The sequence below is a fragment of the Peromyscus maniculatus genome, chromosome 20 (genome assembly GCF_049852395.1).
Source record: "Peromyscus maniculatus bairdii isolate BWxNUB_F1_BW_parent chromosome 20, HU_Pman_BW_mat_3.1, whole genome shotgun sequence".
Taxonomy (NCBI): Eukaryota; Metazoa; Chordata; class Mammalia; order Rodentia; family Cricetidae; genus Peromyscus; species Peromyscus maniculatus.
In genome coordinates this window covers 52842828-52911098 of record NC_134871.1, presented here as the reverse complement: position 1 = coordinate 52911098, position 68271 = coordinate 52842828, and the positions used below count along the sequence as shown (strand labels likewise).

At 53.6% G+C, this 68271-nt stretch overlaps 4 protein-coding genes and 1 pseudogene across 7 annotated transcripts in view; 3 read left to right on the top strand and 2 right to left on the bottom strand.

Annotated features, from left to right (window-relative positions):
• Positions 1-17858, top strand: part of Ttll12 (tubulin tyrosine ligase like 12) — a 19912-nt gene extending 2054 nt beyond the window's left edge. The window contains exons 2-14 of the mRNA XM_006980247.4: positions 1430-1599; positions 4183-4381; positions 5254-5413; positions 5502-5635; positions 8032-8108; positions 10543-10659; positions 10818-11012; positions 11335-11446; positions 12997-13148; positions 13480-13561; positions 14894-14962; positions 15552-15690; positions 16453-17858. Of these exons, the coding sequence (XP_006980309.1) occupies positions 1430-1599; positions 4183-4381; positions 5254-5413; positions 5502-5635; positions 8032-8108; positions 10543-10659; positions 10818-11012; positions 11335-11446; positions 12997-13148; positions 13480-13561; positions 14894-14962; positions 15552-15690; positions 16453-16604 (1758 nt within the window). The 3' untranslated portion in view covers positions 16605-17858. The remainder of the gene's footprint in view (positions 1-1429; positions 1600-4182; positions 4382-5253; positions 5414-5501; positions 5636-8031; positions 8109-10542; positions 10660-10817; positions 11013-11334; positions 11447-12996; positions 13149-13479; positions 13562-14893; positions 14963-15551; positions 15691-16452) is intronic.
• Positions 17859-20113: 2255 nt separating this feature from the next.
• Tspo (translocator protein) lies at positions 20114-27691 on the bottom strand. 3 transcript variants are annotated; one of them, XM_006980243.4, is made up of 4 exons: positions 27635-27691; positions 22221-22431; positions 21445-21583; positions 20114-20550 (listed from the first exon to the last, which is right to left on the bottom strand). In XM_006980243.4, exons 2-4 carry the CDS (start codon positions 22400-22402, stop codon positions 20362-20364), a joined length of 510 nt encoding a protein of 169 aa, XP_006980305.1. In that variant the 5' UTR covers positions 22403-22431; positions 27635-27691; the 3' UTR covers positions 20114-20361. The 3 variants fall into 3 exon arrangements, with proteins under 3 accessions (XP_006980305.1, XP_006980304.1, XP_076412567.1); XM_006980242.4 differs by having other exon boundaries at positions 27473-27674; XM_076556452.1 differs by lacking the exon at positions 27635-27691 and adding an exon at positions 23072-23095.
• Positions 27692-34319: 6628 nt separating this feature from the next.
• On the top strand, positions 34320-44832 carry Mcat (malonyl-CoA-acyl carrier protein transacylase). Its single transcript, XM_006980244.4, has 4 exons — positions 34320-34782; positions 36252-36339; positions 39570-39787; positions 43616-44832. The coding sequence occupies exons 1-4, from the start codon at positions 34369-34371 to the stop codon at positions 44036-44038; spliced, it is 1143 nt and encodes a 380-aa protein (XP_006980306.1). The 5' UTR covers positions 34320-34368; the 3' UTR covers positions 44039-44832.
• Positions 44833-46980: 2148 nt separating this feature from the next.
• Bik (BCL2 interacting killer) lies at positions 46981-67775 on the bottom strand. 2 transcript variants are annotated; one of them, XM_015998805.3, is made up of 5 exons: positions 67521-67775; positions 50669-50840; positions 48513-48611; positions 47888-48005; positions 46981-47462 (listed from the first exon to the last, which is right to left on the bottom strand). In XM_015998805.3, the coding sequence occupies exons 2-5, from the start codon at positions 50833-50835 to the stop codon at positions 47367-47369; spliced, it is 480 nt and encodes a 159-aa protein (XP_015854291.1). In that variant the 5' UTR covers positions 50836-50840; positions 67521-67775; the 3' UTR covers positions 46981-47366. The 2 variants fall into 2 exon arrangements, with proteins under 2 accessions (XP_015854291.1, XP_006980308.1); XM_006980246.4 differs by lacking the exon at positions 67521-67775 and adding an exon at positions 67146-67298.
• Positions 53461-54303, top strand: LOC121824340 (ATP synthase peripheral stalk subunit b, mitochondrial-like; annotated as a pseudogene).
• Positions 67776-68271: the final 496 nt, after the last annotated feature.

The window sequence follows — 68271 nt, the reverse complement described above, 5'->3', positions numbered from 1 at the left end:
GGCTTCCCTTATCTTCCTGTTGGCCTGCCAGACTCCACTCTGGAGTATGGTAACCTTCCTGCTCCCCCACACACACTTTTATGTGCATTAATTTAGTGTGTGTGTGTTGTATGTGTGTGTGCCTGCCTGTGTGCCTGTGTGTGTGCAGACATGCAGACATGGAGGTCAGAGGACAACTTTCAGAACTTGGTTCCACCTTGAGAAATCTGTGACCAAACTCAGATCATCAAGCGTGGTCACCATCGCCTTTACCCCATGAGACATCTCAGCAGTGATGCCCCACCCCACCCCCAACCCCATTCCTTTCTTTCCCTTCCCAGCCTGTGGTTACTTCCCTCAGCACCCTAGAACTGCAGGCCTGAATCTTTCCCCCAGCGCGCCCTCCCATAGCTTCCCAGCTCCCGGTGAGTTGAAAGAGTCCAGCCCGCGTGGCCCCAACCCGTGTCTTTTGGCCTAAAAAGCTTGTCTGTGCCTGAGTAGGTCGTGCTCTGAGTGGCGGAGGTTTGAGGGAAGAACTCGCCTGTTAAGTCCCCTTTCATCTGATTCTCGGCGGGTGTCCCCCCCCCAAGTGGGGAAACTGAGTCTCAAGTGTAATTGTGGGGCCTGGCTTGTAAGAGCCTTTGCCATAGCCCAGGCCCCATTCTGTGCCTTGCTTTGTTAGTAATTAAAACATCCCAACAAACCCAGACCTTCCCACCGTACAGATGGGGAAATTGAGTCACAGAGGGGTTGAGTTAACTTTTCCCTGAGATCACATAATATGTGGCAAAGCCAAGGTTCAGACCTCCCAAGTAGGCCTCCAATTCCAAAGGTCCAACCCCCACCCCCTCCCCCACTTGCTGGCTTACCACAGGCCTGAGGTGGGAACTGGGAGGGAGCGTGGGAGAAGAGGCCTGCTTGTCGCTTCTCCAGCTGTCCTTGACTCCCAATTCTTCTTGGCCTGGGAAATCCAAGCCCACACCTCACAGTCCCCTCTCTGCCCCGAGAGTACCCACAGCACCCCTCAGGCCACGCTTCCTGCTGCGCTGGTATGGGAGGTGCCTGTGGGCTGCCTCGGCTGTCCTGGTATCAGAATAGCTCTGGTGAGAGCGAAGTCAGGGTGCCCCCTGCCAACCACCATCCTGATCCCCCCTCTGCCTCCAGCATTCCAGCGCCACCCTCTGCCTCTAGGGCCTCGTTTCCCCTGTAAAGCAAGGGGTGTACACTAAGAAAATTCTGCTGTGGATACTTTGTGCCTTTTCCAAAGTGTCCTGGCCTGTGGATGGTAGCACGGGAGTGTGGCAGAGACTACTTCCCTGGGAGGTCTCAGTTCTTCTGTTAAGATGCTGCTAAGAGGATGTATGCTAAACAGGGCTTGCTCCTTGGAGGTGAAGGGGTCAAGGGTGGGGTCTCCTACCCACCCCCCTGATTCATTGTGCTCTGGCCCTAGGTTTTTGATGCTGGGGACGTGTTTGGGATAATGCAAGTGGAGGAGGTGGAAGAGGCTGAGGACGAGGCTGCCAGGGAGGCTCAGAGGAAGCAGCCCAACCCTGGGAGTGAGCTGTGCTACAAGGTCATCGTGACCAGTGAAAACGGAGTCCGGGCTGATGACCCCAACAGGTAGGACCCGAGTCTGGGCATTGGGTTTTTTTTTTGTTTGTTTTTTTTTTGTTTTTTTTTTTAACGTTTTGGACGTGGTTTTAGAGAGATTCCACCTAGACTCTTTTCCCCTGTGGCATGTGTGGCCAGTGGTGTCCCACGGGCTTTGGGGGTCGTGTCTGAACCTGTGCTGTTGACAGTCTACCAGGAATCGTGCGTGCTTGACGCCCCAGAAAGTACATCCTTGTAACCTCACCACAAGGTGCTCTGGCTCTTGCTTTTGCTAAGGGCAGGCAAACCCAGGGAGAGGACTTGCATGAGGTTGTCCAGTTAGTTAAGGATGTGGCTGCTGAACCCAGCTAAACCTAACTGAGCCTGGCTTTGCTGAGGGCCCTGGTCCCCTCCCCCTGAAGCTTGCTGTCTCAACCCTGGGAACGTTCCCAGAAAGCAGAAAGGCCTAGGCCAAGCCTGGTGTTGCCCAGAGCCACATCTAGACTCAAGACTTCCCGTCTCCCAGGGAACCCACCGGGGTGGGCCTGTGGACCTCTACCAGAAGCTTTGTCAGAACCTTAAGGCAGGAACTCCCTGAGTGTCCTTGGCATCTGGTGTCTTGGACCAAGCTTTTTTTGTCTTCTCCTTCACCAGCCCCCAAGTGAGCCATGGACCCCACCCCACTGATGGCAGAGTGGCCCCCCCACACCCACACACCTGGCACTCAGATCTGTGCACTAGTGACTTAGGTCTGGCACTGCCCAGGAACTCAAGCCTCACGCAGCCCAGTGCTGGCCCACACCTCGGCACGCCGGGAAGGGGCTGGGGATGGACCCCCACCACCACAAACCGTGTGGGACCCGTCTTAGTAACTTTTCCTGCTGCTGGGATAAACTACACCAACCAGGTCAGCTGAGGGAGAAAGGGTCTATTCTGCTTCACAGTGTGAGATACAGTCCATCATGAGGAGGAGGCGGGGTGTGCACAGAGGTGGAGGTCTTTCATGTTCTATCTATCGTCTAGAAACAGGACAGTGCATGCATTGTTGGTACTCAGCTGGCTTTCTCCATTTTATGAAGTCCAGGATCCCCTGCCCAGGGAGTGGTCCCTCCCACAATTAAGATGTGTCTTGCCATGTCAGCTAACATAATGAAGACAGCCTCACAGGCGTGCCCAGAGGCCCGTCTCCCAGGTGACTCTAGTGTCTGTCAAGGTGACAGCTCTGGCCTTCACAAAACACGAGTGTCTGTTTCGGTCTCCTCTGCTCTAAGGACTTCATCCCTCCGAGTAGTCCGTATTTGCCAGGCCCCAGAAGTTCTCTGTCCTCTGTACCCCGTACCTACCCGGGTATGACTATTGTCACACTTCATGGTCACCCCCGAGTGCACACCTCTGAGGCATGGCTCTGTACCACACACGGCATTGTTCAGGAATAAACCGGCCTTTGAGGATATGCAGACAGACTGGGAGACGAACGCCACGGTAATGCGTTCCTGAACTCGGTCTTGAACATGACCTGGAACATTACTGTTCCTTTCATTTTGTAGGGACTGTGTGCTCAGGGGAGGGGGCCAGCGAGTGGCTGACTTGTTCATTGGGCACCTGTATGTGTGGATTCCCCTAAACCAGCAAAGCTTGCTAGGGCCAGGGTTAGAAAGACAGGCCTGGTTGGGTGGTGGTGGTGGTGGTGGTGGTGGTGGTGGTGGCGGCGGCGGCGGCGGCGGCGGCAGCGCACACCTTTAATCCCAGCATTTGAGAGGCAGAGGCAGGCAGATCTCTGTAAGTTCGAGGCCAGCCTGGTCTACAGAGCAAATTCCAGGATGGCCAGGGCTACACAGAGAAACCCTATCTTGAAAAAGAAAAAGAAAGACAGGCCTCTCCCATAGGAAGTTCTTGGTGCCCTTAGGTCCTGGGGTACACATGCATGCATGCATGCATGCAGGTGTGCGGGGCTGCAGCCCTTCCACTTGCCTGCTGCCGTCCCGGTGTGTAGAGCCTTTGCTTTGTGTTGAGTGCCTGTCTGTCACTGCTAGATCTGCAGCGAGCAGGGCGGGGGCATGAACTCTCACCCTGTGCCTGCAGCCAGGCTCCGACGTTTACCCGAGTGGTTGCAGAGAGCCTGACCACATTTGTTCCCTGTGATGCTCATGTCCATGGGGTTGGAAATGGGGACCTCCCGCTGTCCTCCTTCAGAGTTTAGAGAAGGAGGTCTCGCTTCTCAGAACCACACTGAGTGGGTGGCAGAGCAGTGGCTTTGGGCTGAGGCACTGGGCTGTGGCCAGCAAGTCTCAGAAGGTCTGGGCATCAGAACCTGGCCCTGCTCTACCTTCTGCTTCCTGCTCCTTTTTCCTTCCTGTCCTGCTTAGTGAAGTAATTCTCAGCCTGTGGGTCACAACCCCTTTGGGGGTTGAATGACCCTTTCAGAGGGGTCACCCAAGACCGTTGGAAAACCCAGAAATTTTCGTTACAGTTCAGATTACAGTTATGAAGTAGCAATGAAAATAACTTTATGGTTGGGGTCACCACAGCATGAAGAACTGTATTAAAGGGTCGCAGCGTTAGGAAGGTTGAGAGCCATTGGCTTAGCGGTTCGTGTGTGGCTTGTACCGGCAGCATCTTCCTCATTGACCATGCCTGGACATGTCGTGTGGAGCATGCTCGTAAACAGCTGCAGCAGGTACCTGGACTCTTGCACCGTATGGCTAACCTGATGGGCATCGAGTTCCACGGTGAGGTGCCCAGCCCAGAAGTTGTGGCCCTGGTGCTGGAGGAGATGTGGAAGTTCAACCAGACCTACCAGCTGGCCCACGGGGTGAGTCAAGTCCCTTTCTCCCAGGACTGGCCTCTGTGCCTTTACCAGGAGTATGTTACCAATAATAAAACAAAGCGAAACAATCGGGTGACAGCCAGGCATGGAGGTACACCCCTTTACTCCCAACACGGGGGGGGGGGGGGGGGGGGGCAGATGGATCTCTGTGAGTTCAAGGCCAGCCTGGTCTAGCTAATTTTTTTTTTTTTTTTTTCGGTTTTTCGAGATGGGCTTCTTTGTGTAGCTTTGGAGCCTGTCCTAGGTCTCACTCTGTAGGACAGGCTGGCCTCGAACTCACAGAGATCCACCTGCCTCTGCCTCCTGAATGGTGGGATTAAAGATATGTGCCACCACCACCCAGTGGTCTAGCTAATTTTAGACCAACCAGGGCTACATGCAAGACCTTATCTTGGTACCTGGGACCAATCAAGGCTGGGGACCAAGGTACCTATTCTGCCTTTGCACTTAAGGGACACAGGCCTCTCTCTCTCAGACCTCTAAAACTGAGCTCCAGTGACTCAGCTGCCCCTTCCAAACATGCTACCCTCCATGGCTCTCGGCCACCCTTTGACACACCTTCAGGCTCATCCTCCTGGCTCAAGCCCCTCCCCACTCTCAGCTTGGGGAAAACCATGTTTGTTTACTAAGGTCTAGCTCCTTGTCCCTCCCTAGCCCAGGATAGCACATGGGACTCGTCCCTGCCATTACTGAACCTAGTGCCTTATTTCCACAGGCCTGGGCCAGTTAATGGGGTTGGGGAAACCTCCAAGCTCAGAAGTAAGCAGAGATGAACAGTGGTCGATGTTGGGTACACAGGTCGGGGAGACAGCAGGTGGGTGGACGTGTGGCCGAGGATTGTTGTATCCTGCCCACAGACAGCCGAAGAGAAAGTGCCCGTGTGGTACATCATGGATGAGTTCGGCTCCAGGATCCAGCATGCAGACATGCCGAGCTTCGCCACTGCTCCGTTCTTCTACATGCCGCAGCAGGTGGCCTACACACTGCTGTGGCCCCTAAGGGACCTAGACACAGGCGGTAAGTCAGGTGCCCGCACACCCCAGAGGATGGACCTTGGGCGGGTCTCCTGCCACCCCCACTGATGGGCATGCGTGTCTTGGCGCAGAGGAGGTGACCCGGGACTTTGCCTACGGAGAGGCAGACCCTCTGATCCGGAAATGCATGCTGCTGCCCTGGGCCCCTGCCGACATGCTGGACCTCAGCTCCTCCACGCCTGAGCCTCCTGCCAAGTACTATCAGGTGTGGCCCTGCGCCTGCAACCCTGGGCCTAGTGTTGAGTGGTTTCTGGAATGTTCTCTGTCCATTCATCGAATGTTAATGTCAGCTGGATTCCAGGCTCCAAACCAGCGACTGTGGGATGAGGGAATCATTTGGCGAACACCTGAGAGATATGGGGCTTAATGTTCGCCAGCTGCCTGAGCCACAGTTTGTCACCTGTCCTGATCTAGATCCCAGGTCGCCTGGGTTCGGGAAAGGGTGGCCTAGGCATCTAGGTGTGGCTGTACCCGCTACCCTGCCCCTCCTCTTCTCGAGGTGCTCCCTCACAGGGTACAGGAAGACACTAGTTGTTCCTTGGTGTCCACGGGGATGGGTTGCAGGACCACACGGGTACTAAAATCTGTGGGGACTCCGGCTTGTCACGTGGAACGGCCAGCCCTGCCTCCAGGGTCCCTTGTCTTCTCTGGATTGTTTGTCGTTCTCGGGAGACAGTCGTGTGGTTTGGGGATGACGGCACAGAAAGACGTCTGCACACATTCTCAACCGAGGACTTCTTCCCCCCAAAGCCTTTTTGACCTCCTGTTGGTTGAATATGAAGTCATGGAGCCCATAGGTTCAGAGGGCCCAACTGCACTGTAGTACATTTCACAAGACAGCAGACCCTCAAGGGGTCCTTGCTGTTACGGGACAGCCTGCAGGTCAGGACCCTGTGGATTCGCTCGGAAATGCCTGGCTCTGCTGAGAGGCCCAATAGCAATCAGTAGCACAGCCCCTAGTGGCTGGACAGATAGCTCAGTGGTAAAAAGCACGGGCCGCTACTGCAGGGGGGAGGGACCTGTGTTTGGTGCCTAGCACCCAGGTCAGGTAGCTTCACAACCGTTTATAATTCAAGTTCCGTGGATTCCAGCACCCTCTTCTGGCTTCTATGGGCACTGCACACACATGATGCACAAATGTACATGCAGGTAAACACTCAATGCACATAAAATAAAATAAAAAAATCTTTAAGGGGGATGCAAGCATCTTCTCCCTTGTCCCCAAATCTGTACACACAGGAGCCTGTGCCTAGTGTTCACCAACATTCTGTTGATGATAAACACACTGGGGTGTGAAGAATTAGAGTCCAAGGTCAAGGAACCACAGGGACCAGTAGAGGCCAAAAACCTTGCTCTACCGTTTTGGAATCTACTCTGGCACGCAGACACCTGATACCGCTGAGTGCTCTGAAGGTTGTAGAAGGAGTAAGCACATTAACCCAGGCTGTAATGGAAGCTGTGTGAGTTGCTGACTGCCAGGGGCAGACCACAGTCATGGTCTTCTGGCACCTTGCTGAATCCAGCAGACAGAAGGGTGCTGGGGGTTCAGAGCTGGGCCCCTAGCCTCCTGAGTGCCGTATCCAGTCAGGGTTTGGTGAACATGGAATTGGGTGCTCTAAGTGAGGTTTGAGGATGGCTAGGGAAGGTCCCACTGGCCTCCAACTGTCTATCAGTGGACCATGAAGAATTGGCACCCCCTTGGGAAACTGCTGCAGGAGGAGAAGAGAGCTAGGAGGCCAGACACTCCTTACCTGAAACCTTGTTGCTTAGGACCAGGGCCCAGGCTTCGATCTGGCCCAGGGGTGGCCTGTGCTGGTGACAAAGGACTCCAGCAGCTTAGGACAGCAGATACTTATTGCCTCCCACAGTTTCTGGGGGGCCAGGAACTAGATACAGTGCTCACAAGTGCTTTTGGTCCGGGGTTTTCTGGGCACGCAGACTGTCCCCCAAAGCTGAAGAGTCTGAGCCTCCCTGGAGCTGAGACATTTGTATGGAGGACTCGGGCCTGATGAGTCAAGCTGGCTGTCGCCGGTGTCGACATGGGTCTCTCCACCCAAGTGCCTTTCTGTGGGCTCCTGAGTGTCCCAGAGGCATGGCAGCTGACTTCTCTTCAAGCGAGTGATCCAGGAGCAAGAAGGAGAGAGTTGAGGAGCCTGTGATCTGGGCTCAGAAGCAATACTTCACCTCGTCCCTGCTGCTCATTCCAAGTAGTTCCTTGGGTCCTGGGATGGACTGCGCTCTGCCTTTCAAGGGAGGGTCAGAGTCTGGGTGTGTTTTAAATTGTTAGTTAGCCAGCCTCGTCCGGGAACAGCCCTGGGGACTCCTCTCAAGCCGAGAGGCCCCTCCCTGCACAGTTCCAGCACCTCTTGCCACCCGCGTCTGGAACGCACCGTGGAGACTGAGAACAGTGTGTGTGTTCTTTGCCCAGCCTGGACTCTTGGGGACCTGGGAGGCCTGAGTCCAGAGCCTCAGATCAGGTAGCCCTGAGAGGCCACTAAGAGTTAAGGATGTGAAGCAGGGTATGGGTCTGACCCGTGGGATTGGGGAAGCTTGAGGTCATTTGCTCCCTTCACTGAGGTCTGTCTCTACCTCTGATTCTAGGCCATCCTGGAGGAAAACAAGGAGAAGCTGCCCCTCGCCATTAGCCCGGTGGCACGTCCCCAGGGCCACATCTTCAGGTACCGAGCCCTTGTTCTCCGCTCTCACCGAGACTTAACTTAAATCACTGCCGTTCCCAGGTCCCAGAGCAAGTCAGTGGCCCAGACAGGCCTTGGAATCCAGGAATGTTGGCGATGGTACCAGGTCCAGGGTTCTCAGAACCACAGAGGAAAGCGAGAGGGTGGGCGGGGCTGCCTGGAGGAGGCAGCTGTTGAACTTACCCTGGAAATTTAGAAACAGCCGGGCCCAGTGGCGCATTCCCATAATCTCAACATGAGAGACAGAGACAGGAGGATTACCACAAGTTCTTGGCCATCCTGGGCTACAGTGAGACCCTATCTCAAAAAAGGAAAAAAGTTGCCGGACAGTGGTGGTGCACGCCTTTGATCCCTGCACTTGGCAGGTCTCTGAGTTCAAGGACAGCCTGGTCTACAGAGTGAGTTCCAGGACAGCCGGGACCACACAGAGAAACCCTGTCTCAAATAACAACCAAAAAAAAAAAAAAAAGGAAAAAGACACCCGTATTTCCAGGAGATCCTGTCCAAGGAGTCTGAGGGTATGGGCAGTGACGGGGAAAAGACATGGCTGTACTTCATGCCCCAGGGCCTGGGTACAGAGCCGCACCCACCTAGTGCCGGGCAGGGCCTCTGCCTTCCCAGGAGCCCTCTCTCCAGGCCTCTAGATGCCATATCCATGACTGCCTAAGCTTGGTTCAGCTAGAATAGGGCCGTGTGCTCCACTCTGTCAAGTTCTGCCACTTCCTAGGGATGGCCTCCCTCTACTGGGTTCTTCCCCTTCTTACCTGAAGCCAGAGAGAGCCCTAGCCGAAGCAAAGGGGGTATCCTGAGACACAGATCTGGCTGTGAACCCCATTCCCACCACACTCTATTCCCTCTGCGGTGGACTAGATGGGAACCCAGCCAGCGTCCTGCTTGCAGCCATGGTTCACACTGGCACTCCTGACTCAGGCGGGTTACCTGCCTGATGCCAGCCCTTCCCAGCAGGCCCGCGCCTCACTTTGAGCCCTCCCGCTGAGTATCCTCCCCCAGCTGCCGCCTGCTTCTCCCTTATGTCCTGTGTCCTCTTTGCCTTCACACTCTGTTCCTTCGGAAATACAGCCACCTCCGGGCCCCGTCCTCACTCCTGTGCTGGGTTTGAATCGTGACATAGGACCTGTCCCGGGACACTTGTCTTGACAACACACCCACCGGAGGCCTGCAGATTCAGGAGAGCCCTCTGGGGACGCCAGCTCTGTCTTCGTGGGCTGAGATCAAGGGGGATGGGGAGGTTAATAGTGTCTCCCTAATGGCAGCCATTGAGGTGTTTCCAGGTTTTTAGTCTCTTCTTATTCAAGAGTGAAGTAAAAGGGCCAGCAAGATGGCTTGGCCAGGAAAGGCACCTGCCGCCAGGCCTGGTGGCCCAAAGTCAATTCCTGAGAACCAGCTCCCTGCCGCAGGTGGTCTTCTGACCTCTCCACCCGCACAAACATGCACAGATAAATAAATGTAAGCCGGAAAGTACACGAATGAGAGAGTAGCAGGGAAACTTTTATTTCCAATGAAGTGATAGTAGAGCTTAGAAAGGAACACGCTGTTGAGACTGGGGGAGTGGGCCACAGACTGAAGGCGCTCCAGGGTCCCGGTTTCTGTTTGGGGTTTCCTTGTCTGAGGTTCAAGAGGAGGTTAGTTTCTGGGGGTATAACTTTGGGTGGTTCCCCCTTTTTTGCTTTGTTTGTTCTTTTGGTTTCAAGACAGGGTTTTTCTGTGTGCACCTGGCTGGCTTGGAACTCAAGCTATAGACCAGGCTGGCCTTGAACTTAGAGATCCACCTGGCTCTGCCTCCTGAATGCTGGGATTAAAGGCGTGCGCCATCACCCGCCCGGCTTCTCCATTTTGACTGAGAGGCATAGATTACTCTTGACTCACTGTGCGTGTTTATTCCTATAATGCACCCAACCTTGATTTACATGTTGCTAATTACTTATGGGCATACAGCAGTAAATAAGAGTCTCCCTAAAAGTTGAGGACAGTTTCAGCTCATTGCCCATGTATCCTAAGCCTGTTCAGGCCAAAATGACCCTCCTCTCGGGATGTATTTTTGAATAGAAACTGTGCAAGTTTGGTGTCATTATGGGGAGGAGAAATTTGCTTTTGGGGGAGTGTAGCCCAAGCCAAGCGGAGCCCCAGGATGCTAAGCTCTCCCTATGCTAGCCTGCCCGATACCTAAGAAACCAGCATCTACGGACCACCTAAGCCATCCTGTTACCCTGATGTGAGGCAAGCTCTGTGCTCTCATCTTCTATGGAGAACCTGTCTCTCTACAGCCAGGCAGAGGAAATGGGTCTAGCCCAGGCTGCCGACGCCAGGAATTCCCTGGGACTTGCTGCCACAGAGCCAGGGTGAGCAGGAGCTCCTGTCCGCCGTTGGGCCGCTGCTCACTCAGGTCTCTCCACAGGGTCCACTCGGACATGCAGCAGGTGCTTTGCCACCTCACCCACCCACGTTTCGCCTTTACTGAAAGCGAGGCTGACGCCGACATCCTCTACCACTTCTCACACTTCAAGGACTACAGGTGGGTGGGTACCTTGCGGCCTGCAGGACCTCATACCCAGTGCCTCTGACTGCCTGCCGCTGTCCCCAGGACCACAAGCTTTTCCTCTAAAGTCCCCACACCCCTCTCGGGGACGCTAAGCTGACCTCTGAGTGGGCCGTACCCACCTCCATTCACAGGACGCTCAGTCAGGAGCGGCCACAGGTGCTACTAAACCAGTTCCCCTGCGAGAACCTGCTGACCGTAAAGGACTGCCTGGCCTCCATCGCTCGCCGGGCCGGGGGTCCTGAAGGTCCCCGCTGGCTGCCCCGAACCTTCAACCTGCGCACTGAGCTGCCCCAGTTCATCAGCTATTTTCAGCACCGGGAGAGACAGTAAGTCCCCTAGGCTCAAGGCAGGGCGGACACTCCTGGACGCTTCTGTTATAATGCTGCAGCTCTGCCCCATCCGTATCCCGTGCCCAGCTGCTCCTTAGCTGAGCACCTGCTGGCTCTCTGGTTGCTTCTGTGTGGGTAGGGGTGGGGAATGCAGCTGCCCTACACCCTATACCGTTTCTTAGCTTCAGCAAACTCCTCCTGATTACCTCAGTGCCTTTGCGGCACTGGGTTTCTAACAGACATTAGCAAGCCAGTCTGCCTCCAGATCCTTGGACACATTGTCTAAAAGGCTGGTATGGCTCAACTATGTCTTCCCCAGGGGTGAAGACAACCACTGGATCTGTAAGCCCTGGAACCTGGCCCGCAGCCTGGACACGCACGTCACCAACAACCTCCACAGCATCATTCGGCACCGAGAAAGCACCCCCAAGGTGGGCTTATAGCTCCCCTCACCCAGGTGCTCCAAGCACAGGCAAAAACACCAAAGAGAAGAGGGCCTCAGGACCTTCGGCTAGGCCCGAGGGTGGGAGAGTCCCCTGTGGCTCAGGGTCACTCAGCTTGTGGTGATCAGCACGCACCACGGAGTACATGGCCTGATCACCCATGGAGCCCCTGGGTCTATGGTAGTGATCTTGTAGGGAGGGCCCTCCAGTGGCTGTGTGGGAGAGCTGCCTCAGACACAAGGCTTTCCTGGGCCATGGCTACAGTGGTGGGAGGAAATGAACTTGGAGGACTGTCAGTCATTGTGGAGACTTGAGACAGCAGGTGGAGTGAATGGAATGACTGGGGAGAGTTCCTCCTTTTATAACCTGGAAGCAGGGCTAGGGAGATGGCTCAGTAGTAAAGAAAGTGCTTGCAGGGGCTGGAGAGATGGCTCAGTGGTCAAGAGCACTGGCTGCTCTTCCAGAAAGACCCAGGTTCAATTTCCAGCAACCACATGGTGGCTCATAGCTGCCTGTAACCCCAGTTGCAAGGAGATACGACACCTTCACACAGACATGCATGCAGGCAAAATACGAATGCACATGAAGTAAAAATTATTTTTAAAAAAGCCAGGTGGTGATGGCACAAACCTTTAATCCCAGCAGAGCCAGGCAGAGCTCTGTGAGTTCGAGGCCAGCCTGGTCTACAGAGTGAGATCCAGGACAGGCACCAAAACTACACAGAGAAACCCTGTCTCGGAAAAAGAAAAGAAAAGAAAAGAAAGTGCTTGCTTCACAAGCATGAGAACCCAAGTTCAGTCCATAGAGTCCATGAAGGGAGCAGGGGTGTCAAAAAGAGCCAAGCATGGTCAGTCGAGCCTGCTTGTCATACTCCAGGCCAGTAAGAGACCCTGTCTTTAAAAAAAATCGATATGGATAACCCCCAAGTGTGGTAGCCACGGTTGGGCTCTAGCCTGCACACATGCATGCACACACAAGTGCTGAAACTTGATGGGATGTTTCTTTCTTTAAATAGAAAGGTAGGGATTAGAGAGATGGATTAATGGTTAAGAACACCTGCTGCTCTTGCGAAAGACCCAGAATCTGTCCACAGAACCCACATAGTGGCACACAGCTGTCTGTAACACCAGTTCAGGACATCCAGCACTCTCTTCTGGCCTCTGGATGCTGCATGCATGTGGTACTCATACATACATGCAGATAAACACTCTCACAAATAAAAATAAAATATAAAAAAATATAAAAAATATATAAAAAAATATAAAAAAAAAATATATAAAAAATAGTATAAAACGGGTGAGCGTAAAGAACTTGCCATGCCTTAGCTAGTTTGAAAATGCAGGAGGGGACAGCTGCAGCTGGCCATGATGACAGAGTCCTGTGGACCTAGGTGAAGGAGATGTGCGCCGCCGCGCACCCGCGCGGCCCCCCCCCCCCCCCCCCCCCCCGTCATGGGGCTCAAGGTACAGGAGGCCCCAGGTGCGCTGTCCTGCCCAGGTGAGGTAGGAGCTACTGGCAAGTCCACATCTGTCCTCCAGGTTGTGTCCAAGTACATCGAAAGCCCCGTCCTGTTCCTTCGAGAAGACGTGGGGAATGTCAAGTTCGACATCCGCTACGTTGTGCTGCTGCGCTCCGTGAAGCCTCTGAGCTTGTTCGTGTATGACGTGTTCTGGCTACGCTTCTCCAATAGGTAAGTGGGACGGGCTGGGGCCGAGGTGCTGGGGGCGGGGCGGGGAAGGGGCTGGACAAGGAGACCCCTTCACTGTGGCGCCTGAAAGCATGCACTGGACTCCATCCTCCGTATCAGCCCACAGCTTCTGGAGTGTTCAGTGACGTCATTAACAATAATGAATGTGCCACTCCTGTGAGCTGGACGTTAACACAGAATCAGGACGAATTGTGCCTCATGGAGACTCTCCACAGCACATGGGGCTGAGGGGCTGTGCCAGCCCCAGCCAGCAGTGTGTGGCTGCTCTCCATGGAGCTTGGGAGCCCACGCTTGTCCGTCCGCTTTTCCGCAGGCCCTTCGCACTCAATGACCTAGACGACTATGAGAAGCATTTCACCGTCATGAACTATGACCCAGACGTGGTGCTGAAGCAGGTAGGGCCTGGCGGGGCCCAAGAGCAAGTCTAGGTTCTTCTGTCTGTCGCAGTCAGGACCTGTGTCCTCTCAGGAGGTCTTTCCCACAGTGCTCAAGAGTACCCAGTGTTAACGATGGAGGAGCAGGATTTCCTGATCCCAAGATGCGTCAGTGCAGTGAGGTCTCCATAGGGCTCCCTGCCACACAGCGGGTACTATGAGGTGGCAGTGCCATCTGCAGGCCAGTGCTAAAGGCATCAGGGCAGACGGCAGGCCAGCAGTGTACCCGGGACAGTAGGGTGCTGGCACCAGGTCCTAACTCTGGGGTGGGGAGGAAGGGAGTGGTAGACTGGTTTGTTACATCAGGGTCCTCTCTGACATGGTGACAGGCTAAGGAGTGTAAGCTCGTAACCCCTGACGACCCTGTCCGACAGGAGACCAGGAAACCCTGTACTATATACCTCGCTCCCCTCCCTTCCCGGAATGTGTGATTTTCCCTTTGCAGGCACACCTTAGTTCTTTTTGTATTCATTTCCAGTTAGTTGTTTTTTGGTGAGACATGGCCTCACGTAGCCCAGGCTAGCCTTGAGCTCTCAGTTCCCCTGCCTCAGCTCCGCATGTGAGTACTGGGCGCAGAAGCACCTGGTTCCCACGACAGACGGCTCTCGGAGGTGCCTCTCTGTGCCCTGCCCAAGCGTCTTCTAAGTGGGTTTGTGAGGAAGGAACGGCCACCACAGGGTGGCTCTGCTGACCCAGACCCTGAGTGGTCCTGTTGCGTCTTGTCCCTCTTACCTCTGATTGGGTTGAAAGCCAGGACCCAGACTGCGCATCAAGGCCCTTGGCATCGTTGGAAGCCAGCCCTGAGGACACTGAGCTCTTTGCCTCTGCCTCGTGATGGTGTCACCTGAGAAGCGCTTTGAGCAGGGATTTCTCCTCTGGGAGAAACCTGAGCCACTTTACTGAGATGTTTGGGGTAAAGTCTTGGTCCACAGATCTTGTCCTAGGGTGCTTCCGAAGGGGGGCCCTGCAGAGGGGGGCAGGGCCCTGCTGCCAGTTGGCTGAGCTGAGCTGGGTGTGACAGCCATGCCTGATAGCCTTTGACCCTCTGTTCCTCGCTTGAGCCTTACAACAGCCCTGTAAAGTCCATGGACTGAGCAGGGAGTGATACCCTTTTCATAGAAGAGGAAACTGAGGCTCGGAGTGGTTATTCTGCCTGTCTAGACTAACCTTGGTCTCCAGTCCTCGTGTACCCTGCGGGCCAGAGCTGGACTGAACCCTGTCCTGTGGGCTGATGGCCCTGCTTTCAGTCTAGAGACTGCCGCTGCCCCCGTAACTGGCTCTCGTCTGTTGCAGGTGCACTATGATGAGTTCATCCCCCAGTTCGAGAAGCAGTACCCAGAGTTTCCCTGGAGTGGTGTCCAGGTGAGTCTTGGGCTCTGCCAGGCTGGGGTTCTGGAAGCCCCCCCCTTCCCTCACAGATAGAGGGGTCATCTTCTCACTGGGGCGGGGAGAGATGGCTGGGCTAAGATCCCTCCCTGCACTCTGGGCCCATGTGTGGTGCACCTGGAGGCTCTTCAGACTGTTCCTCAGCAGGAACGAGGGAATTTGGGGCATCCTAAGGTAGCCCAAGAGCAATAGTCTCCACCAGCCCCAGAAATCCAAGCCCTTGGGGCCACACGGAGTGATGGGGGGCCTAGTCATAGGATAGGCAATCAGCAGATTTGTTGGAGGTAGATTCCTGCACTGGGGCATGGCTTGGAGATGAGTGCTTGCCTAGAATTCATGAGTTCTGGGCTCCTTCCTTAATGCAAAGCGGAATGGACTCCAGGAGTATGGGGACAGGCAGACATGCCATCTTGCCAAGCCTAGAGACATTAAGAATATAAGAGAGATGACCTGGGCCTGAGATGACCTGGATGACAGGGCTCAGACAGAGACAGTGGGCAGTGGGCCTTCTTAGTTCCAAAGTCAGGGTGAGTACGCCCTATGACGGAGCATTCCTTGTCCCCAGGCCGAGATCTTCAAGGCCTTCACAGAGCTGTTCCAGGTGGCATGTGCCAAGCCGCCCCCCATGGGCCTCTGCGACTACCCCTCATCCCGAGCCGTATATGCTGTTGACCTCATGCTCAAGTGGGATAGCCATCCAGGTGGTAAGGGGACTGTCTCCACACCAAGACCCACTCCCTGCCCAGTCCTCCTGTCCCCAGCCCTGCCAGCAGCACCCAGGACAGTCCTGGCTGTCTTTTGTTGTGTTTTGTTTTATGTGTTTGAGGTGTAGGGGTGTGTGTACGTGTACTGTGTTTGAGGTGTGTGTGTATTGTGTGCATGCCTGGTATCCTGATGAGTCAAAAGACACAGGACCCCTGGAACTGGAGTTAAGAATGATTGTGAGCCACCATGTGGATTCTAGAAACTGAGTCCAGGTCTTCTGCAAAAACATCAGATGCTCTTAATTAACTGCTGAGCCATGTCTCCAGCCCATGGCTGTCTTTTCACAGAGACATTTCCCGGGTGGTCCCGCGTGGGTATCCTGGCTGATCCACTGAGTGAGACAGGGAATACACCTGCACCAGAATGCGGGGGAAGGTAGCCGACTGGGGGCCACGAGAACTCAGGACAGGAGAGCTGGAGCTGCCCTCCCAGCCCTGTGAGCTGGTCGCTCTGACCAAACTGGTCATCGAAGCTTGAAGCGATGTGTGCTCATTGCCCTAAGGGTAATGGGGTTAGGAGTGGCTCCAGTCTTGGGGAACAGGTGTCAAGCCAGAAAATCCATGTTCCAAATCACACCCTGTTACCCACACACTGAGAATCGGGGCCTAAGTCACAGTCCCCATCCCACACTTTCCCAAGACAGATGTGTACCCCGACCTTGCTGCCTTCACAGTCCTCCTACCTCTCGGTTTCGCCACCAGGAAAGCGGGTGATGCAGCCCCAGATCCTGGAGGTGAACTTCAACCCCGACTGTGAGCGCGCCTGCAGATACCACCCCACGTTCTTCAACGATGTCTTCAGCACCTTGTTTCTGGATGAGCCCGCCGGCTGTCACGTCACCCGCATCATCTAGGTGCCCAAAGCCCTCCTCCTGCCTCTGCTCACAGCTGGTTCCAGCCCCTGCTCATGGAGCTGCTTCCGCCGGCCCAGCCTTCTCCCTCCTCCCCTTCCTCCCTCTCCCCTCCTTTCCTCCCCAGCCAGAGCCTTGGCCTCAGTTAGGCTCTGCCCTCTGAGCCATGTTCCTGCTTCTTATGTGGGACATCAGGTCCATACCACGTGGCAGAGCTGGACAGTGAGTGATGTCCGCAGGCCTGGGTGCACCCAGAGTTTTCGTACAGAGGAAGAGGTGTTCCGCAGAAACAGGGTTCCACAGGGAAGTGTTTGGGAACCCCGTATCCAGCGGGGCCAGGGAGTTCTTTCCCAGGATCTCCGCCCTCCTTTCCCATGGCTGCTGTAAACAGGGTATCAGTACCCTGTATTGTACCCACAGGCCCCAGAACAGCCAGGGGAAAACATTTGCCAACCTAGCCTTATGCCTGGGCATCGCCTTCACCAGAGCCTTCACCAGCAGACTTCCCAGCCAGGCCCGGCTTGGTATTTCCCTTATGGGAAGCTGACCTCTGCACGCCGGCATCTCACCAAGATCCGCTGGCCTCTTGAGGTGATCAGGGTGCTCTGGAGTTGTGAGGCTCCATGGCAGACTCTGGACAAGGGTGACAATGGAAATGCCAGGCCTGCTCAGATGGCTCTGGGGAGAACTTCCTGTGGAAGTCAGCCAGGCTGCCTCTTGCCAAGGCCTAGAGTCCAAGTGTGTGTGTGTGTGTGTGTGTGTGTGTGTGTGTGTGTGTGTGTGTGTGTGTGTGTGTGTGTGTGTGTGTGTGTGTCTTTTAACCTACAGAAAGAAAATGTAAAATCTAGTTCCTCATTTTGTTACTGGAATCTGAAGTCAGCCGCCATTGTTTCTGTACCTGCGGGGTACCTGGGTCCAGCCCACTAGTGAGTGGGTCTGGTTGGAGTGGGTGGGAGCCGCCTCCAGGGTGATCTGCCACTCAGGAGGGTGGAGCACTGTGGTGGCGGCGGCGGCTGCTGCACTTTTGAAGGGAAAAGTGACCCTCTTAGCATAACTGGACATGGTTCTTCCTGCCCGTCTCGGGGTATGTGGGCCACCTGCTAGCGAGCCTGGTGATCCGTGCTGGGTGCAGCGTGCTGGGTGCAGTGTGCTGGGTGCAGCCTCGGCCGGGGCAGGACCGACCCCTGTGGTTTTCTCTCTGGAGAGCTGCTGGCCCCCCTGCCCTTTTATACTGCAATAAAATATGTCTCCTTTTCACCTGGTCCTTCCTCTTTGGGGCCCTGGAGGCACAGGCCTGGGCTGGCATGACAGTGTGTCCCCCACTTGTGGGCAGAACCCACCATACCACCGTGTGTGCTTTTGAGAAATGAGAGAAGAAAAAGAAAGCCAGTGGTCCTCCCAGCTCCCCATCCCATTTTGACCTCTTAGTGAGAGTCCTGGTTCCAAGCTGGAGAAGCGCTCTGACCTGTGCTGGCTACACTCCAACCCCCGGGGGCTTTGGGGTTCATAGGGCCTAAGGCTTGGCCCACCTGGTGGTCTGGAAATGACATTTCTCTGTGTTGTCTACTTGTTCTGGGGTGGGAACGAGAGGCCCCGACTCATGGGGTGGCCAAGAGGGTATGGGGGCTGATGAAGGACACAGGCCCTACTGAGTGGCACCGTGTTAAAACACATAAGGCAGAGCTGTCCCAGGAGCAAGACGGAGCCCAGAGCCAAGGCCACACTGCTTCTGAGCAGCCACCCAACAAGGGGTCATCTGTGCCCCTCAGGACAAATGCTTGAGATGCCAGGGCATTGGTTCAGCGGTCCCACGGGGATGGCCCTCCATGGAGGACCAGCAAGATGATGCATCAGGTAAAGGAACCTGCTGCCAAGCCTGAAGACCTCCTCTAGGACCTACATGGTGGAAAGGACCAACTCCCACGGGTTGTCCTCCGGCCTCCATGTGTCCACCATGGTACATGTGAGTGGGGGTGCATGTACATACAATATTGTAGATGTAATTCCAAGCAGCCTTATTAAATAAGAAACACAGAGCCAAATAAAGAGTTAAAAGCCCAAGAGGTCAGAGCACTAGTGAATGGCCTTTAGCTTACCAGCCGCTGCCATCCTTCCCATGAGAAAGAGGCCTACTTCCTGTGTGTCTATTTTTTATTGACTTTCTGTTCTGCCTTCTCATTGGTTCTAAACCCAACCACATGACTTCTTCATCACTGCCTGTCTATATAGACCTCCAGGTCTCTATGGTTGGTACTTGGATTAAAGGCGTGTGTCACCAAGCTGGGTATGTCCTTGAACACACAGACTCTGCCATGTGATCAGATTAAGGGCGTGTGCTACCACTGCCAGACTTCTGCTAAATGCCTTGCTATTAGCTCTGACCCCCCCCCCAGGCAACTATTAACATACAAATAAAATCACATTTCAGCACAAATAAAATATCACCATACAATATAATTTAAAATTTTTCTAAAGCAGTCAGGCTCTCTCCCCACATACTCCAGTTGGCACAGCAACCTCGGGCTTGGCCTCCAGCCAGTTGGAGAGACATCCACACCCTGATCGCTTTCTCTGTCTAAGGGGTCACCAGAGACCAGCACTTGCCCACCTTGGGCACGTGGAGTTAGCTGGAGAGCCCAGGCGGCAACAGCAATGCTGCTCAAGAAGGAGGCAGAACTCTGGCCCTTGCTCAGGCTCCAGGGAGATGCCAGTTGCTGACCACAAACTGACAACCGACTCCTAGTGTGAGTCAACATGGCTTCCCTGCTGACGGGTGGCCACCCAGCCCCTCTGTCGTCACTTGGCTGGGGACATAAATGTGAAGGTTTGAGGCTTCTGCAGGAAGGAGCCCAGACCAGGGAGTGATTTAAACCAGCAGATGCCGCGTGCCCTTCTCATTAAAGGCTGCAGACTACTGTGGTGACTGCTGGTGGCAGCCTAGACCAGAGGGTGCCTCTAGGGGTGGACTGGGGAAGCACGTGACCCCCAATTGAGCAGAATTGCTTTGTGGCCTGCAGGTATCGTGTGGAGCGCTGCTGGGGCTGTGTGACCTGCATGTGTGACAATGAAAGCAATGCCAGGAAGCCCCTCCGAGTCTCAGGTTCATTGTCCCTAAAAGTGTCCGGCACGGGTGCCCTGTGGGGACCATACATACCCATGAGGCGTGTGGAAGCAGGGTGGGGGCTGAGACAGTGGCTGTGTGAAAGGCACCTTGTCCTGTGTCCCAGCTGCTGCCTAAAGTGGTTATAGGTCACCCAAATGGAGCCCTGGGGAGGGGTAGGTGACAGCTCCTGGGGTAGGCGGGTCTGGGCCAGCAAGATGGCCCCGCCTCTGGTGCTGGGACTCAACACCCCCTTCCTGCAGGTTGGGTGTTGGCGAGCCACCCTAGGTTGGAAAAGCTGGGTGATGCAGCCCAGACAGGCCCAGCCTCAGCAGCAGAACCATGCTGTATGGCCATAGCCTCTGCTGTCCCACAGACCAGGCGCCCCACAAAGTACAGAGTCTACTATACGTGAAGTTAAAGACTTTATTTAGCTTTAAAAGCCCCATGTTCCTAGGGCATGCCTGGAGCAGCGCAGAAAGGCAGGTACAACTGTCCCTGGGTGGGACTTGGCACTGACCACCTTGACCTGCCTGGTGGCTCCCTGGGCCAAGCAAGACCCAGGTAGACCAGGCAGGCCCAGTGGTCATGAAAGCTTGATGGGCTACCGTCCATGGTACCTGGCCGGCATGGCTGTGGTCCTGATGGGTAAAGGTGCACTCACTCTGGGAACCGTGGGCCACCTCCCCGGCCAGGGTTGTCACGCCAGACATAGTAGTTGAGCATGGTGGCAAAGGCCAGCCAGGCCAGGTAGGGGTAGAGCAGGCGGGCAGCTGGCGGGCTCACTCGGTGCCAGGCGAGGGTGGTGGCGGTTGCAACCCCACTGACGAGCACAAGGTCTGCCAAGGCCTGCAGGAGACAGGAGGTGGGGAGGCTAAGACCCTGCTGGGTCTGGAAGTTAGAAGTCTCGCTTCGCCCTGACTGCACCCCTGAGGTGTGATGGCTGCCTCTGCTCTGTTCTCAGCCTCAGTTTCCTGGTCTGTAAGTCCCTGCCTCTGTGCCATGCATGGAGACAGCCCTGTGTATGACAGCCCCCAGGGGACACAGCATGTCCAAGGGTGAAGGGGTGGCTGGAAGGTTTCTGACCTGAAGATACAACGTTGTCAAGTGCTGACCCGAGAGGCCGGTGTGAGGGGGTCAGACTGCTGGGGTGTGCACGTCACAGGCTCAGCAATAGCTTTTGTTTTTCCAAGAAGGTCTCACTATGTAGTCTTAACTTTGAACTAGCCTTGTAGTTCAGAACTAGGCTGTCAGACTTAAAGCAATCCTCCTGCCTCTGCCGGGACTGCAGGCCAGGCATGTATCACCAAACCCGAACAAGAACATTTTTAAGGAGAGGCTTTGTCCCCAAGTGTCATCACACACAGCATCGGATGTGAGGCTGGTGTCTCTTGCCGTGGCTTCTAAGCCCAAGACCAGAGCCCCACCCACTTCCGCCTGGCCCTCTGGACTTTCTTCATGGAGGGAAGATGGACTGAGGCGGCGTTGGTACACAGGTCACTGTCACCTAGGCTGGCCTAGCCCTCTGCCGGGCTCAACTGATCCTCCCACTTCAACCTCTTGAGAGCTGGGACTACAGGGGCCCCACTGCACCTGACTCACGGAACTTCTAAAGGGGCCCGCAAGTCACAGGCCTCCCCACCACCACCACCTGCAGATACTGATGTCATCTGGGATGTGATATCACCTGTCCTCCCAGGGTCATCTCCAGTGACCCAAGAGTCAAGCTGTGGCTACACTTACCCAGCCCATCTGCCGGGCACCAAAGAAGATGGGGGGCCATGCCCAGTTCAGAGCCAGCTGGCCAGTGTAGAGACCCAAGGGGACCACAGCCTCCTCTGTGAAACCTCCCAGCTCTTTCCAGATCATGTAGGAGCCATACCTGAAACAGACAGTGGGTCAGGACATCACAGGGCAAGGCCAAGAGTGCTACCCTCCCGAGACCGCTCGGTGATGGCTTAGGTGTGTATGCCCTGCCGCTGACTTCTGTGTGATCTCAGAGAAGCTGCTTGCCCTCTCTGGGTCTTTGTCTCTTCTAAGATTGCTATGGAGAGTTGACTTGAGACCCTAGTCTGTGTGTAGTTTCAGGACGACGAAACTGTTCTGGGGATAAGGGGACAAGCAAGTGGCAGCTTAGTCGCTCAGTCTCTTGGGGCCATGAGGCAGTGGCTGCAGAGGGCTCCTGGGAATGAACCACACCGGGGTCTGGTTCTGTACGGTACAACCAAAGGACACAGCTGCCACGTTTGTCCTGGCACATGGTGCTGTTGTCCACACTGACCTTTATACATGGGGCAGCCTCAGTAGTGTGAACCCAGGCTGGGTTCCCAGAAACAAGCAGGAAAAAGTTCAATCTTGCAACGCATAGGTTGGCAGCCTTGCCACCCTCCCTTTCCCATGGGGGGGGGGCGGGGGATGATGCCACTCTGTCCTGGGGCCTCCCTCTGCACAGGGGTTCAATGCCCAGCCTGATGCCATGGGGAACAGGGCACTGCAAGGTGGCACCTGCAACCACCTACCCCATGGCCGAATACATTGTGCCCCAGATGGGACCCAGTGTCCAGCGAGGTGGATGCCAGGAGGGTTTCTGCAGGCTAGCATACCAGCGGAGGCCCTCACCACGCACAAAGTAGGAGCCCATGAAGCCCCCCAGGCTGGGTACCAGAGTGAGGCCCACAGCGGGCACCCAGGATGGAGCCATAGCTACTGCGACTGCTGTTCTGGAAAGATCTGAAAGAGAACACAGGGTGAGCGGCAGAAGTTCCAAAGAGCCACAGGGAACGGCCCAGCATTGCCTTCAGTGCCTCTGAGGTCCTGTCCCCCAGGATCAACCAGCCCACCTATTCTAGATGGGTGAGGCAGGAGAGCAGCGTCCACCCCCCATCCACACTCATACCCCTGCCCGGAGGTTTCACCCAGCATTTCTAGGCCAGGCAGTGTCTGTCTCACAAAGTTAGGCTCACACAGACACTCAGGAAAACACCTAAGACTGGGTCCCAGCCCTCTTTCCATGTCTTCCAGCTGGTCTCCAATCCTCTGCAGCCAATCTCTGGGCTGGAGTCAAGACTCTTGTGAGTTAGAGAATGAGGGCCCTAGTGTGGAAGTCCAGGGCCCCACTCTGTCTCTGCTCTCTGTAGGAGTACTAAGGCAGTCAGTGCCCTGACTGGGGCTCAGTTTCCTCATCAAAAAAATTGTTCCCACTAGCACCTACACTGACAGTAGCCGGAGAAGTGGGGTGTCTGCTTGCATTAGATAAGAATGCAATGTTGGGGAGGTGGTTCAGTAGGTCAAGCATTTGCTGTGTAGGTGTGAAAAGTGGAGTTTGGATCCCCAATATCCATATGAATGCTGGGTGAGTATGGTGACCCACCTGTAATCCCAGTACTGTGGAGTCAGGGATGGGGTTCCCAGAGCAAGCCAGCCAAACTAGCTGGAATTGGCAGACTCTGGGTTCAGCAAATAAAGTAGACAGCTATAGGGTGGGCAGTGGTGGCGCACACCTTTAATGCCAGCAGAGGCAGGCAGATCTCTGTGAGTTGGAGGCCAGCCTGGTCTACAGAGCGAGATCCAGGACAGGCACCAAAGCTACGCAAGAGAAACCCTGTCTCGAAAAAAAAAAAAACAAAAAACAAAACAAACAAACAAACAAAAAAAGTGAACAGCTATTATTGAGGAAGACACTTAATGTCAACCTCTGGCCTCCACGCACGCACGTACGTACACAAACAAGTGCATCTCACACACAGAATGAGAGAGAGAGAGAGAGAGAGAGAGAGAGAGAGAGAGAGAGAGAGAGAGAGGGAGGGAGGGAGGGAGGGAGAGAGAGAGAGAGAGAGACTGAGGGAAAGAACGTAAACTAGGATAGCCCAGACAGACCTTGAAGGTGAGGACTTCCCGCACCAGGCTCCTATGGAGCTGGGATGACCCATCATCTGAGTCATGGCTTAGAGGACATTTTTAATGAGTTGAAAACTGTTTTCAACATAATCTTTCGGGGGGGGGGGGGGAGAGTACAGGTAACTGCAGAGGATGAGCGACAGGAAGCAGGGTGGGCCCACTTGGGTGGGAAGGTGGCAACTTCTGGAGGTCAACCCTGGCTGAGAAGCTGTATGGAGGGGAGAACCTGGGGGTCTGAGGGGGTGCCTGGGGTTCTGAGATGCAACCTGGGGAAGGAGGGAAGTGGATGGGACCTGCGGGGCCTTTAGTTCTGCATTTGTCAAAGTCTGCACCAGAAACTGCACTGTCCTGCCAACACGGTGCATCCTGCAGCCCCTCAGCACTGGGGTGGGGTGGGGTGGCAGGAGGATTGTGGGTTCTAGGCCAGCATGGGATACACAGTGAGATTCTGTTTTATAAGAGGGGCGGAGGGAGGAGGGAGGAGGAAGGAGAGGATCACTGTCCCTGCTGGAGGTCACTGCTCCTCCCGTTGTCAAGACCCCTTCACAGTATCACTCCTGCTCTAAGACCTGGGTGACCCCTGTCAGGGCTTTCTATTGGTTTTGTTGTTGTTTATTTTTGTTTTGTTTTGTTTAAGACAGGAGCCCAAGTTGGCCTAGAACTCACTCTGTAGTCCAGGCTAACCTTTGAATGCATGATCCCCCTGCCTCAGCTTCCTAACTCCTGAGTGCTAGGATTACAGATCTGCATGACAGTGGTCTGGCTTACACTGTGGTTTCTTCTCCTCTCTTTTTAGGGCACAAAGATACTATGTAGCCCAGACTAGCCTCAAACTGATAGTAGTCTTTCTACCTCAACTTCCCAATGGCTCAGATTACAGGAAGTACTACCACCACCATTAGCATGTTTCATTAGCTGAGGTGAAACTCCCCAAATTTAAACTAACGATCTTCTGGCCAACACCAAGTTCCAAACATGTCCATCTCCCACAAAGAAACCAACGGCTGCTGGCAGTGGCTCCTTGCTCCAACCTAGCCCTGCCCCTCCCCACAAGCAGGAACCCCCCCCCCCTTAGGTCCCTCAGCACCTTCTCTGGATATTCCTTACCAGGTCAGAGCCTGTGTAGCTGGCTTCCTTCCTGAGAACCCCGACTTAGAGGTTTGCCAGCCTTCACACACACACACACGCACACGCACACGCACACGCACACGCACACGCACACGCACACACACACACACACGCACACGCACACGCACACACACACTCCTGTAGCAGTACCTCTTTTCTCTCTGCAGCCTCTGTGGGGGACCTGCTCCCACATTTTCTCCCAGGGTACTCTTGAGGAGGGAGCAGTGAGAAATTCTTAGATGGAAATATAGAGGGAGAGAGACAGAAACACAGGATAGCCTCGGGAGGGACTAGATCAAAACCCATCAGCCCTTTCTGTCTCTTCTAAAGGCATTTTATAGGAATGACAAGGGGTGGAGCAAAAGACACCCCCCCCCCAGCACAGCCAAGTGCAGACCCTTCCAAATACGTGGTAACCACACATGTGGTCAAGCAATCCTCTAATGCAGTCCCGCTGGGTAAAGCAAGTTCAGGTCTCACTAGGAAACCTCTGTGGACCCCAACAAGGCTCTGCAGACAAAAGCGCTCCTGTCACAGCCCCCAGCATGTGGAGGGCAGGCCCAACTCTGTGCCCAGGAAGTCCCAAACAGGATCAACCAATGTCTCTACTGACAGATTTCAGAGTCCACAAGTCTTTCATTATCCATCCACCATACAGGAAAGGGTGGCAGCTATCTATCCCAAGGGCATACCATGAGGACAGGATCTAGGGACAGGACACTGAACCCCAGGTTCCTGCTGCCATCCTCCAGCTGTCCCCCAAAAGGCCAGGCTGTGTTTATACTCAGCTGCACTGAGGAGATCAGAGACAGGACCCCTATTCCCATCCAAGGTCACAAACCAAGACAGTCACCCCGTCCCACTTGAGACTGAAGGAGAAAGTTGGGCCAGGGACCTTTCCAGGGGCCTCTTGGAGACTGCCCAGTTCCTGAGTCACCCGCCTAGAGGGGTGGCAGACAGGCAGGGGTGGGGCCCGTGAAGCTGAGTCACCCTGGGCTAGGCTGAGCTGGGTAGGAGACCAGCCCAGGGTGGAGTCCCGGAAGGGTATAGGGGACAGGGCAGGAATGCCCAGAGTGGGCAGAGCCATCTGCTCACCCTTTATTTCAGTCTCTCCAGAAGGCACACAGCATCCTAAACTTCACCCTACTACTAGCTTACAAGGGGGCCTTGGGATGTTCCAGGAAGGAAGTCGGGACACCAAGATCTCGCCGGAAAACTCCACACAGGGCTAGCTGTGGCTATCAGTGCAGGGACCACTCATCTGCTTCCTCCAGGGGAGGAAGTGACTACCCCTCCACCTCTGGAGAGCACCTTGAACAGAGGGCATAGGACAGTAGAGAGCAGACCATTTTTATAGGCCTTGTCTACTTTGACTGCTCCAGGACTCTGGGGGAATGAACCAAGGCATGGCTCCCTGCTCAGTGCTCTTCCTTCGCCCTGTCAAAGCTTCCTGTGTTCCCCACAGTGGCCACAAGGCAGGGGCCAGCCACCTCTCTTTGATCCACACAACCTGCTCCATACCCAAAGGGGACTTATTGCTAGTGCCACTTTCCAGGTGAAGAAACTGAGGCCCAGGAGATTGTAGAACAAACATTCCAGGTCTGTGTCTCTAAAGCCCACAAGGACACTCGGCCACTCTGGGATAGCTTTGTCCCCTCTGCCTGGAATATAGCTCCCGGGGCAAGGATCAGAGACCCACAGGCAGCCACTGTTCTCTTCCCAGTGTCAGAAAGGTCTCAGGCCAACAGCGCCACCCTCTCCATCCCTTGGCGCTATCACTCCGTGGAGCCTCGGACCCCCCCATCTCTTTGACGGACAGCCAGATAGGATGCCTGAGCCCTCCCTCATCGAGTCTGGAGTCGGCAGCCTCTGTAGTATTTCACTCCTGGCTAGGCTGGCTAGGCAACCACATACTGCTACTCAGGGACATCCATGTCCCAGTCTGTGAAGCTAGGGCAGAGCCGGTGGGTCTGGGGCACCTGTTGCTCTGGGGCTTCCCCAGAGACTGTGACCCAGAAACAGAAGGGCGCCAGCTCTTCCTTCCACTGCCTGAAGTTCCTCCCCATCCTTCAGCTTGCTTCCCTTCCAGCGATCCATTGCTGTCCCGAAGAATTTTAGGGCGTTTTATCTTAAGGAACCTGCAAATCCTCATTAGACCTTTCACCAGCCTTTCTCATTCTGAAAGTAATCACGGTGTCAGTAAGAGGTCGGTTAGGACCGGCAGGAACTGGTCCTCAAGAGATCTGGGGTGTGGGGAAATGGCGTTGCCGAGTGGCAACTTTTTCATACAAAGCAGGCTTTCAGGCGCCGCTTGCATAACCCCTAACAAGGGGGACGCAAACAGAAGAAGCCGAAAAGTCCGATCAGGGAAAAGCTGAAGGATAGAGAGAGTGAAAAACAAGCCTGCCGTCTATCGACCCCACCCGTCAGGTACCCACTGTCGGCAGTTTCTGAAGGCCAGCGGGTCTCAGTCCAGCCATGGCCAGGCACAGATGTGTGCACAAGCAGTGTGCGAGTGCACACATCAATGCGCAGGAGCGGCAGCCCACACTGTGCATGCAGGGGAAGTAGGCTTTGGCATCAAAAAGCCGAGGCGCAAGTCCTGACTCCTACCCTCCCCTAGTGTGAACCTTTGCACAGCTTCAGCTGCCCACGGATCCCAGTGCTCTCCCGCAAGGGAGGCAGGATTGCCAACAGCCAGAGGCCCCCTCCCTTCTGCGCCCAGCTGCCGCCAGCAGCAACCTACCCGGTCCCCACCGAGGCGCAGGACCTTAGCCGCTGTCCCCAGGGTGCCAACCACCCTGAGCTGCACACTCTCTGGGGAGGGGTCCCTCCCGCTTGGTGCTGGCCTCACTTTCCCTTTTGTCTCCCCGCTGTCGGGGTCTCACCCATCCGCAGCCCCACTCACGCAGTTGCTGGCTGCTCCCGGATGGACACTGAACACAGAGGTGGTGGCCGCTGACCCCGCCCCACCCCGCCCCGCCCCGCCCCGCGCCGCAACCGGAGGCACCCTGGTTTCTTATGCACGCCCTTGGCCAGGCATTCTTGTCTTCTTCTTGGTGGGCTTGGACAAAGAGGGCAGAGATGCTCTGGGCATCGCAGGCAGGCCATTGTTCTGCAGATAACCAATGTCAGGGTGTGGTAGCACTTGCTTGTAATCCCATCACCAGAGGCTGAGACAGGAGGATGACAGTGAGCCTGCAGCCAGTCCGGACTGCGTATTTATTCTTTTGCAACTGTGCCTGACTGAATTCGACTTATCAGCTTATTCTGATTTTTTTTTTTAAATGAGGGACTAGGGATATAGTTCCGTGGTGGAGTACTTTGCATGCGCTGGCCGGAGTTGAATTCCTAGCACTATCCAAAACAAAAGGAAACAAAACTTACCACATTCGGTCCCTTGTGGTAGTAAAGCCCTAGGCACTATGCCTGGCCACACCCACTTGCTGGCAGCCCTCAACCTCTTCCTGTGAGTCAATTAAAGTTTGCTGGCTAGCCGAGGAGCCCCACCCGGATCAGCCTGTTCCAATCTTCTGGGCCCTGGAATTGTAACTGTGCACCACTACACCCAGCTTTTTCACGCAGGTTCCGGAAATGAATCTCAGATCCAGGTGGTTACAAGGTGACCCACTAAGGCATCTCCCCAGCCCCGGGTCTCCTGTTCTTAAACAACAGCACAGCAGAAGGGGTGGTTGTGACATCTCTCAGGACACCTCTGTTCTCTTGCCAATCCCTGTGGCAATGACTGTACATGCCTCGTACATGCCCATCACCTTTCCGTCTTTCTGTATCCCTCCCGGAAACCCTTGTCCCTCCGGGATGGTTTTCATGTCCTACTGTGTATTTGCCAATGAATGTCCCCTGTGGGGGAATCTCTCATTAAAGTTTAGTCCCCATGGTGAAGAATCAAGAGGCGGGACCAGGTGGGCCTTGAAGAGGGAATGAAGTCCCAAGGACTCACTGTATGGCCCCATCCAGTTGTGATTCACACAGGAATAGATCCATCCGTTATCCCGAGTGTGGGTCTGTTATCAAAGCCAGCTGGTGCTGGTTGTTGGATGAGGTCCCTCTTGCCAGGTGATGCCCTGTATCCCTTGGATTCTGCAGAGTCCCCACCAGCAAGGAGGATCTTGCCAGATGCAGCCTCTGACCTTGAACTTTCCAACCTGAAGGTTGTGAGTGGAATAAACTTCTATGCTATATAAATGAACCAGTGTGTGGTGCTCAGTGACTCAGTGATAGCAACAGAAAAACGGACCAAGCATCTCCCCCCCACCCCCCCACCCCCCACCCCCGCCCGCTTTGTCTGGCTTGACTCAGTCCTCCTAGAGCTCTTGCTGGTGTGCTTAGAAGGTGACCTTACAAATCTGTCCTCCCTGGTGGACTAAGAAGGCTACTGTCCTTCAGAACCTTGAAGATATGTTGTGATCTAATGGCCTCAGGCCACCTGTGCTGTGACACCAGTGTGCAACTGTACAGGTTGCTGGTCTACTCGGCTGTCGAGGCCACCTTGTTGCTACAACCTTTGGATGCAATCTATCTGGTTGGAAGAGTTAATGGAAGAGTTCAAGTTTGGGCTACAAAGTTTTGAAATTTTGCAAACGCAACCTTCTATGTGAGAAGCTTAGCCCATCCAGCCTTCACCCAAAGGGCCTGCTCTTTCTTATTTTTGTTACTATTTATTTAGTTTTGGTTTTTTGAGACAGGGTTTCTCTGTGTAGCCTTGGCTGTCCTGGAACGCCCTCTGTAGACCAGGCTGGCCTCGAACTCACAGAGATCTGCCTGCCTCTGCCTCCCAAGTGCTGTTTTTATTTTATGTGTATGGGTATCTTGCCGCATGTATGTTTGTTCACCATGTCTGTGCCTGGTGACTACAGAGGCCAGAAAGGGCATTGGACACTCTGGAAGTGTAGTCAACAGATGGTTGTGAGTCTCCATTCAGGTGCTGAAAATCAAACCCAGGTCTTCTAGAAGAGCAGCCAGTGCTCCCAACCTCTGAGCCATCTCTCCAGCCCCCATTTTTTCATTTTATTTTCGAGTCTCCTGTGTAATCCAGGCAGGCCTTGAACTCATGATCTTCCATTCTGGCCTCTCAAGTGCTGGGGCTACAGGTATGCACCACCCTGCCTGGGCTTCCGCAGCCCCTGTGCCCATGTGGAAAGGCCTGGTCGTTACTTTTCAGAATTGAATTGCTCCCTGCCCGCAATGGTTTCCTGCGCTCTGTTTCCTCACTTCTCTTTCGGGAACACCTATCACTCAGAGCCCTGGACTTCCTGCTCTGATCTCTCCGTCCCTGGTCTCGCTTTAGTTCTTATGTTTACTTGTTTGCCTCTCCCCCACTCCCGCCCATGCCAGTGTTTCTTCTGGACTTCACTGGGTGTTTCAGTTCGCCTTTGCTATTTTTTTTTTTCATGCACACAATTATATCATTGTCCATTTCTGTCCTACCTCATGAAGAGGTCAGTGATAATTTTCTTTCTTTTTTTTGCATTTATTTATTAATTTGGTTTTTCGAGATAGGGTTTCTCTGTGTAGTTTTTTGGTGTCTGTCCTGGATCTCGCTCTGTAGACCAGGCTGTCCTTGAACTCTCTCCTTCTTTCTATCATCTGGTTTTCAAGGATCGAACTCAGTTTTCAGGTTTAGTAGAAAGCACCCTTATCCACCGAGCCATCTCACTGACCCCAAAGTTAATTTTTAAAAACAACTGTTTTCTTCTTTCCTCAGTTTCCAAATTCTGTATGTTGGCTTTCTTTTCTGTTCATAACAAGCTTTCCTCAGATACCCAGGAATCCTTAGATGCCTTCTCACAATAAAAGAAATGAACAATGTCTTTAATCCCAGCACTCAGGAGGTAGAGCCAGGCGGACCTCTGTGAGTTCGAGGTCAGCCTGGTCTACAGAGCAAGATCCGGGACAGCCAGGACTGTCACACAGTGAAATCTTGTTTCAAAAAAAAAAAGGAAGGAAGGAAGGGAGGGAGGGAGGGAGGGAGGATGAAAGAAAGAAAGAAAGAAAGAAAGAAAGAAAGAAAGAAAGAAAGAAAGAAAGAAGGAAGGAAGGAAGGAAGGAAGGAAGGAAGGAAGGAAGGAAGGAAGGAAGGAAGGAAGGAAGGAAAGAAGGAAAGAAAGAAAGAAAGAAAGATAGGCCTGTGGATGACAGTTTGGTAGTTAAGGTTCACTATTCCTGGAATATCAATGACTTCAGGATTTTCTTTTGGAATGGCCAGCATCTCCAGGACTTGGAAGATAAGGGTCTAACATTAGGATTCTGGGAGCTCGATGGAGCAGAGTGCTGGAGTGAGTCTCTACATCCATCATTCAGTGTCAGCCTGTTTCAGAGGAATCCCCACATGCATGCCTCGCCTTCCCTTGACCTTTTCCAAACTGAAGCTCAGATGTTTCCCAGGACAGGGACCAGTGGCTGGGGAGAGGAAAGGTTTCTAGGGATCTAACCAATTTTCAAGGATATTTGCAAATAGGTCACTTTGAGCTTTCTTTCTCCCCAGTTTCTAGGAGCAGTTGCTACTGCACCTAGCTAAGCTTTGGGGGATGATGCTGTAGGAATGAGACCATGGCAACTCTTGTTTTTTCCCCTTTTTTTCTTTTTTTTTGTTTTTTTTTAAGATTATTTATTTATTATGTATGCAGAAGACGGTGCCAGATCTCATTACAGATGGTTGTGAGCCACCATGTGGGTGCTGGGAATTGAACTCAGGACCTCTGGAAGAACAGTCAGTGCTCTTAACCTCTGAGCCATCTCTCCAGCCCCCTTTTTTTTGTTGTTTTTTTGAGACAGGGTTTTTCTGTGTAGTTTTGGTGCCTCTCCTGGATCTCGCTCTGTAGACCAGGCTAGCATCAAACTGGCTCTGCCTCTCGAGTACTGGGATTAAAGGCGTGCGTCACTATTGCCCAGCTATCTTTTTTTTTCTCTTAAACTTTTTCATTTGTTTTATGTGGGAGCCCGTTCTCGGGTTCCTCGTGACTTTACCCAGCAGGTCCGAATAGAGGATGATGACGACCACAGGCCTGAGTGCAGGTGTCTGAGATGGTCTGCACTTGGCTGTGCTGGGGGAGGAGGTCTTTTGCTCCACCCCTTGGCGTCTCTATAAAAACCCTGGGCCAGAGACAGTCGGGGACCGTTGGAATAGGTTCCAGGCCCTCTCGAGGCTATCCTTTATTTTCTATCTGTTTATCTCTGAGACATTCTCTGCAATAAATCCTTCTATCTAATATTTCCTGCTGATTGCACTCAAGAAAACTCTGGGGAACTGTGGGGGTGGTGGGTAAATGCCCCACAGTTTTACATACCAACCACAGTTTCCTCTCCCTCCTCTCTTCCCATTCCCTCCCCTACCTCCCATCTATTCCCCATCCACTCCCCATCCACTCCCCATCCACTCCCTCTCTGTTCAGAAAGGAGCAGGCCTCCCATGGGAGTCAAGAAAGCTTGTCATATCACACTGAGGCATGCACCAAGCTCCTCTTCCTGCATCAAGGCTGGGCAAGGCATCCCTGCATGGGGAATAGGTTCCAGAAAGACCACAACAACTCTTATAAAGGAAAACATTTCATTGGGGCTGGCTTACAGTTTCAGAGGTGCAGTCCCTTATCACAGCAGGAAGCATGGTAGCTTGTAGGCAGCTCCTGAAGGGGCTGATCTGGATCCATAGGCAGAAGGAAGAGAATGCCACCCTGGGCATGGCTTGAGCATCTGAGACCTCAAACCACTCCCAATGATACACTTTCTCCAACAAGGCCACACCTTAGTGCCACTTCCTATGGGCCTATGGGGGGGCATTTTTATTCAAACCATCATAGCACTTTTCCTTGTCAAAAGCAAGACTTCAGGGTTAGAGAAAGATGGCTCAGCAATTAAGAATACATACTGTTCTTGCAGTGGACCTGAGTTCCATTCCCAGAACCCTCTCAAGTGGCTCACAACCACCTATAACTTCAGCTCCAGAGGATCCAACACCCTCTTCTCCATAAGCACCCACACTCATATACAGATAATTAAAAATAAAAAAATAGCCAAGTGTGGTGGTGCACACGTTTAATCCCAGCACTCGGGAGGCAGAGACAGGTAGATCTCTGTGAGTTGGAGGATAGCCTTGTCTACATAGTGAGTTCCAGGTCGGCTACAGAGTGAGATTTGTTTTGTTTTGTTTTGTTTTGTTTTGTTTTGTTTTGTTTTGTTTTTCGAGACAGGGTTTCTCTGTGTAGCTTTGCGCCTTTCCTGGAACACTGTAGCCCAGGCTGGCCTCGAACTCACAGAGATCCGCCTGGCTCTGCCTCCCAAGTGCTGGGATTAAAGGCGTGCGCCACCACCGCCCGGCCAGAGTGATATATATATTAATCTATCATATATACAAGAACATAAAATAAGTTTGAAAAAAACAAGCCTGGACATGCTGAAATGCTTATTTGATTTTCTTCAAACTCAGTGAAGATGTTCGAATGTGGATTACTGTGGACTGAGTGATACCTCCTCTCAAAATTCCTATATTGAACCTTAATCCCCAGTGTGATGGTATTTAGAGGTAGGGCTCTTGAGGGTTGGGATGATTAGGTCATGAGGTAGAACCTTCATCAATTAGATTAATACCCTTAGAAGAAGATACCCCCATCTATCGTGTGGTGATAGGAAAAGCTAGTCATCTGCAAACTGGGAAACAGACTCTTCCCAGGGACTGCATCTGCAAGTGTCTTGCTTGACCCTGGACTTCTCAGTCTCCAGAACTCTGAGATATGATTCCTATTATTTAGCCCCTGAAGTCTATGGCATTGGCATGCCAGCCAGGGTATACTGAAATATATCTCCACATAGATCTTCTCATTGTGAAGTGCTGTGGTGTGCGTGTGTGCGCGTGAGTGTGTGTGTGTGTGTGTGTGTGTGTGTGTGTCCGTCCGTCTGTCCTGGGCGCCTTAGCAGAGACAGGCAGGAAATGAGAACAGATCAGAGTTCCAGAATGTGATGCAGGGGTGAGGTCAGAATCTTTCTGACCCAGACACACACACACACACACACACACACACACACACACACACACACACACACACACACACACGCTCTCAGAGACCGCACAAGCACAGCTTCCAGTCTGCTGTTTTGTCACTGACCATGTGTCACTCAATCTTTGAGGCTTTTGTTAACTGATAATTTTAAAAAGCGAATCTGAAAACGATCCTGGACTTGGTTCCATGACACGAAGATGTATTGTCTGTTTGTTAGGAGCTGGGCACCTAGTTGTGTTTTGTAGGAAACTCAAGAACTGCTTGCTTAATACAGTTGGCAGAATCATGGGGGGGGGGGGGTTGGGGAATGTGCCAGGGTTCTCTGTACTCTTTCACGTTCTACTGGACGGCGTTGCACCCTTTAGTACGTAAATACCTATTGAGGGCTCACTGTGGAATGCTGTCTGTGGTTCCTGGCTGGAGAGGTTTAAGGAAACTCACAGACCACGCCAGGACCAAGACACGCCTGCAAATGGTATGAGAGCTGAGGTGGATCAGTAACATAGGAACTTTTTTTCTTTCTGGCTGCCTAAGCGACCCGACAGGAAATACGCGAAGGACCGCACCGCTGCGCAGCCGCAGTGCACCTTAGTCGCCGCGGTAACGAACACCTAGTCTGTGTCTCGCTATGAGCGCCCGGGTAGCTCGGGCCGGGTGGGCCTGGGGGTCCTGGGGACGGCGCGCCGCCTCGAGCCACCGGGAGCCGCCGCCGAACGCCGTGGACGTGGCCGAGCTGCTGCGGGACGCCAGCTCGGCCGAGGCGGGGGCCCAGGAGGCGGTGGCGCGGCGACCGCCTGCAGGCTGCTCAGTGCTGCTGTTCCCCGGCCAGGGCAGCCAGGCGGTCGGCATGGGTGCCGGCCTGCTCGGCTTCCCGCGCGTGCGCCAGCTCTACGAGGCCGCGCACCGGGTGCTGGGCTATGATCTGCTGGAGCTGTGCCTGTACGGGCCACAGGAGGACCTGGACCGCACGGTGCACTGCCAACCCGCCGTCTTCGTGGCCTCGCTGGCCGCCTTGGAGAAGCTACATCACCTGCAGCCGGCGGTGAGCCGAGGAGAGTCTGTTGGGTCTGCAGGGTTCTTATTGGTTTCCATTGTGGAACTCATTGATAGTATTCTAGACTCCCTGCAAAAAAAAAAAAAAAAAAAAAAAAAAAAAAAAAAAAACAGGGATCCCTGCTCCAAGGGTGTTTGCATCTTAGAAGAGACACAGTTCACACTTAACGCACCGAGTTAACATAGTACATTAAAGATGAATGTGTTGGGCCGGAGAGATGGTTCTGAAATTAAGAGGGCCTGGGTTCGGTTCCCAGCACTCCAGTTCCATGGCATCCAACACCGTTTTATGGCTTCTGCGGTTACCAAGTATGTGCACCACGTGCCCATAACATTCAAGCAAGCAAAACGTTCACACACATAAATCTTTATTATTTATCGAGGGGCTGGAGAGACAGCTCAGCAGTTAAGAGCACTTCCAGAGGACCCAGGTTCAATTCCCAGCACCTACATGTCAGCTCACAACTGTCTGTACTGTCTGTAACTCCAGTGGATCTGACCTGCCTGGACTACATAGCAAGTTGTAGGCCAGTCAGGGCTACATAGTGAGACCCTGTCTAGAAAAGACAGAAGATGGCATGGCAGATATTACAGCATGTGACATCACTTGCTGTTAAAATAGAGTAGTACCAGGACAATATATGTTAACTGGTGCTGAGACCCTGTTTTACCTTGACAGCCACCTTGTAAGATGGAGTGACAGGAAGCTCAAGGTTACATTCCTCAGTGCTTACTTTGGGCCAAGCCTGTACGGAGATTTTATAGAGATTGTTGTTATCTACTTAGTAGTAGTGTGAAGTAGGTCTAGGGGAGTGAAATGCAGTTCTATGTGGCCTGGAAAAATCTTTTTCCCCCCTGCCCCGAGACAGGGTTTCTCTGTGTAGTTTTGGTGCCTGTCCTGGATCTGGCTCTGTAGACCAGGCTGGCCTCAAACTCAGAGATCCGCCTGCCTCTGCCTCCCAAATGCTAGGATTAAAGGTGTTCACCACTGCCCGAAAAATCATATTTTTAATGCCTGTACTTTTGTTTTGGTTGGGAGCATGGGAAGGATGAACTGTAAAGTAGCTGTGTTGTCGATGAACTCAAAATCCCTTAGCTTCCGTCTCCCCCAGTGCAGCGATTACAGCCATGAGTGGTCATAGGCAGTGTGCACGTAACTTCTGTACCCCGTGTACCCAGGAAAGTGCTCTGGGCAAAGGCAAGAGGATCCAGAGCTCTGGGTCATGGTGTGGGTAGGATTGGCTTTAGCCTTCCTTTCTGGGAAAGGTCCTCGTCAATAAAGGGCTAGACTCAGGGGTTGTCAGCCCAGTTCTGTGTGTCTGCTTCGAGCTGGAGTACCAGGCCAACAGAATCGGCTCATGGTGATGACACTTAACTGCCCTGCCGATTCCCAGGTGCATGTCCCTGGATGGAACTCTTCCCAAGCATTCAGCCTCACGTTCTGCTCTGTCCCCGCAGGCCATTGAGAACTGTGTTGCTGCAGCTGGATTCAGCGTGGGAGAGTTTGCAGCCCTCGTGTTTGCCGGGGCCATGGAGTTTTCTGAAGGTACACAAGGGACCTTGGCTTGTGCGGGGGTGTGTTCTTGCTGGGCTCAGTGGGACAGGACTCTGTGGACAGTGGTGCTGGACCAACTCCAAGGTTGCTGGGAAGGGAGCACAGGGCTGCAGGTGACCCTGGAGCTCATGGACCGGATTCCACTGATCCCCTTTGAAGTCTGAAGGATTCAGTGCGGGCTTTCTGTGTAATCTTAGCAACAGGGGAAACCTCACCCGGCCCGGACACAGACAGGATTGACAGATTGATAGCTCTTTCTTGATTCCGTGGCCACCTTCCTTCACTGTCCTTTGCATTCTTTTTAAATTACATAAAATTGTGCGTGTGTATGTATGTGTGTATGCATGCACACGCCACAGTGTGTGTGAGGAGGTCAGAGGACAATTTTTAGGAATTAATCTATCCTTCCTTCCAACATGTGGATTCCCAGGATTGAACTCAGGTTGTTAGGTTTGGCCGCAGGCACCTTTACCCCCTGAGCCCTCTTGCTGGCCCTTCCTTTGCATTCTTAAGGCACTCACTCTCTGTGCCTGTCACACCTGGAAATGTTCAGTAGGTGTTCCATGAAAAAAGAAAAAGAGTAAATGAATACTTTGATTATTGCCTAGTGTATGTATGCAAAGCCTGTTCCCACCATCCAACATGAATGCAGGGAACTGAACTTGGATCCTCTGCAGGAGCAGTCAGTACTCTTAACCAGTGAGCCATTGATCTTTTCCTAAGATTTTTTTTTTTTTTTTTTGGCTGAAGCCAGGCACAGTAGCATATGCTTCTTGTCTTGGCTACTTGGGAGGTTGTGGCAAGAAGGTCACTTGAGCTGAGCTTGGGCTCATGCCCTTAATTCCAGCACTTGAAAAAATGAGAAAAGGCAGGTGAATCTATGTGAGTTCAAAGCCAGCCTGGTCTATATAGTGAGACCCTGTCTCAGAAAGGAGGGAGGATTTGAGTTCTGTGCTAGCCTCAGTAACATTTTGTCTGAGAGAGAGTGTGGAGAGTGAAAGGGGAGGAGAGGCAGAGACAGGCAGGCAGGCAGACAGACACACACACACACACACACACACACACACACACACACACACACACACACACTGAGCGAGAGAGCAAGAGCACACACCACAAGTGCCTGGCTGACTGATCAGTTCATTGATTTAAAGTTTGCTTTATAGGTCAATGCAGGGAAGGGACTTGAACTCACATTTCTTGAGAGATGAGACCCAGGTGGCCAGCAAGCATGTGTTTAACAACAGTGGTCATCAAGGAAATGCAAGTCAGCCCACATGAACAGCATTTCATAGCCTATGGGAGAAGAGGGTTGAGGATGCACAGAAATCAGCCCAGGTTCCAGCTTCCGGGAATGTAAATAGTACAGCCGCTGTATAGTTAAACTGTACTGTGAAGTGCCCACAGTACATGAATCCAGCTGGTAGAAGGGGCAGGTCCTACGGGGTTGGAGGAGGAGGAAAAGGGAGTGAGGTGTTCTTGAGGGAGTGTGCTGGGCATTGAACCTGTGGCCTTGAGTGTGTTAGGCAAGCACTCTGCCCTGAGCTACATCTCCAGTCCCAATGCTGGGTTCTTTTTGTTTGGTTGGTTTTGTTTTTGTTTTTTGAGACAGGGTTTTTCAGTGTAGCCCTGACTGTCCTAGAACTCACTCTATAGACCAGGCTGGCCTAGAACTCAGAGATCCACTTGCTTCTGCCTCCCAAATGCTGGGATTAAAGCGTGAGCCATCACCACCTGGCTTTACCAGTGCTGTTTTAAAAAGCATATTATGGCGTTTGGGGATTTAGCTCAGTGGTAGAGTGCTTGCCTAGCAAGCACAAGGCCCTGGGTTTGGTCCCCAGCTCCGGGGGGGGGGGGGGGAAGCTTATTACTATTGCAGGAGGGATGGCAGTGTTTCCGCTGGGTTTGTAGTTTTTGTGTGTGCAGCGTACACAGAGTGACAGCATGTTCACAGGTGTGTGCTAAATGTGTTTGTGTGGCGTCTGTCATAGTTACTACTTTACCACACAGAGAGGAATGTTCACACCTGCCCTCCACCTTGCCTAGTCTTTTCTCTGGCTTCCTGTCAACAGCTGTACAGGTGTGTACCCCACGGTTGCCCAGGGCCATGGAGCTGTAAATCCCACACAACACGCCCATTCCTGAGTGTGAGGTATGCACAGAGAAGGCTGTGAGGCTGGTCTCTCCGGCCTCTGTCTGGGTCACGCCCCAGGCGGTCCCTGTCTCTCCTCTTTCTGGTCAGCCCATCCTGCCCAAGCAAGAGACGCTGGGAGTGGACAGAGGTGCTGTCCTAGCCCTTCCTCTCTGCCCGCCTGACTGCAGTCCTGTATTCACTTTGACCTGAGCCCGTTTCTACTCTCCTGCCTTGGCAGTGTGGGGTCTAGGGCTCTGCATGGATTACTCCCGCCTGGCTTATGAGTCACGTTTCATGAAGTTCATGTACATTTTTGTAGTTCTACAGCCGCCTGTCTGTCTGGTGGTCTTGACTGCTGTTCCTTTTCAGTTTCTCTTAAATAACAGCTCCCATTTTCTATAACAGCCCAGACAGAGTGGATATTATTGTCCTGGTTTGCTAGCCGAAAGTTGAACCTGAAGGTGTGGCTTGCCTGACACCAAGCAGTTCCAAGCCTGTTTCTCTCCACCTCCCTGGACTCTGAAGCAGCCATGCTGATGTTTGAGACCAGGAGATTTTAGGGGCCTTCCTGAGCATTGTAGGTGCTCTTTGAAGCAGGACCCCTGGTCTCTGCCTATCACGGCCAGTAGACTCTCTCACAGTGTAGTAACCAAACAGTCTCCTGTCCTGAGATAATATCTATTTTTATGTGTGTGTGCTGGCATGAGTTTCTGTGTGCCAAGTGTGTGCAGTACCTAGGGCACTGGAACTGGCGTTGCATGCACTTGTGAGATGCCCGATGTGGGTGATGGGGATGGAACCCTAGCCCCCTGAAGGAACATAAGCACTGTTAACCGATGAGCCATTTTTCCAGCCCAAGTTATTTGTGTTAATAGAGTGGGCACGCTGCTTTTCACTTTGTGTCCGTCAGGTCGATCTGTGCAGTAAATGCTCTTCTGTGCTGGATATGACCACTCAGCATGGCAGATAAAGATGATTAGAACTGTGACCCCCAACCTGGCATCAGCACCACTGCCACTGTTTCCCTCGCTGATGGCTCACCCTCCGTCTCACAGTTAGATTTCCAAATGCACTTCTGTCTGGCTAGGTCTGTATGCTGTGAAGGTCCGAGCCGAAGCAATGCAAGAAGCATCTGAAGCCATCCCCAGTGGGATGCTGTCTGTCCTCGGCCAGCGACAGTCCAACTTCTCCTTCGCCTGCATGGAAGCCCAGGAGCACTGCAAGTCTCTGGGCATAGAGAACCCGGTGTGCCAGGTGTCCAACTACCTCTTCCCTGACTGCAGGGTCATCTCAGGACACCTTGAGGTTAGTGCTGACGGAGCCGCCCTCACAGACTCCAGGCCATTGGGGAGCAGGGGAGTCTGCATGCCTGTGGGTCCCAGTGGCAGAGTGGGTGCCTTGCTGAGCGTGGCCTGGAGAAATGGCCGAGGATGTGTGTGGCAGAGCGAGTGCGGCAGAGAGGAGCAGAAGCCAGGGCATCACCTGCTTCCCGGCAAACGGAATTTCTGGACCAGTCGCCTGGTCAGGTCAAAGGGCCCGGCTATGCCATGCTAGGCCTGCAGTCTGGCTGCTTGCTTTGAGAGAGGGCCTGTTTTCTGTGGCTTTGTCTGGCTTTTTTACCTGGCTTTTTCTTTTGCTATTTTAAATCTTTATTTTTTTTGGGGGGGGGGGCATTGAGACAGGGTTTCTCTGTGTAGCCCTGGCTGTTCTAGAACTCACTCAGTAGACCAAGCTGGCCTCGAACTCACAGAGATCCACCTGCCTCTGCCTCCTGAGTGCTGGGATTAAAGGTGTGCACCACCACCGCCAGACACCCTCCTTTTTTTTTTTAAGTGTCTGATTTTGCATTCGAGTGCTCGGTCCTCTGTGGTCTGCTGTTTCTCCAAGTGTCACTTACCAAGATATTCTGTGCACTAGGGACACACAGACCCATTAGCATTCCTGTTGTCAAAGGAGGAGCAGTGTGACAAGGTGACAGCAGGTCCAGGAACACAGGAGGGGACAGGTCAAGCACTAAGTGGAGGGGCAGGAGCCCTGTGGACATGGCAGCTGGGGCCCCAGTGCAACCTTGAGGCGCCAAGAAAGTGCAACTAGAAGCCATGTAAGAGCCTGTTGTCACCTGTCTTACTCCCTCGCTGCCAGCCCACCATCGAAGGCGTCATTATCGCATTTCACACAAAAGGAAGCCGAGATTGAGAGACAAGGGCCAGAAGTTTGAGTCCTCTGTGTAGCCTATGCTGGTCTTGAACTCACAGTCAACACTGCCTCAAGCATGTGTCACTGAAGGCCAAATTTGAACCCCAGTAGCTGGGCCGAAGGCACATACTTTAAAACCCAGCACTTGGGAGAGGAACACAAAAGGATTTGGCGTTCAAGGCCAGCCTGGACTACCTACAACCCTGTCTCAAAAATAACAGTGTATAACCAGGTGTGATGGTGCACATCTTTAATCTCAGAACTTGGGAAGCAGAGGCAGGAGCAAGAGGATCTCTGAGTTCAAGGCCAGTCTGGTCTACAGTAAGTGCCAGGACAGCCAGGGCGACATGGTGACACCCTGACTCAAAAAATCAAGCAAACCAAACTGCACACACGGTTCTTTGCCACTAAACCCCCGTCCTCACTCTGGTGGTTTCCTCCCACTGTCTGGGTCACCTTTGCTGGGTGACCTTTCAATTACCACCTCTGAACCTGTGAGCACCACAGTGCTTTGGTGACTCATGTGACGTGGTAGAAGGTCACCATGTCACCTCCATGAGCAGCCTAAGAAGTGGCTCAGGAGGCCCCAGGCAGGCAGGCTCTGCTCTACCACATCCAGTCTGCGTACTACACCAGGGAGACCTTGGCTAACAAGCCAAGTACTACTCTGGTAGTCTTGCCAGCACTTCCCCAGAAAGCTCAGGTGAAGGCTGGGGTTCCCCAGCATGGAGCCATTTCCAGCGACTGATAGGGGAATAGCTCCTTGGCCTCTGGCAGCATTTAAAAACTAGGGGCTGTATAGAAGAGCCTTCTGGATCTAGAGACTCTGGCCTTGCTGCCACAGCTCTACCACTGATTAGTCAAGAACCCTACCTGAGAAGCACCACGTGCCACAAGAAGTATCACGGGGGGGCTGGAGAGATGGCTCAGCGGTTAAGAGCACTTAACTAAGACTGCTCTTCCAGAGGTCCTGAGTTCAATCCCCAGCAACCACATGGTGGCTCACAACCACCTGTAATGAGATCTGGTGCCCTCTTCTGGCCTGCAGGGACACATGCAGGCAGAACACTGTATACATAATAAATAAATAAATCCTAAAAAAAAAAAAAAAAAAAAAAAAAAAAAAAAAAAGAAGTATCACGGAGCAGCTGTCTACACCGGGGTCTGCATGAGGTCAAATCTAGGCATGGTGGGAAGGGTGGTGTTTAGGGTCAGAGAGTCCCCCAGTTCCTGGGGTGTGTCCTCAGTGGGTGTCAAGGCACTGGGGTCGAAAAGGGACTGGAAACAGTAACCGCAGCCCAGACCTCTCATGGCATGGTGCACACACCTGTCCTGGCAGGCACTGTGGCACTGTCTGTCACCCTGTGGCTGGAAGCTGGGACTAAAGACAGGAAGGAGGTTTGGGCTTCACTCGTCAGAAGTCCCATTACCATGCCCAGGTGAGCAGGTACGTTCTTCAGAGAGTGGGATACAGAGAGATGGGCAAACAGCCAAAACCAGCACCATCTAAACTTGGAGGATGGACGGCTGCTGCCGTGGGATTACAGTGGGCGTGGAGTGAGAACCTAAGGTCTGCTGACCTGACCATCAGACTGCCGTGCCCAGCACAGCTCTCACCATAGCCTGTGGGTAACTGTGGTTATCCTGGGCCCAGCAAGGAGCTGGTGAAGTGGGCATGGGTCATCCTTCTGAGTTCCTGTCCTGCAGGCTCCAGAGAGAGGGACATGAAGCAGGCTTGGGAGCAATCACGAGGAAATAGGATTCTTGGTTGAAAACTAGTATGTGTGCCAGGTACTACCAGCTCCTCCTCCAGATGCCCTGTGCTCTCCCCCACACACACACTTTTTGTTAAGATTTATTTTTGTCAGGTTTGATGGTGCATGCCTTTAATCCCAACATCTGGAAGGCAGAGGCAAGCAGATCTTTGTGAGTTTGAGGCCAGGCTGGTCTACGCAGAGATCCTGTCTCAAACAAAAGATTTGTTTTGAATTGTGTGTATGTGTGTATGTCTGTGTCTGCTGTGGAGGTGCATGTGCATATGAGTGGAGGTCAGAGAGGACAGTGGGTGCCCTGAAGCTGGAGTTGCACACATGGGTGCTGGGAACTGAACTCAGGTCCTTTGCAAGAGCAGTATGTGCTCTTAACTGATGAGCCCGTCTCCACTCCAGCCCGTCTCTGCATTGGAGTTGAATGCCACCTTTCCAGCAGCATTGTGCCATTTCAGGGGCGAGGAAGAGCGTCCAAGCTACTACGCTGGTCAGTTCTAGGCCACGTCAGACTACGTCTCTACTTAACAGCCATGGTCACTTCTCATTTGGGGCAGGTGAATGTCACCTCCCTACAGAAAGACCGTCGGGACAGAGAGATGATGCAGAGGTTAGGAACACTTGTTCTTGCAGAGGACCCATGTTTGGTTTTCAGAACTCATATGATATTTACAACCATCCACAACTCTAGTTCGGGGGACCAGGCATCCTCTTCTGTTGTCCTTGGGCACCAGGCATGCATGTGGCATACATGCAGGCAAAACACACACACAAAAATAAAATAAACCTAAAAAAAGAAAGACAGCCTGCTGGGGCATTGGCTGTACAACCAAGTTAACTAGAATTGAAAAAGTGAACTAAGGTGATCGCCGAAGGGCTTGTGGGCCACATGTGATAAGGCACACCTTGTGATCCCAGCACTCGGGAAGCTTAGGCAGGAGGACTGTGAGTACAAAGCTAGCCTGGGCTCCAGACAGTGGCCTGGTCTCAAAAAGCCAACAGCTGAGGATGAAAGTCAGTGGCAGAAGTCATGCTTTGCACGCACAGACCCCTGTGCAACACACACACACACACACACACACACACACACACACACACACACACACACACACACACGGATGCCAGCAACAGCTGGAACTGTCTGTGAGATTCCTCATTTTTTCCCCATCAGGCCCTACAGTTTCTCCGGAAGAATTCTGCTAAGTATCACTTCAAGCGCACCAAGATGTTGCCAGTGAGTGGCGGCTTCCATACCTGCCTCATGGAGCCGGCCGTGGAGCCCCTGGTGAAGATTCTAGGCACAATTAACATCAAGAAGCCACTGGTTGCTGTCCACTCCAACGTCAATGGGCATAAATACATGCACCCCCAACACATCCGGAAGCTGCTGGGGCAGCAGGTGATATCTCCGGTGAAATGGGAACAGACAATGCACTCTATCTATGAGCGGAAGAAGGGCACCGAGTTCCCCAGCACCTTTGAGGTAGGCCCAGGGCGGCAGCTGGGAAGCATCCTCAAGAGCTGCAACAGGCAGGCATGGAAGTACTACCACCACGTGGATGTGATGCAGACCAGTGTGGATCCTGACCTCTGAGGGCCTTGTGTGGAATGGCGCCAGGATGAGGCCATTCTGTACCTGCCCTCTTTCCTCAGACTTGAGGACAATGGTCACTGCAGTGTCAGCTGTGGCTAAGGCTTCCCTCAGAGCACAGCCCTTGAGCGCCACATTGTGTGACTCAACCCATCCCTACACCTGACAAGCTGTCTGGCTGCTGGGGGAAGGAATTCCCCCCAGACCACCTGCCCGACCAGCATGCTGCTCTGCCTCTGAACCCAACCATGCCCCTCAGTGAATCCAGGAAGGGCTAGCCTGGGGCAGCCTTAGACTTGCCCTGTTGGTGCTCTGGACACTGCTTGGCTCCAAACCAGGCCTGGTGCCAGAGGGGTTTTTCAGTCACCTGTGCCAGCTGCTCTCCCAGGGCCGAGATCATAGCTCCTTTGGCCTTCAGTCTGGCCAGTGGCCTTGGCAGCCACTTTGCCCTCTCCTCACTCAAGAGCTGGGAGATTGAGTACCATATACTGTCCATATCCAAGAAGCGCATATTAAGTGCCTGCTGTATGCCCTAGAATGGGTGGTCCCTCGCAGAGGAAACTTGGAGCATGGTGTAAGGTGTAGGGTGTATCTGGGCAAGGGCAGCCTGGGACCCTGGCTGCCTAGGCCAGCCCCAGTTCTTCCATGGAGAGACCCCCACCAGCACCAAGTTGTTCATGGGACAGTGGTCACTGAAGAATCAGCTGTGTATGGCTTCCCTCACAACACAGCCTGCTCCACAGCAGGAGTCGAGTGAAGCTCCTGGGGAGACGCCTGATAAATGTGAGCCTTTCTAAGCTGCCTGGCTGGCTTTCTCATTCAGTGATGCTGGGGAATCTCGGGGATGGAGCCCATTAACTTGTTGTTGGGGAGGCCTGCACCTAGTCTGGATAGCCTTCTCAGCAGGACTCGGCTGGCCTCTAGACAGGACCTGTCCTATTACTCAACTGTCCCCATTCTTGTGCAACTGGTTTTGGTCCTGGCCGGTGGTACTTGGGGCCTTGTGACCTCTAGATACCCTGTGGATCTCAACATGAGTGCAAGTGCAGCTTGCCCCACCCTGAGTGAGCACGCCTGTCCTAGCTGAGGCAGGAGAATGGCATCAAGCAGACAGAGCAACCCTTCTGTAAATGAGGATGATTCTGGAAAGCTATTAGCATTTGCTTGCAGGGGATTGACTCCTGTGGTTCTCTCTGGGCTCCTGACTGTCTGCAGGGTCGCTGCCACCTCAGAAGCTTGTGCTCACCTCTCCCGAGCGCAGCGTGAGGTCGACCTGAACTAGTGCATCCCACAGGACAGCACATAGGGAGTGGGGGTCCCACCGTGTGGCCACATGCAAGGCCCCAGATGCTCCCACAGCCTTGTCACCTGAGGGAAGGTGCCCCACTGTCCCAGAACCCTCCACCCCTCCTGGGGCCTGGGCAGGGGAGTGGTGTGTGTGAAGCTGCTGTGGAAAGGTGACAAGTGTCCACCCCCACCCTTGAGCAGGGCAGCAATCTTTGTTCTGCGGTCAGCAGGACTGCTCTCACCAAAGACGAGCCGGTGGCGCAGCTGGGGGCGGGGCTCTGGTGTTGAGTCTGGTGTCTTGAAAGAGGAGTACCCAAAGCAGGTGGCCTTTGTTCTCCCGAGCAACGTCCATGGACGCCCTGTGAGGCCTCGGGCAGCTGTGACAGGATGGGAGCTGGCACCCTACTGGGCCGGTGCCAACTCACAGAGATACCCAGGGCTTGGGAGCCGAGGCAAGCCTAGAGCAACCAGCTCTGATCTGCACCCCGAGAAGGGAGTACAGGTGCTCTGGGTGTGGCCTCAGTTTCCCACCGCCCGGAGTGAGGTTCCAGCTTGAGGGTCATAACTGCCTTGCTGAAGAGAGAGCCTAGAGCCCGTGGCCACATGGGTAGGAGGCTCACCGAGGCCCACGGGGCTGATGGTGGTCTGTGGGAAACATGGTGGGAACCGGAGGTGAGTGACATCTGCTTCCTTTGCCTAGCCCAGGGAGGCCCTTTCCTCCATCTCTAGAGCAGTGCTCATTCCTGCCGCCTCCACCTCCCCAACCCTGCTGCTGAAGGACTCAAAGCCACAGTGGAGTTAGCTCCTGTCCCAGGAGTAGCCAGCTTGACGGCCTCCCTGGTCACAGCCCTTTGGGTCACAGCGACCCTGCAGACAGCCAGGAGCCCAGAGAGAACCACAGGAGTCAATCCCCTGCAAGCAAATGTCCCACCAGCCAGTCTCCTGATCCTTGGTCTGGAAGCCAGGTGGCCCCATCCTCCCGGGGAAGGACACTGAGGCTGCGAGGTAAGGCCAAGGTGGTAACAGGCACCCAAGACAGCAGAGGGACTCAGCACAAGCACCTCACCCAGAACTGGGAAATTTGGGACAATTCAAGGACACATAATGAGGGCATTTGGGAGGGGGCCGGAGAAAGTGGCCGGCCCCTGAAGTCACAGCCACTGGTAGCTACGTAGGGAGGGCACTGTTTTGGGGTCTGATGGGAATGGGCAAAGTTCCAGACGGAGGCCCTGGTTGGTTAGAAAGAGAAGGGGCCAGGCCTGGGGGAGGTACTGAGCCCCAGTGGTGGCAGCCTGGACTCCTCCCTTGGTGTTCCTTGTGCAGTACACACCAACATCACAGGAGGCAGACAGACTTCCTCATCAGGATTCCAGGCAGAAGGGGACAAGACAGGACGGTGCTGTGGAGCTGGGCATGGTGGCACAGAGGCAGAGGCGGGCAGATCTCCGAGTTCGAGACCAGCCTGGTCTACACAGTGAGTTCCAGGACAGCCAGAGCTATGCAGAGAAACCCTGGGGGTGGGGTGGGGGGTGCTTATGGCCGTTGGGTGCAGGCAGGGTGCACAGGAATACGGACAGAGGCCACCCTTTCCCCCTCCACCATCTCTATCCAGTGTTTCGACAGCCCCCCACCCCCAGAGGACCAAAGGGGAGGCCGGCTGGAAACAACACTTTATTGAACTCTCCACCTCAAGGAATCTAGTCCAGTAGATTCTGTGCCTCAAGGCTTCACAAACAGGGGTGTGGCCAGCACTCCCCTGCCCTGGTGGCCACAGGACCAGCCTGCAGAGAGGAAGCAGGCAGGGGTCAAGAGAGAGGCCAGCCAGGCCTCAGGGGCATGTAGCCAGTAATGCCCCTGAGGTAGAGTGAATTCATTTGCCTTACAAAAACCCAGAAAACCTGTATGAAATCTCAGCACTATCCTGAGTTAAATATTAAAAAAAAGGGGGGTGGGTGGGGGGACTGTCAGAAAACACCACAGTTAGGGTGCCGGCACCTCTAGGGGGTGGTTGAGGGGCAGGGACCGGCCCTGGCCCCGCTGGGCTTCACTGAAGCTGCAAACGCAGGGCCTCGCCGCCCAGCAGCAAGAGAACCAACAGCACCATGGGAAACAGCTGTCCTCGGGCCTGGTCAGGTAACACCTGTGAGACCAAGAGAGGGAGAGTGAGGCCCAGGGACAGCTCCCGGGGCCTGTGAACAAGCCCCAAGGCACAAGTGGGGGATCTGGGACATGGCGTGAACATGGACATTCAACCAGTGGGGGTGAGCAGGGATGGCGGCCCTGAGACTGTGGCTGAGAGAGGGTCCTGTGTGCCAGAGGAAGGATGCCTGCCGCAGAGACCGGAAGGCGCTGCTGAGTGTGTACTTGAACCTTCCTGAGTTCGCCAGCCAGTCAAGCAGCGGCAGCACACACTAAGGCTCCTGGGACGGGGCAGGAGTTCAAAGAGGTGGGAAAGAGGCTCTAGGGAGGGGTGGGGACTGTGGCAAACCAGACAGTCCAGCTAAGGAGCTGCTGGCTGCCCTGTGGGCAGGGTAACATGGGGACTAGAGGCGTCAAGACTCTTACCCAGGTGCCAGGAGTCGGGACTCTCCAGGACCAAATGTTTTCCCTGAGGTTGGTGAGGCCACGAATCAGGCTCCTGAAAACGCCCCTGACCCCCGTCTGGCTGTAGGTGACAGCGAGTCTGTTAGACATGAGATGGGCAAAGTGGTTATTGTACGCCGGAAGCCTACACTTGTGACCCATTACGGTATGGCGCACAGAGCCTCTGTGCCCCTCGGACATCCTGCTCTCTCCACTAAGAAAGCCATGTCTTCCCAGACTTCTGGGTCTCTGCCCAGAACGGGCCACAAGGAGCATCCCCACTCTGAAAGGCCCCCTGAGTAAGTCGCTACCTATACCTGTCCTCCTGGGAGACCAACCGAAGGGCTGCCTCTGAGGCCTGGCCCACACTGGGAGTTGGGCCTTCTCAGGACCGTCCAGCTTGATGAGGGGCAACAGAAAGACCCTGGGTGATGCTTAATCTGCTGCGGCCAGAGGGGAGGTTGGGGGACCCAGGTGGCGGCTGGGAAGCAAAGGGTTCCAAGCTTGCTTGGGCGCTCCCACACTACTTCCATGGTTTGCAGGGTGCCCTTGGGGCCCAGTCCTGGGCTGGTTCTGGCTCTGCCTGCCCACGTGGGCAGCTGGTTACCTGTGCATGGCAATCCCGGGCAGCTGGGCCAGACGGGGGCTCCGCAGACACAGGTCCATCTCATCACCGATGTAGGCCAGCCTCAGGGCCACCTGGTTTCTGCAGGAAGGCACAGGGAAGTTTGGTGTGGTTATGCTGGGTGGCCATACCACCCACCCATCCCAGTTCCTGTGGGACTCAAGGCCCCGAGAGAGGAGGGCAATGGGACACCGGTGGCCAGCAGCAACCTTCTTGGTGTCCCTCTCATCCATGAGTACACTTTGGAGTAAAGACCATTTCAAATGGGCCCCTGCAGGACAGGCCACAGGCTGAGACATCGGGCAGAAGGGCCAATAAGGGACCTACTCCATGGGGCCTGTACCCCATGTCCGCCTTTTGTGGAACTCAGACACACATTAATGCCAGGAGTGTCTCATGAACCTGCCTGGAAGCCAGGGACAACTTACCCCAGAAAAACCATCACCCCACCTTTCCCCTAGAGGATCTTGGGAGGGGGGCTCCCTGGTGGGCTTTGATGGTATCAGTGGATGGTAGGAGTAGTGGGGGGGTGCTCTGAGCCCCCTTCAGGGTCTCAGTTTATCTTCCTGCTCCAAGACCTGCTCCTGGTTCCCAGTGCTGAAATACTGTGTCTGCGCCCTCTGCAGATGGAGAGTGGCTAACCACACTTGCTAAACCGATTCCCAAGTGAGCCAGGCATGATGGTGCATGCCTTCAATTTAAAGAAACTCTCAGGAACTGGCCAGATGGCTCAGCAGTTAATAAAAAGCACTTGTTGCTCTTGCAGAAGACCCAGGTTCGACTCCCAGCACCCATGTGGTTGTTTACAACCATCTGTAACTCTAGTTCCAGGGGATCCGACACCCTCTTCTGAGTTCTGGAGGCACCAGGAGTGTGCTCAGTGCACAGACATATGTGCAGGCAAGCACTCGTGCACATAAAATAAATGTTAAAAATTGTGAAAAATTCTCTAGCGAAATGGGAGACACACATGTGTGTGCATGGTGAATGCACGTACACTGTACTGGCTGGTTTTGTGTGTCAACTTGACACAAGCTCGAGTTACCAGAGAGGAAGGAGCCTCAGTTGAGGAAACGCTTCTGTAAGATCCAGCTCTAAGGCATTTTCTCAATTAGTGATCAATGGGGAAGGGCCCAGGCCATGGGGCGGGGGGTAGTGCCATCCCTGGGCTGGTGGTCTTGAGTTGTATAAGAAAGCAGACTGAGCAAGCCATGTGAAGCAGGCCAGTAAGCAGCACCCATCCATGGCCTCTGTATCAGCTCCTGCCTCCGGGATCCTGCCCTGTTGGAGTTCCTGTCCTGACTTCCTTCAGTGATGAACAGCAATGCTGAAGTGTAAGCCTTATAAACGCTTTCCTCCCCAGCTTGCTCTTTGGTCATGGTGTTTCACTGCATTAATAGAAACCCTAACTAAGACGTATACACACCGAAACCAGCCTGATTAAGCCCTTTCTGGGGTTTGCCCGAACATTCCACCCCAGTGACTCAGCAGCTCACTGGAAAGTCCCTGCAGAGGGGACCCTAGGGGCCATCCGCCCCACCCAGCAAAGCCCTGGCCATCTGCACCACTGACCCAGTGTCCCGGGTCTACTCCCGATTCTGATGGTAAGAAGAGTGTGAGGAGCCTGGAAGGTTGTCTAGCAACCAGGTTGGGAAGTTTTGGTTCCACTTGATACCCTGGGAGACCCCAGGACAACACTGTCCCAGGCTTCACCTCCCTCGGGAATGGAGCAGGAAGTGAGAAACAGACATCCGAATAGCCCCATTTTAATTCCACAACCAGAGTAACAGAACCCAGAAGCTGAGGGCACACATGCAGAGGCTGTGCTGACCCGCCTGTGTGCAGAAGGACCCGCCCTGGTCAGTATGCTCAGTTTCTGCTGCGAAGTGAGTGGTGGGTCTCACAGCCTGAGCAAGGAGGGACCTTGCCTTCTCTATCTGGACATAGTGGCACCAACAGACATGCCCCCTCCTAGTGAAGCCAGATGGCCCAGGTTGCAGTGTGTTGGTCCTGAGGGAGCCCTGTTCTCTCCCACCCTGCCTCAACATCCCCCCCTCCCCACACACACACTCCTGCTCTATACAGAAGGTGCTGTTTCAACCCATGTCCAGAGGAGGGCGCTGGTCAACGGGCCCCACCTGTCCTCCAGGCACTCCGCAAGGTCCAGGTCTCTCACAGGACTAATATTTTCTTCCTCCACGGGCTCCTTCATGCTGGGAGCCCCAGGAGCCACTGGAGGTCGGGGGACCTGGTCATGCAAGACAGTCTTGATGAGGTCTCTGGCCATGAGTCTTGCCTCCGACATGTCTTCTGTGGGATAAAATAGACCGAGTGTGACTAGATTCCTCAGAACTGTGCACTGGGGGCAACACCCGACCAAAGTATGCACTTGGGGGAGCTGCACAGCCTTGAAATCTGAATGTTCCTGACCCTCTCCTGCCCCTGGAATGAGTCCCAGAAACCAGAGCTGCCATCACCAAGGCCATTCACACAAGCTGGACTACCTCTCCCAAGGCAAGCCATAAAGCCTTGAGTCCCTCTGTCCCTGTCCTTGAAGACCAGGAAGCCCCAAGAATCTGAACAGACTCCTCACTGCTCCCACCCCAGTCTGTCACAAGAGTGTGCTCTACCCTTTGTCCAGCCACAGCTCTGCACACACTGCCCAGTCACCAGACCTGAGCATCAAACCCAGTTTCTCCAAGAGCTGAGAGAAAGTATGAACCATGAAGTGCTCGTCTTCACCATGCAAATGCAAGAACCTGACTTAGGATCTCCAGAACCCAAGGCTGGGCACAGTGCTGGGGAGCTGGAAACACGCTCCCTGGGACTTGCTGGCCAGCCATCTCCGCTTCATCAAGGAGCCCCGGGTTCTAGATCCTGTCTCAGAAACCCAAGTCAGGGCTGGAGGCAGGGCTCAAGTCATTCAGAATGTGTACTACTCTTGCAGAGGCCCAGAGGTTCGATTCCCAGCATCCACATTATCAGCTCACAACCACATGTAATTCCAGTTCCAGGAGACCAGAAGCCCTTTTACCCTCTAAGGGCACCCACACTATCATCATGCACATACCCACACCCCCCAACACATACACAACTACAAATAAATCTTAGGGGAAAAAACTCAAGGTGGAAAGCTCCTGGAAAACAGCACCCAATATTGACCTCTGGCCTCCACATACATGCACGCACATGTACACACACACATGTGCATGCACACCCCCACACAACACAGTCATACACACATAATTTCCCCAGGTCTCCAGGTGTTCGTGTGTAAAGGCTCCCCTGAGATGGAAACAGAGATGTCACTTTCCTTTCTCTGTCTGTGATCGGGACATGGGCCATGAGCCCTGTAATGGGGGAAGATGTCTGACTTGGCTGCCCTACACCTAAGAATGACCTTCTTGCCTCAGTGGCCATTCCTTCTGAGCTGTTCGAACCATTCTCCAGCTCTGCAGCCTCAGCAGCTTCCCGAGTCCTGCTCTACACAGACTGTGTGTCTTAGCACATCACCAAGACCTGGGGCTCTGAAATGAGAGGATGCTCACTCGGGGCCCTGGCTGTCCCCTACTGTAAGTACGAGGGCGCCCAGCTCTGTTCTTCCGGACAGAGGAAAGTCAGGCACCCTGCCCACAAAGGGACTGAAGCGAGTTCCCCGGGGTGAGCGACTCCTCGGCCATGTGAAGAGCACACCTAGTCGGTTCTGTTGCTTTTGTCCTGGGCACAGAACTTGAACCTTGTGCAAGATCAGATCGGGTAGACAGTGGGGTGGTGGGGTGGTGCACACCTTTGATCCCAGCACTCAGGAGGCAGAGGCAGATGGATTTCTTTGAGTTGGAGGCCAGCCTGGGCTACAGAGTGAGTTCCAGGACAGCCAGGGCTACACAGAGAAACCCTGTCTTGAAAAACAATGAAAGGTAGACTAGACAGTGTGCTGCCACTGGATTGCAGCTGCAGCCTCACACTCTTCACGTGTTTATTATTTTTATTTGTTTGTTTGTTTGTTTGTTTCAGTGTGTGTGGATGGTAGAGGAGGGCACACGCCACACTGCACACATGGAGGGCAGAAGGGCAGGAGACAGCTCCGTGGAGTTAGTTCTCTCCTTCCATCCTCACACAGCTTCTAGGAACCAAACTCAGGTCTCCAGGTCCTGCATAGCAAGCATCTTACCCTGGGCCATCTCTCGAGCCTTCAACACCCCCCACCCCACTTTTCTTGAGATAAGGTTTCTCTTGCACAGCCCTGACTGTTCTGGAACTCGCTCTGTAGACCAGGCCAGCCTTGAACTCAGAGATCTGCCTGCTTTTGCGTCCTGAATTTGAGGATTAAAGGGGTGTGCCACTATGCCCCCCCCCTTTTATGTCTACTATTGCTCTGGAATAATAAAGGCAAATGGGCAAAATAAGACGAGAATTCTCCATGATCCCACAATCCCTCGCTGGCCAATCTTTCCTCTAAACGCATCTGTAGCCATACATGCATCTTCAAGACGAAAGTGGCCACACGGTGCTTCACAGCCCCCTCTCCCTCGAGCTCCTGACAGAGGCTTCATTTTACTCTCTCATTATCCCTCAACTTTTTTTTTTTTTTTTTTTTTTGAGACAGGGTTTCTCTGTGAAACAGTCCTGGCTATCCTGGAACTCACTCTGTAGACCAGGCTGGCCTTGAACTCACGGAGATCCACCTGCTTCTGCCTCCCGAGTGCTGGGATTAAAGGCGTGCGCTGCTGCTGCCGCCGCCGCCCCGCCGCTGCCCAGCTTCATCCCTCGACTTTTGCTCAGACTACTCTTGTGCACCCTCAGATATGGGGCCCATCGAGACCCTTTTACACACTCCCTTGCCCAGCATCCCTTGCAGTGCTGACCATGTGACCAAGTCTGGCCGGTGAGGTCTCAGAGAAGTTGGACACAGGGTTGGAAGAAAGGAAGCCGGGGCCGGGCTCGTGTCACGGGGACCCAGGACACAAACACCACTGCCTGAACTTTTGCAGGCCATGCTGCACCAGGTGGAACTTTCTGCCACCGCCACAGCGTCCCCATGTCTGAAGAATGCCGCTGTCCTGGGACAAGGAGTATTACAGGCAACAAGGGTCCTTCACACAGGACAACCACATCTTGCCCCTAAAACTGGTGTAACAGGACCCTGTGTGTTTGGGATTATCTTATATTTTCTATCCAGAGAAAGATATGTGATTACCCCAGAGACCTTCTCGGCCATATCAGTAGCAGGGTTCATTGTCTATGTGATGAAGAAACGTGGTATCTCTACTGGAGAATTCTGATAAACGTTTTCGTTTTTGTTTCTCTGTGTAGTCCTGGCTGTCCTGGAACTCGCTCTGCAGACCAGGCTGGCCTCGAACTCAGGGATCTGCCTGCTTCTGCTTCCCGAGTGCTGGGGTTGAAGGTGAGTGCCACCACTGCCCAGCTTATTGATAAGCCTAATGAACATAAAATTGCTGAACTAGAAGTAAAGCAGGTCGACCATCAAGCCAATCCTGGATCCAGTTTACATGGAGAAGGTACAGCAGGCGCTGGTTCAGAAGCGCCAATACCTCTTTGACACGGCCTTGGAGGTCACCTCCTGGGAACAGCTACACAGAACGTGTACGGAGGTAAAGAGTCGCCTGGACTACCATTTCTCTGTACAGGACATGATGTGCGGCACGTGGTGCAGAGCATCTCTCTGCATGGCAGGCAAGGGAGACAGCTGCCCAGTGCATTGTGGGTCTAAAAGCCGCTTGAAAAGAAGGCTCAAGGGCAGCCAGCTGTGTGAGCATTATCTACCTCAACTGAGACAGGGGGAGAGAGTTAACTAAAGGGGGACTAGTCTGTGTGACGAACTCTTCTGTATGTCATCTATTGAAATTACAGCGTACCCTTCCTAAGACATGATCGAGGTTCACTTAGTGGCTTAAACCCACTGGCCAGTCAGCAGGTCTCTCTGCTCTTGCTCTGCATCTGGAATTGACTAGTGGTTGCTCTTGCATAAGCAATTGGCAGCAACTTGCTGCCCGACTGAAATGAACAAGTTATGAATTTGTAAGTAGTTATACCACCTTGCAATGAAGTGACAATTCAAACAGAAGCAAAAAAAAAAAAAAAGGGGGGGGGGAGGAATGGTCCAGACCAGGGCAGCTTCCCTCCTGAGGCAGGAGGATCTCTCTGAGTTCGAGGCCAGCCTGATTTACAAAATGAATTCCAGGACAACAAGGGCTATGCAGAGAAATCTTGTCTTGAAAATCCACAAAATAAAGGAGGTAGGGGAGCAATGAGCAGCCCTAAGAATCCAAAATTCAAAACTCTGAGCCCCAACATCACATCACATCACATTACATGTGTGATGTCTCAGAGTATGGAACTTTATCCCACACATAGACTCACTTAATATTCCATATAAATTACCTTCACCTCATACGTGAAAGTGCATAGGAGAGGAACCTGAATTTCATGAGTAGATTCTGACCTCATCCCCAAGTTGGCTCTTTTGTATGTATGTATGTACATGCATGTGCGTGCATGCGTGCGTGTGTGCATGCGTGCGTGTTGTGTGTATGTGTGTGTGTGTGTGTGTACAAGTGTGCATGAAAAGGCCAGAAGTTGGGGGCTGGAAAGATGGCTCAGAGGTTCAGAGCACCGACTGCTCTTCCAGAGGTCCCGAGTTCAATTCCCAGCAACCACATGGAGGCTCACAACCACCTGTGATGAGATCCACCTTATTTTTTGAGACAGAGCCCTTCACTTGGACCTAGAGTCGTTTCTGCTAGCCTGGCTGGACAGCAAGCCCCAGGGATCCCCGTCTCTAGGATTGCAGGCTTGCAGAGCCAGGCTTGGCTTTCGGTGTTGGTGCTGAGGATACCAACAGCCATCTCCCGTGCCCCAGCCCTCGATGTATTTCATTCTATATAAGCAGATGGTATCTCAACTCCAAAACACTCTGGTGCCCATCCTGAGACTGTACAAAGGCCATGCTGGCGGCTTGAGCCTGCATACCTATCCTGCACTAGGCTGTGTCCAGAGTGTTTGTGGAGATTCCCTTATTTCACCTCCCAACAACCGAGTGAGGGGCAGAGCACAATACCCTGGTTCATCCCCAGCAATACGCACAGACACACAAGAACCAACCTAAATGTGATTTTCCCGTCAAAGAGAACACCAGGTCTTGAAAAAGTTCATTGCCTGAGCTGAGAATGGACAGTGACCCAAGACTTCCCATCCCTAGGCAAGACAGACCGGTGTCCACTATAAAGTGGACTGACGGCAGGCACACAGCCATCCTCCCGAGGACACCCGAGGCTAAACACCAAAGCGTCCCGCTGATCACTCCCTGCACTAAAGGAAGAGATGGCTGGAAGCCTAGGCACTCGGGGGACTAGATCATAAGCTGGGACCCTTCAGGTGTCTCAGGGCTGATTTGAGACAGGTGACTGTCAGCAATGCACCCCAAATGCATGCGATCAAGGAGCCGAGTGCACACGAGGTGACATCATCAGATACCACAGCAGGTACGGGGGTGTGGTGAGCTCCGGGCTTTGAGAAGCCATATAAGGTCAGCATTGTTCTTCCTTCTAGAAGTGGAAAAAGAATACACGGTCCAGAGTTTCTGTCTCAACAAAGAGGTGGCTGTCTCCCCTCCTAAGAGGAAGGCACAGGGGAGGTTGACAGGCGAGGTTGACATCTGTTCCCGACGACAGCTCAAGTCTCACAGGAGCCCGGCTGCAAGGTCGATACGCGTAAACACAGCCACAGCAGCAGCCGCACCTGCCAGGCAACACCTTTGCCTGGAGGCAGAAGCTGTGAGCCGCAGTGGGAGGGAAGGGGCTCCACCTACCTGCTCAGAGCACCTGCAGGCAGAGCTGCAGAGCCTGGGAGTGGGAGAAAAGCCCCTACCCCCAACACCACCAGGCCGTGACCTGGGGAAGGAGCCAGGCAAGGTCAACTGGCCTCACCCATGTGCTCACCCAGCTGCCTCAAAACTCTTGACACATTTGTCCCAGGGAATCCTTGGCAGCGGTTAAAAAAAACGAAAAGGGAGATCAAGGATTTGCAATCTAGAGAGAGATACCAGCAGGTCTTTAGCTAGCTTGGCTCGAAGCCACTCGGAGCCCCGATGGGCCACGACAGGCCCTTTCCCAGACTCAGCTTGCATTTCATAGGAGCCATTCCCTGGGCCGCAGCCAGCAATGTCGCCGGCTCCTAGGGGCAGCCTGACCTCCCTGACCATGTCACTGTACTGCCACTTTCCTGAAAGGCAGAGAGAATACCGGACTCACACAGAAGGCAGGAGGTGGCGGTGGAAGCCACAGATGTCCTACGCTGAGGTCTCTGAGGCAAGGGCAATACTCAGCATGAACAACTAGGGGGTCCCTTCCTTCCCGCTACGAGTCAGCAGGTGTGTGTGTCTATTCCACGTCAGGCCACTCATGGTCCTGTGGAATGTCAGAGTGGACAGACAGGGGTCATACGCAAAAATCCCTGGCTCCGCACACCAGACAAAAATGATGTCACTGATCATGGTGGCGCATACCTTTAATCCCAGCACTCAGGAAGCAGAGGCAGGAGGATCTCTGTGAATTCGGTCTGGCCAGTCTGGTTTATGTACAGTGAGATCTAGACCAGCCAGGGTTACACAGGGAGACCCTGTCTCAAAAAAAATAAATAAATAAAATAAAAAATAAATAAAAAATTAAAAAATTTTTAAAAAAGGAAGGAAAGAAGGAAAGGAAGGCTTCAGGTCAAGCTATCCTTGTAAAATCTCCATACAGAAACTCTCCAACTCCTACAGAGAGGATATGAGAGAAGCAGGGTGTCAACACAATCCATAATCCTCCCCCACTCAGGAGACGAAGGCAGGAAGATCAAGAATTTAAGGCCAGTCTGGTCTACAAAGCAAGTTAAAAGACATCCTGAGCTACCTGAGGCTTCATCTCAAAACACTAAAAAGAAAATAATAAACCACATTAAAGATGCAGATTAAGAGAGACACAACTTGCTTATGGCCAAGATGTTGTGGAGTGGTCCAGACTAGAAGCTGTATGTGCAAGTGTGTGTGTGTGTGTGTGTGTGTGTTGGGTGGTCTTTATAAAACTGTGTCCAGAACCTTGCTACCCACAGGCTCAGGCCAGGGGTGACTCAGCATGCAAAGCCATTTCCCTGGGAAAGCAGACCAGGCCCTCATTTGCATCTGTCCCCTCCTCCTCTTCCTTGTCTCCCCAAACCCAGCCTCCACCTCTCCACTTTCACCTCCACACTGGGCTGTCTCCACCTCAGAGCAGACCCTGTTCCCAACCTGCTCCCAGGCAGGGGCCACAGTGGAATGGAACTCGCCTTGATCCTCTGTCCTGACAGCCTGATTTCCCAGCATCCCCAGCACCCGGTGGCTGCTGACACAGAGAACAGGCTTTACTGGAGGGTCAGGCATCTGTCTGTCTTCCTTCAAACCCTCTTGGATTCCTTTGCTCTTACATCTTGATGGGCCGGGGACAGACCCCATTCTTATCTAAGTTTCCATCCTAACCCCAACACTCACCGTTCCCATCCTTGGGACTCAGTTTCCCTACCTGCTGTTGAGTGGAGATAATGCAGCCCCATTGCTGGGGCTCCTTGTCCAGGCAAAAGTCCCACAGCTTGACCGACCCTGTTAGAACTTGATGGGTGTGTAAGTGAGGCTTAGTTCTGTGTGTGGATTAGCTCCTTCTGTGTCCAGTGTAACCCTTCCGACACCATCAGAAATCAGCTCGTCTAAGCCTTTCCCATGAGCCTCTGTGTCCACCCAAGGTCAACAATCAGAATGGAGAGGGCAAACAGATATGACCCTGAGGCTGGGTAGAGCCCCCCCCCCAGGGTCCTTGAAATGGCAATGCCCCACTGTCAATCATCCTGCCAGCCCCGCCCCCACCCTGGCCACACTGTCTCTGGTAAATCTCCCCCAGGTGGATCCCTGGACTCTGAGCGCCATGCTACAAGCACTAGAGGGTCTTCCTTCAGTCAGCCACCCAGTCTTGGCCCCTTCCACGACCACACCCAGAAACCTTGAGCTGGGACATGCTATGACGCTGGACCTTTGCGAATGCAGTGCCCATCACCTAGGCATTCTCAGGAAACTGGCCATTCCTATGGGTCAGGAAGAGCTGAGCCCAGGCATCACAATCCCGGACACTAGGAGTTCACAGCCGTTCTCTGCCTCCCTTTCCTTCCACCCAGCTGTACTAGACAATGGTGTTTCCTTGCAGTTTAGAGCATGGAAACAGGCCACTGGGTGTCCTTGGGCAGATTAGTAAACCTGTCTGAGCCTCGTGTCTTCTCACTTCTAGACTGGAGATACTGTTGTGGGGGCCAGTGATCCAATCCATGCTGATGGACCTGGTAGAGAGGGAGCAGCTGAAAAACAGGACTATTAGTTTGTGTGTCCCACAACATGGAGCTGGTGTTTGCTGAGTGAATAAATGAAGGCCAGGTATTCCCAGAAGACCCAGCGTGACTCCAGGAAACTGCACTGGTTTTTCATCATCTAGACTGTTCGTTTGTTTGCGTTTTTCTTCCAACAAATTTACAGATGAGTACTGGCATCCTTCAGTGAAAGGAGAACACCCCTATCTATGTCCCTGCCCAGGCTGCAGCCCACAGCGACCTTACTACACAGTCATAGTAGAAGAACCTGCTGCCATGCATGTCGGGATGCAAATCTAAATGCTGGTCATGCCATGCCACAGCTTAGATGGACAATGCAGTGAGCTTCATGGGCCAGCCTATGTTTGGTGACCCCCTGTGCCCTCAGCTGTGGCCACAGGCTCCTCTGGGAAACAAGGCATGCTCCTCCCTCCCAGGAGTAAAGACAGACTTGGCCAGTGTGGCCCTGCAGACATTGGGGCTTCAGTCCCTGGCAGAGACTCCCATGCCTACACCTTATCCAGTGCCCCCGACCCCAAGCAGGCAGGACCCTGCTGCCCACCTCACAGATGTTCAACTAAGAGCAGATGGGACCAGTCTGGGGCCCCAAAGTCACCTGGGTGGATGTAGCTGGGTGGGACCAGCTGGACATCCCTGGTTCACCATCAGAGCTCCTTGCTGCCCTTCCCAGGCACTGCCCCAGTCCTGGACCAGGCAGCTGGAATGTCACAAAGTGCCAGGAGCATGCCCAACTTGGGAAAAAGTCCTGAACTTATGGACAGACAGACCTAGGCTCTAGTTCCTACTCGGCCCTTGCTTTGTGACCACAGACCAATCACCTAAACTCTCTGGACCCAACTGACACCAGTACCACCCCAGGGCTGCGAAGGAGATGAGATATCTCTCTCTCTCTCTCTCTCTCTCTCTCTCTCTCTCTCTCTCTCTCTCTCTCTCTCTCTCTCTCACACACACACACACACACACACACTCACACACACACACACACACACACACACACACAGTTGCCCACTTCCTCACACACACACACACACACACACAGTTGCCCACTTCCTGTCACCACGCAGGGCCACCATTAAAGTTGGGCCATTGAATGGCTAGACTCAGAAGGCCAGCAAACGGCCAGTGCCCCCATAATCTCCTCTGAACAGGCAAGTTCCTTCTCTCAGGAGGGATCCATGGACAGCTACCAAAGTTGCATGCGCACATTCTGACCTGTGGGTATGTGTGCCATGTGACCATGGAGGCACCCAGCAGTCCTGGAGAAAATGAGTAGGCAATGAGTTCCAATTCTCGGCATCTGTACAAAAACCTTGTATGACGGCGCTTAGCCTGAGGACTCCTGACAGAGACAGGAGGATGGCTGGGCCAGTCTAGCCAAACTGGTGACCTCCAGGTTCAGTGAGAGATTGTGTTCCCCAAAATCTAGGGAGTGACTGAGGATCACTGACCTCTGACCTCCCACACCTGCCCACTCACATACACCCACAGGACACAGACAGGTACAACTACCAGCACAAACTTCTCTCTCAAAGGAGGAGGGATGGCAGGATGGGGGAGCATGGTGGCTATAAGAGAGACACGACATTTTTTTTTAACCACAGATGTGTCTGTCATCTTGCAGTCTGACTCCATGCCTGTGGCTGGCAACACCCATTCACAGAAAAATGAAAACTTTTGCTAATGGCTCAAACTGGTGGGAAATAGAGATGTTTGTCTTAAAGGGTTTTTGTTTGTTTGTTTGTTTTTGTTTTTTTTTAACAAGGACCTCAGTGTAGCCCCCAATCCTCCTGCAGGGGAAGCCATACTCAGGACCCCTTTTTCCCAGGAACCTGCAGATGTCCAAAACAGCTTGCTGAGGGTAGGATGGGCTGGGCTGGGCTCACTTCCCAGCAGTGACAGAGAAACAGTGGAAAAGGAAGGAAGACAGGGAGGAGAGAGAAAGGGAGGGATGTGAAAAGGGACATTCATGTCTGTGGGTGTTGTCCAACAACTTGGAAAGTGATGGCCTGGAAGTAACCCTGCAGGTTCAGCCCCGGTCTCCGCTGCATGTCACCACCAACCTCAGTGCTACCCCTGGGCAAAGATGCCGTTAGATTTATTCTATTCTGTGTGTTTTAACTGCATATATGTGCACCCTGAGGGTGCAACACCCTTCCAGGCCAGAAGAGGGCATTGGGCCCCCGGAACTGGAGTTACAGGAGGTCAGATCACGGAGATGTTCATCATTGTCTGTAAATGGAACCTCATGGAAGAAAGATCTAGAAGCAAACCTTTGAATAAAGCATGATTGACAGGGAATGGGGAGCAGTCCTGAACTTATACAGACAATGTAAACTTTTTCCAGACCTGTGTTTCAAGGCTGGTCTTGAACTCAAAAGTAACTTAGGATGACCTTGAACTTCTGATCCTCCTGCCTCTGCCTCCCGAGTGCTGGGACTCCAGACACACGCTATCATGTCCAGTTTGATTCAGTACTGGGGAAAGACCCCAGAGCTGGATGGATGCTAGGCAAGCACTCTACCAAATGAGCCATAGCCTCAGCCCCAAGTTTAAAGTTTGACAAAAAGCACTGAATTGCATATCATCCCTGACACCAGCACTGAACTGCTCTAAGATCTTTAATTTGCCCCTGAGAATTGCAGGAAAACTCATAAGGACACTGGGCTGTGTATAGGGGGAAATGCCCACCTGGGTTCTGTTTCCTTCTCTATCCTTCTGGCCCGGCACATGTATTGGTGCAAACTCCCTTGTCAAGACCAGCGGCCCTCTGGACCCCTGGGCTCTGTGTGACTTTGGACAGATTCTTTGGGCCTCCTAGACCCTGAATTCTTTCATCAGAGAAGAAAGGTTCCAGGTATGTTTGCCTGGTTAATCCTCTCTGAGAATACTGCAGTCTGGGGCCCCAACTCCATGGTAGAGCAACTGGCCAGTACATTCAAGACCCTGAGTTCCACCCCCAACTCTACCAGAGAAAAATTCTAAAAAGTACTCCAACAGGCAGAGGAAGTATGATGACGTAACAATTCTGACTGCGTCGGGACACACACACGGATGGATGGACGGACACACACACACACACACACACACACACACCCTCAACAGACAGAATTCTATGCTTTTCTGTCTCCATTAGAGAAAGACAGAGTGACAAGCTACCATCTCCCCCTTCAGCTTCTAAACTCTTCCTGTGTTCTGGAATGTTCAAGCCCGAGCACAAAGCACCAGAACGTATTGGGCTCCTCCGGGAGCTGGACTCCATCCTCCCCTTTCCTTCTGATGGTGTTGAACTCTTCCCCAAACCCCTTTTACTGAGTCTTCAGCATCCCATGCTCCAGGTAGGCCAGGGGACCTGCTTGTTCCTCAGCCCTCCCGTCTCCAGGACAGAATTCAACTTCTCCTCACCCTGTTGTCCCAGCACCTCGCGTCAGCTGACCTGGATTGGGCACTTGGCCCTTTATGGCCTCAATAAATGTTTACCTGTCTGTCTGCCCAGAGAGAAGGCGTGACAGCATGTGGCAGCACACGGGGACAGGGCAGACAACGCCCTGTGTGGAGGACCCTAGAGTGGACATATACCCATGCTGGGCCACGGGGTCACTTGTTAAGGACAGGAGGAGAGCTTCTTTGGGGCGTGCCTTAAGAAGGAGAATGCACTCATTAACGGCCCACAGGAGGAAATGTCCTGTCCATACTGACTGCCTCCTGCCAACTGGGTCTAGTTACCATTTGTCCACACGTGAGAACTTCGTCAGCTGCCCCAATGCACAGCTGGCCTTGTCCTGGTCCCCATATGGGGGTGCTTCTCCATCCCAGCCCCCTCCTCATGAATGTTTCCTCTTCTGGAGAAAACAAACAAACAAACAAACAAACAAACAAACAAACAAACAAAAAAACCAACCCTTGCTCAATAGCCTGACTGTCACCGTCTCCAGCACGCAGCCTTCCACCGGAGAGTCAGGTGGGCTCCCCTTCACTGCCCTTCCCGGCACGGTAAGGCTCCTCTCAGGCAGAGTCACTGGGCACCAAGTTTTCTCCCATCTCCAGAAAAACAGGTTTGCTTGGCAGTGCCCAGAGGGTGTTTTGTATTGTCACAACCTAATGTTGACACTAGGTAAATCAGCTGCCCTCTCCATGCCGCCCTGTGCCCTGGCCACCTACCTCGCCCGCCCCTCTCCTGCCTGCCTCGAGGCTAACAAGAAACTTGGGCCGGGAATGTATTTGCTGACACTGTTCCCCTAAGGCTCGGCTTCAGCCAACCAAGGGCAGGACAAAGGAGGCGGCCACACAGGTCCAGCCCAGACCCACGGCTGGCTTCCTGGTGGCCACTACCAACAAAAGCCTACCATCGTTTGGAACTTCCTTGAAACAGTCTCTGAATTGTTCTAGGCAGGCGGCAAAACAGTGACTGTCTCGTGGGATCCACTCCGTCAGCCGCCGGGGAAGCGGGAGCCATCAATTGTCCACGAACGTAACTGACTCACTAAAAACAGGATGCTTTCCAGAGAGAGGGGGAAATACTGTCTGTGGCAGGGACAGCTTGAAGTCTCACGGCCCAACATGTCCTTCCAACTACCCCCTCCCTACCACTAAGAGAGAGGTGATGGAAAGGGAGCATAAGACGGGATGGATGGCTGTACCACGTTTCTTCTTGTCTTTCAAGCCAGGGTCTCCTGTATTCCAGGTTGGCCTCCAACTCGCTATGCAGCCAAGAATGAATGATCCTGAACTTCTGCCCCTCCCGTTTCTTCCCAAGTCCTAGCATGGGGGGGGGGGCGGGGGCGCGGAGGGAGGGCACCCTTTAATCCCAGCACTCGGGAGGCAGAGGCAGGTGGATCTCTGTGAGTTCAAGGCCAGCCTGGTCTACAGAGTGAGTTCCAGGATGCTAGTATTACAGATGTTCACTGTCATCCCTGGTTCATTCGGTGCTGGGAGTTGAACCCAGGAATCTGTGTGAATTATCCAGCCACTCTACCAACTAAACTACATCTCCGGTCCACAGTCTCGGGTTTCTTTGCTTTCAGAGAATTCAGCAAGAATTTCATGACTGTATGTCACCCATCTTACAGTGGTGGCCAGCAGGCAGGCAACCTCTCCATCCAGAGTTACTGATTCCAAGTTTCCAGGCTGTGACAGGCCCCAGGAAACTACCATTTGATACTCCTTGTCTCACAGAGCCTGCAGGCTGCCCTAAGTCAGGGCACAGTTACATGAGGTCATTTCAGACAGCCAAGACTTTAGGACAGAGCAACCAAGCAGTGCGATGACAGAAAGACAGACATGGGGGACTTCTCAGAGACGGTATCCATGAGCAAAGCCATCAAAAGGTGGAGATCGAGCTAGACACCCACAGGGACTGGGCTGGATCACTCTGAGGATCTCTTATAAACCTCCCAGTGGTCAGGTGGCAGTGGCACATGCCTTTAATCCCAGCACTCAGGAGGCAGGGACAGATGGATCTCTGTGAGTTCGAGGCCAGCCTGGTTTACAAAGCAAGTTCCAGGACAGTTAAGGCTACACAAAGAATGTCTGTCTTGAAAAGCAAGCAAACAAACAACAACAAACCTCCCAGTGCTTGAAGAAATGTCCCTACTAGAAAGGATCAACTGTGGCTGGGGTGTGGCTCAGAGGCAGAGTGTTGCTTAAAACACACAAAGCCCAGGGTCCCAGCCCCAGGACTGGAAACAAAACAAAAGAAAATTTTAAGTAATAACTAGGGGGTAGCTTAGAAGATTAGTTAAATGAGCTTGTCACCAAGTTGGAAAACGACACTCTGCATTTTCAAGCTTGGGCTCGAAGCCAGCATCCTCTGGCAAGGTACACATTCTAAGTTAAGAAAAATAAAAAAGAAGCATGGTGCCATAGGTCCATAACCCTCATCTCCTGCATCTCAGAGGCAGGAGAATCGAGAGTTCAAAGTGTGGAGCTCTGTCTCCAAAATATAAAAAAGCAAAACCCAAAAGACAGCCTTTAAGACCTAACTGGAGAAACAGCAGCCAAGCTCAGCGTCAGCCCTGTGCCCTTGAGGCTCAGAAGGTGAAGGCGCTGTGGTTAGGTGTGACCTGAGGGTAATCCCCATTATGAGGTATTTAGAGGGGGGACCTCAACCTCACTGTGTTTAGAAGTGGAACCTTTGGCAGGTGACTAAAATGAGACAAGGCTGTGAGTGAACACTGGCACCTTTCTAAGGAGACCCGGAAGTGTCACGTCTACATGCTCAAGGTGTGCCAGTCACCCAGTGTGCCCGGCGCCTCAACCCCACATGAACTCACAATTGTGAGTCAAAAGAAAGTCACTTCTTTTTAACTCTGACTCCATCAGAGGCATTGTGTTACTGACAACAGAAAACAGAGTCCACACTCAGGATGCAGAGGCAGGAGGATGGAAATGCAAGGCTAGCCTTTACTACACAGCGAGGCCTTACTTAAGAAAGAAAGAAGGGACCGGGCGGTAGTGGAGCACACCTTTAATCTCAACACTGGGGAGGCAGAAGCAGGTGGATCTCTGTGAATTCGAAGCCAGCCTGGTCATTCTATAGAACAAATTCCAGGACAGCCAGGACTACACAAAGAAACCCTGTCTAGGAAAATAAAAAAGGGGTCCAGTTGGTAGTGCTGGTCTAGTGTGCACAAAGCCGTGGGTTCCAAATAAACTGGGCACAGTGACGACACCTGGAATCCCAGGACTCAGGAAGTCAAGGTAAGAGGATCAGGTGTTCAAGACCATTCTCAGCTACGTAGTGAGCTCAAGGCCAGCCTAGGCTACATGAGATACTGCCTCAAAACAAACAAAAAAGAAAGCCACACATCCTGGAGAACAGAGGGGGAGAAAATCGGCATCTAAGAGAAAGCGAGACTGTGGGGAGGAGCAGGCACGGGAGGTCAGGAGTACACACCTGCCCCGTGCAGGACACTCCATCCAAAGCCAGCAACTGCCCCAGATGACCCTTCAGTGGATACTTGTAAAACAGCAACAATAAACATACAGAGTGCTGTTCCAGGGCCTCCTCCAAAACATGTCCACATGGAGTGGAAAGCAAGGGAACAGCAGCACGGCTCAGCGGCCTCTTGGATGGGGTTCCTTCCCACCAGGCTAGATGGGAATGTATTTCACCAACTCAACAAAACGAGGTGCCGAATGGAAGCTATAGAGCCAGAAGTGACCACTGGGGCAGAAGCCTCAGTTTCTCTATCTGAAATGAGACCTCTTGCTCCTCAGAGGTTAGGTGATTCTTCTTCAGTCCAGAGCAAGGTTCACTGCTCCCCATCCCAAAGTAGGAGCTTTGAGGCTGGCCTTCTAGGAAGCTGCAGCTGGCTTAGTAAGTGTTAGGAAAACAACAAACACCACCCCCTTGCCGGGTGGCTCAGTGCCTTCAGAGCCCCAATTAACACTTTACAAAGCTACATGCATCTGCAAGACCACAGGGCTCGAGGTGGACAGCAAGAGTGACACAAACGCTGAGCCTCCAGTGCTGGTTCTGTCTGGTGACCCCGGGGAAGCACACGGGCGACCTTCCCGAGACCCCCTCCCACTCCCCATTATAAAGAGCACAAAGCAGGCGCCTCTGGGGTGTCCAGCCCACCAGGCCCCTGCGCCTGGGCGTGGGCAGGTGGCCAGGAGCTTCGGGGGAAGTCCTGCTTTGGACTGCCCTAGTCACCTAAGAAAGCCCTTTTGCTGCCCCCTCGAAGACGTGCGTCCCCGGGTCCCAGCGAGGACAGATGCGAAACCCGGATTCGGGCGAAACCCGGATTCTGTCGGGGACAGGTGTAAACCACCAGGTCGCCGTAGGGAGGGACGGTGCAAATCCCAGGATCCCCAAGGGAGGGACAGATGCGAACTCCCGGGTCCTCGCGGGGACAGGTGCCGACGCCATCTTCCGCCTGCGGCCCGAGCTGAGCCTGGCCGCCCTACGCTGGCAGTGCCGCGCCCTGGTCGCGGCTGCACAGTGCAGAGACTCGATTTGCGCCTCCCCGGTAAGGTTTCGACACCGAGGGAGCGGCGACAGCGAGGGTCACTTGCTCACCATGTCCTGGGGCCGGGACGCAGGGGCCCACCCCATTGCACGGACGCGCGGCGAGGCACGCGGACGCGGCTAGCACCTTCTGGGGTGGCAGCCACGGAGGGGACGTTTCGGAACCCGGGCCATCGAGGGACTTGGACACCGGCCCCCAACCTTCCAGCCGTTTGGCCTGGGGGCTGCCTGGCGCTTACCTGCCGGGCTGCGCTGGCGTAGCGGCGGGCGAGCTGCCCGAACACCTCTCGGTCCGGACGGCGGTGGCAGAGTCGGGGGCGCTGGCCGGAGGCGGGTTAATGTGAGCGGCGGGCTGGGCCCTGATAGGTGGCCGCGCCCGCCCCGCCCCTCTCCCCTCCCGACCCGGCTTGGGATCCCCGGCCCCACCAAGTGGCTACCGAACCGCAGGAAGAGAGCCGCTAACTTGCAGACGTCTCCCCGTCGCCTGCGGACCTGCCACGGTGTCCGCGACAGTGCGTCTGCGAGCGCGCGGTCATCCAAACCCTAGCAAAGGCTGCCTGCTTGGTCCTCACAGTACTCCTGTGGGCTCGGTACTTTTTATCCTGACCACTTACCCACAGAGAAACTGAGGCTCAGGATGGACGACAGCTTGATTGATAAACGAGTGTGAAGCTAATGCTTAAAACTCCGCGCTCTTTAGGTCGCCCGCACTTGGGAGTTAGGTGTCTTTAAATCTTCACGAATGTTGGAAGTTCTTCCCAGAAACCGGTCGTGAAGCCATGGTCGTGAAGCTGCCTGCTGCAAGCTTCCCGCGGCACCGCTCAGATTCCCCTTCCCGGTCTCCCTTCAGCTGGCCTCAGCGAAAGCTTAGGGTGCTGGAGGGGATCGGTGAGAGGACGAATCTAGAATTACAGACGGAGTGGGAGGAGTTGAGCCGCCGGTTCCCTGGACCCAGAGTTCCAAGGTGTGTTGAGATGGGGGGCTTGACCGAATTACAAAGTAACGCTTATCTAGACAACAACAAAGCTTGTTTACTCCAGGTCAGCTCTTCTCGGGGTAGCCGAGGTCAGGGTCCGGGGCAGGTGCTTCCAAGCTGTTGGCTTAGCTCTTCCCGCTCCTGTCAGGGAGAGAGGTGATACTCGGGGCTCCCTCAATAGTCTCCTGACATGGGATGACAAACCCCCGCCCCCATATGTTAGAGGGTCCCAGGCAGGATTTAATGTCAGAGACCTTCCTAACCTGCCGCTCTGCCCCTTCCAAGCTCTGTGAGTCTTCCATCACCTCCAAGCTCAGAAACGAATTTAACCCTGACCCTTGCTCATAGCCACCAGGGACTGCCACAGCCTGGAGTGGGGGGTGGGGTGG

Bases quoted from the DNA above. Each gene is read 5' to 3' on its own strand.
- Bik (XM_015998805.3), bottom strand. From the start codon at position 50,835: ATGTCGGAGGCAAGACTCATGGCCAGAGACCTCATCAAGACTGTCTTG. The intron at 48,612-50,668 runs GTGGGGCCCGTT...GCCTTCCTGCAG, and splicing joins GCGGAGTGCCTGGAGGACAG to AAACCAGGTGGCCCTGAGGC. The intron at 48,006-48,512 runs GTAACCAGCTGC...CATGTCTAACAG, and splicing joins CCCGGGATTGCCATGCACAG to ACTCGCTGTCACCTACAGCC.
- Tspo (XM_006980243.4), bottom strand. From the start codon at position 22,402: ATGGCTCCATCCTGGGTGCCCGCTGTGGGCCTCACTCTGGTACCCAGC. The intron at 21,584-22,220 runs GTAGGTGGTTGC...TGTCTGTTTCAG, and splicing joins ACAATGTATTCGGCCATGGG to GTATGGCTCCTACATGATCT. The intron at 20,551-21,444 runs GTAAGTGTAGCC...TGTCTCCTGCAG, and splicing joins GTGCCCGGCAGATGGGCTGG to GCCTTGGCAGACCTTGTGCT.
- Mcat (XM_006980244.4), top strand. From the start codon at position 34,369: ATGAGCGCCCGGGTAGCTCGGGCCGGGTGGGCCTGGGGGTCCTGGGGA. The intron at 34,783-36,251 runs GTGAGCCGAGGA...CTGTCCCCGCAG, and splicing joins TACATCACCTGCAGCCGGCG to GCCATTGAGAACTGTGTTGC. The intron at 39,788-43,615 runs GTTAGTGCTGAC...TTTCCCCATCAG, and splicing joins TCATCTCAGGACACCTTGAG to GCCCTACAGTTTCTCCGGAA.